The sequence below is a fragment of the Prionailurus bengalensis genome, chromosome B2 (genome assembly GCF_016509475.1).
Source record: "Prionailurus bengalensis isolate Pbe53 chromosome B2, Fcat_Pben_1.1_paternal_pri, whole genome shotgun sequence".
Classification (NCBI taxonomy): Eukaryota; Metazoa; Chordata; class Mammalia; order Carnivora; family Felidae; genus Prionailurus; species Prionailurus bengalensis.
The window spans coordinates 49,868,610-49,940,698 of record NC_057349.1 but is presented as its reverse complement, the minus strand read 5'-3'; the positions used below and the strand labels follow the sequence as shown (position 1 = coordinate 49,940,698).

The window sequence follows — 72,089 nt, the reverse complement described above, 5'->3', positions numbered from 1 at the left end:
ACATCATGTTATATGAAAGAAACCAGACACAAGGGCACATATTGTGTGAATCCATTTGTATGAAATATCCAGAACATTCAAATATATAGAAACAGAAAGCAGTTTAGTGGTTGCCAGGGGCTGGAGGAGGGAAGAAATTAGAATGGGTGTAAAAGCATACAGCATTTCTTTTGGGACTAGGAAAATATTCTGTAATTAGTGTGTGGTGATGGTACAGAATTCTGTGTCTTTACTATAAAAATCACAAACTTAAACACTCTTGAAGTGTACACATTATGGTATTGAATTATGTGCCAATAAAGATTTATTTAAAAAAAAAACTCTTACAGAAAGCCCAACTTGGAACATTCAAAACTACTCTGCTGGAATATGTGCTACTTGGAATGTACAAAGTATTTCACCATTTCAGGAGATATTTTAGGTGAAGACTTGAGAAATGTGAACAGGGCCAGAGTTGGGCAACTGTATGTGGACAGAGTGTGGAAACATGTGCTGTGGGAAATTATTGGAAAACCTGCTGACATTGGTTTAAACAGGCCTGGGTGGTGTAACAGGATGAGAGAGGAAGGGGACATGACTGAGATGGTTGTGCCAGGGACTCTCTCTGGAGATCACTTAGGGGGCAGGTCAGCCACATGGAGTCACACTCCATTTGTGCCCAGAACAAGCCACCATGGAGGTGACAGACCCTAGGTATGGTCCCAGTAGGTGTTTGCAGGATTCCACCAATTTCCCTGTGACTCTGGACAGGTCACCAATGCTCTCTGTCCCTCTATTTCATCATGTGTATAATGAAAGTTTTAGACACATATCTACCTTGATGGCTTGTTCTAGGATGAAATGTTCAAATCAAGTAAAAATCAGAGCTGAATAACTGGTATATAAAAATGCATAAAATGGAGCTGAATTACTTTGCCACCTCCTGATGCCCCATTCTCATACATTTTTCAACTCTAAAATCAAGGCAGAAGACATTTGACAATTTGGTCATTTTGTCTTTCAGGATAGATATGTACACAGAAGGTATGGCAGATTTGAATGAAATGATCCTCGTTTTGCCTCTGTGTCCACCTGATCAGAAAGAGGCCAAGATTGCCCAGATCAAAGAGAAAGTAACAGATCGTTATCTCCCCGTGTTTGAAAAAGTAAGTGGACAGTCATTGAGCACTTTGGGTGCTGGACATAGAGGACAAAGAAAGACAGCGTCTGGCATCCCTTGAACCTTTACCTTCACTTCCAATGAGCCTTCCTGAATACTAACACAGGAAGAATTGCACCAGTGATACCCAAGTTTTAATTTTCCAACAAGACTTCAACTTACCAAGAGCCTATCGAGAACTCTCTATTTGGCAGACTTTCATGGTCATAGTTAGAGCCTGGGCTGCTGAAGGCTCTGAGAGCCACACTGGACATTGGAGTAGGTCCTGCAGACAGAGCACCACATAGGGGCTTTGATCCAAGAGGAACACAGTGAGAGCAATGCATCAGGAGATACTGTGGCAGCATGCGTAGGGAGATAGGGAGACATGAGACCAGCTGCCCTTCGGGAGAAAATGGCAGTGTCTTGGGGGTGGACAGATGAGGTGTGTCTAGTCAGAGATGACAGCCCAGGGCCTGCTTGGGATTCTCTCTCTCCCTCTCTTTCTGCCCCTGCCCCCACTCGTGCACGTTCTCTCTCTCTATCTCAAAGTAAGTAAATAAACTTAAAAAAAATACTCTCTTTCCTGACCTTTGTGGTGCTGAGAGTTGGGGCGCATTCACATGACAAAAACCTGAACAGTCATCCCACTTGAGCAAGCCTATACTTTGAAATCAAAGCGCCCTATGGTAAGTTAAATGAAAAACATATGTTACCATAGGGCATTTAAAGTGGTCTTATATTCTTTGCATAACAATTATCCATGTTTCTATATGTGTACATAGTGTGAAAGGGTATTTACCCAAATTGCCTTAAGCTGGTGATGCCGTGGGGTTTTCTCTTCACGTTATCATTTGCATATTATTGGGATGTTTCAATAAATTTTGTGAATTTCCCCAACATTTTATTAGGAAAAGTTGCATACATCAGAATAGTTGAAAGGGATACACAGGAGCACACGTTTCAGGGAAACGGTAGCTGGGGCTTCAGCTGAGGAGCAGGGACAGAACAGCAGAGACCTGCTGTCACACTGAGTCAGAGCGCAGCGAAGAGGGTCTGCAGCCAACACCCCCTCAGTGAGGCAGCAGAGGTGGGGAGGTTGGGTTGGAGAGTGTGGGGAGGGGCAGAGGGACCCAGCCTGACCATGCCTGTGCTCATGATGTAATTCCTCAAACCTGCCAGGTGTTAAAGAGCCACGGACAAGACTACCTTGTTGGCAACAGGCTGAGCAGGGCTGACATTCACCTGGTTGAACTTCTGTACTATGTGGAAGAGCTTGACCCCAGCCTTATGGCCAACTTCCCTCTGCTGAAGGTAATCTCTCTCACAGCCTTCAGGAGGGAAGGCTCGCATCTCCCCCTCCAGAATCTAACATTTACATTCGGGTCCCATCGTTGCCCAGGACTTGGCTGTCCCCACGTCTCCAGCATTAATTACCTCCTGGGTGCTGGTCGAGGCATGCAGAGAATCTTGTCATGCCCAGAACATCTGAGGTGGATGCTTCCCCAAGAAGAACACTTTGTCTTTACCATGAGAAGGACCCAGGGCTCGGCATCAGTCTCCCCATCCCCATTGCTTTGTGGCATCTGTCCTTGGTTTCTCTGGGATTTCCCTTATCCACCTGTGTCCTTCTCTTTCCTTCCTGTGCCTGTCTGAGCAGGTTTCCTGCCTTCTGATTTCTTCCCTCCGCACCTGCTCCTAAGGGCAGACATCATGTTTCCCTGGGCCGAGTCTCCCTCTCTCGGTCCCTCTCTCAGTGGGATGCCTGGTTTTGACCAGTCTCATGGTTCAGCTTTCTATATTTTCTGTCTCTCGTCCAGGGTAATTTTCCTACATTTTCATTGTCTGTTTGGAGACTTGATGTGTGTGGATTCTGACAGACACAATCCTCTTCCCTGTATTGCACAAAAGCCATGAAGCTACAGGATTTTCGTGTAGGGAAGAAGAAACTGAATAGAAACTGAATAGAGCCTGAAAGAAAGACATCTTTGGGGAAAATGGGATCGAGCTGTCTTTTCTTCCTCCCATCTTCCTGTCTCACTGGCTGTGCATTTCCCAGCCTCACACTGGTGCTGATGGAGGGCACTCAGCTGGTCCTTGTCTAGGAGGGTCTCTGGCTTGTGCCAGGGATGGGGCTGGCCCTGGCTCCGTCTGAGGCTGTGCTTTTGTGTATTGCAGGCCCTGAAGACCAGAATCAGCAATCTCCCTCCCGTGAAGAAGTTTCTGCAGCCTGGCAGCCAGAGGAAGCCTCCTATCAGTGAGGAAGATTTAGAAAAAGCAAGGAAGATTTTCAGGATTAAATGAAGCGGGCATGGATGGCCAGCACTTGCATCTGGGGCTTCCAACAATGACGTGCGTTACCTGATGTAAGATGCTGATGATTGTGAGGCTAGTAAAGTTTTCAAAAGTATATAATTTCATCTACTATGAAGATTTGCAAAGCAATTTATTTTGTTTTTACCAAATATCAAATCATGATCAGCCCCTAGGACATCTCTTGGACTTAAAAATAAATAAAGGGAGAAAAAAATTTAATGGATTCTTTGATGTATTAAAAAATTGTCATAACAGCTATCATATACCTTGTCAAAAAGATTGAAGTAGAAAGTTTCATGTGACCTATATTTAGTAACACAAAAAATACTCTTTTTTTCCTTTGTATTTGCTGTATTTCTTTAAAAAAATTTTTTTTTTAATGTTTATTTGTTTTTAAGAGAGAGACAGAATGCCAGCAGAAGAGGGGCAGAGAGAGGGAGACACAGAATCCAAAAAGCAGGTTCCAGGCTCTGAGCTATCAGCACAGAGCCTGACATGGGCCTGATATGGGGCTCAAATTCATGAAGTGTGAGATCATGACCTGTGGGGAAGTTGGATACTCAACCGACTGAACCACCCAGGCGCCCCTGTATTTGCTGTTTTTGTGATGCAGCCTAAAAGATTCCTCCTCCCTTCACCCTCCTTCCTTCCTGCCTGCCTTTTTCCTTCTTTCCCTCCTTCTCTCTTTCTCTTTCTTTCTTTCTTTCTTTCTTTCTTTCTTTCTTTCTTTCTTTCTTTCTTTTTTCTTCTCTTTTCTTTTCTTTTCTTTTTTGTACTGAACCATTTTCCCTCAGTTGATGAATCTTTTTTCCTGTTTAGTTATGGAGCATATATTTATTTTATCTTTAATATAGAACATTCTGTGTTCCAGGAGCTGGGTTATTAATGATAAACAAGCCAGATATAGTCTTTGGCCTATGGGAGGTTACTATAGTGATAGAAAGAAATAAAAAAAAATAGGTAATTCTAATCCTGCATACCTTGTATATCATGCTCCTAGGGCTGTTGTAACAAATGACTACAAATTTAGTGGTTAAGAACCATAAAGTGTATTCCCTCACACTTTTGAGGTTCTTTGTGTGACATGAAGGTATGAGCTGGCCATGCTGTCTCTGAAGGCTTAGGGAAGGATCCTTCCATGCCTCTTTAGCTTCTGGTGGCTGCTGGCAGTCTTTGACATTTCTTGGCTTGTAGATGCATAACTCCAATTCCTGCCTCTATTGTCACATGGCATACACATTTGTGTGTGTGTCTATACAGATTTTCCTCTTCTTATAAGAACACCAGTAATCAAATTTGGGCCCATCCTAATCCAGTATAACCTCATCTTAAATTGACTGCAACTCCAAAGACCCTATTTCCAGGGAAAGTCACATTCACAGGTACCCAGGGTTAAGACTTCAACCTATCCTTTCCGGGGGACATAATTTAATCTACAACCTCATGCTGGGGCACAAGGTAATGCTGAGCATGAACCTAATCGGGACACCTTTGCCTGAATCTATGAGTCCTTCATGGTCTGTCATGAAGGGCAGTCATAGCTGATGTGAGATCTGAGGAGCCAAGTTGCAGCAGGTTAGGTCGGGGGAGCTTAGGTTGGGCAGTAGGGATGGAATCCAGGCAGGAGGTCAGCAGGATCACTGGCCATGCAAGAGAGAGACTGTTTGTATTGGAGGAAACAGAAGTCATTAGGTCTGGGTGTAGCATGACAGCACAGGTGGGGAAGGGCAATGATGAGGTGAGATCAGGGAACAAGGCCTAGAGTCTAAGGACTTTGAAGGCCATGGCAAGAAGTTTGGATTTTGTTCCAAGGAAAATAGGGAGCCACTGAAGTGCAGCCATACACCCTGCTCTATGAGCCTGATGTACATATAATAAAATCACATCTTTTCAATATTCATTTTAAGTCACTCAAGCACACATCTTAGACCAGTAGGAACGTTCATTCCCCAAAGCAGTCTCTTTTGCAATGGTACATCCAGCAACCTAGGGTTTCACTCCATTCAAGGAGTCCAGTAGACCCAAGACTGACCAAAACTCCCAGAATCCCTCTGGGGAAGACCCTCTCTGGTCTGAGAAGATTTGGTCAAAACTGGCCACCATTCGTCCACCTGGGCAGCAGTATCCTCTTTCTCTATAGCTTCAGAGGGAAGGAAGTGGAGGTCTCCCTCCTTGCTGTCACTCAGGCCTGGGATCTCAAACTGTACATGGAGATATATAGTCCTTTACCCCCCGGCCTGTCACCGTGCAGGAGAGGCTGGACTAGAGTGATGTCCAGCCTCAGTTCTCTACTGAGCCTGAAATTTGAGCTCCCCCAAGAAATGCAGGATCTATGGGGCTGAGCCCAGGGCCCTAGCCCCAACTGGCCATTTTCATAGTGTGAACTTCCCCACAGCTGCATAGGATGGGACAGACACGTACACAGGACGCATGGCCTGTGTCCTTTATGCCTACCCAGGGTTAGGTCAGTTCAGCCCAAGCAAGATGTGCCAAGCTGTCTTCCTAGGAGGCTCCCAGTTCCCTTTGCATGGACCTGATCTCTGTCCAGCCCTAGACTCCTCAAGTTGTTTATGAGGAGTTTGTTATCTATTCTTCCTACAATATATTCTCATATTTTGCTCCAGGACAGAGCTTCTCAACCTCATCACATCTAGCCTTCCCCAGTTTCTAACATATTTTATAATCCTTTCTTATTATCCTGAGGCAAACTCCATAACATTTACCTCATTATGGCTGGTGCTCTGAGTACAGGAAGAGTAAGATACCATCTCACCTCAAAAAGGGTGGCTGAAGAGAGGTTAGTGAAATGCCTACTTACAAAGCTGGGGTAGCATTAAGATACCTCAAGGGGTGGTGATACACTTGGGGCTAGCCACAAAGGGAGGCCTCTACCTCTCCCACTCTTGATGGGACAAGGGCAGAAAGCAGTACAGGAACTGAGTTGCAGGTACAGGAAAGGGCCACCCTGACAGAGTAGATGGCCTTTACAGAGGAAGGCACTCACTGGCAACCCAAACTACCAAGGACACAGTGACAATTAATAAACATCACAAATGACTGGAAATTATCATCATGATTTCTGACTGGTTTGCACTATAGCTTTATCCAATATTTTGCCATACATAGTTTGGTTAGAAAACAAAAGGAAATATTGTTTTTTTTTAATGTTTATCTATTTGAGAGAAAGAGAGCATGAGTGGGGAAGCGACTGAGAGAGAGAGGGAGAGAGAGAATCCCAAGCAGACTCCATGCTGTCGGTGTAAAGCCTGACATGGGGCTTGATCTCATGAACTCTGAGATCATGATCTGAACCAAAATCAAGAGTCAGATGCTTAACTGAGCCACCCTAAAAAGAAATACTGTTAATTTTCAGTATATATCCTGCCTTTCATATTAATTCATATTTACTATACAGATGTCAAGTGTTTTGAATATCACTCCTGGGTAATCTGTGACATAAAAGGATAAAGATGTTTGTTACAAAATAATTTACATTTGGTATATGACCCTTATACCACCCACCATTTTCTTGGAGGGATTATATAGATATAATTGAAATGAAAATAGATATTAATTTCTCTGACTATACTGGGGAAATTGGGTCAAGATTTGAGGTATTATACATGGTAACTTGCCAATTTTCCAAAATCTTCTTGAAGAACAAATACGTATTAGAAACATTTTGCCAACCAGAGCTGGTTGGACAAGGCATCCATGAGTCAGCACAAGTATTATTAAAAAAAAATTTTTTTTTAAGTTTATTTTGAGAGAGAGAGAGAGAGAGAGAGAGAGCATGAGCGGGATAGGGACAGAGAGACAGGGGAGAGAGAGAATCCCAAGCAGGGTCCACACTGTCAGCAGAGAGCCCGATTTGGGACTCAAAGTCACGAATTGTGAGATCATGACCTGAGCTGAAACCAAGAGTTGGACGCTTAACTGACTGAGCCACCCAGGTGTCCAGAGGTCCGCACAACTTTTATCTGTATTGTCTTTGATCTATTTTTTCCTTCTACCTTTCTCTCACAATCTTTGCTTACCTCTTCTCTGCACTCAATAGCTATGTTTGAAATATTTGTCCTTTGAAACTTTGAACATAATTGTGACATTCTAAGTCAACAGGCCAGCCAAGGATACCTTGTAGAAAAAAAAATATTTAGACTCTGATCTCAGAAATTGATGAAATCTTCTCAAGGAAGATATTATTCTCAAGGAAATAGTATTTAAATAGTTTATTTTTGTTTCATTCAGTAAATGTTCATTGAGCACCTATTTTGTTCCCTGCATTTTTCTAGGCACAGAGGATGCTATGGTACGTATAAGAACATTTTCCTGCTCAGATGACGAGTAAATAAAGAAATAAATGAAAAATTTATTATGGTTAGTGATAAGTGCTGTAAGGAAAATAAAACAGGGTGAGGTGATGGAGACTTTTTAGGATGGCAATGGAGAAGTGGTTAACTTAAAATGAGTAATCATAGAAGACTGAGTTCTAAATGACAGGAAGAAGCCAGGCATGAGAAGATCCAAAGTAACAGGATATTAGCCAGAGGTATCAGTGAGGACCAGGTCTTGGTCATAAACAACTTTAGTATGTTTCAGGCACAGTAGTCAGGCAGATGTTGTGGGAACATGATGAGAAAGTACTGGAAGATGAGGTCAGAGAGGTAGACATGGGTGTATCAGTTATCTATTGATACCTAATTAATCAGCCCAAAGTTTAGTGACTTAAAGCAACAAACATTTACTATCTAACACAATTTCTGAGGGTCAGAAGCTTGGGAGAAACTTAGGTAGGTGTTCTGGATCAGGATCTCTCAGGAGGTTGTAGTCAAGCCATCAGCCAGGGCTGTCATCATCTGAAAGCTTGATTGAGGATAGGTGATCCATTTCCAAGATGGTTCACTCACATGGCTGTTGGCAATGGACCTCAAATCCTTGTTAGGTCTGCTTCTCTGTAGGGTCCGCTTCAATATTTTCATGACAGATCAGCTAACTTACCATAGCGCAAGCAATCCAAGGGAGAGCAAAGCAGAAACAGCAATGTCCCTTATGATCCATTTTCTGAGGTCACACTTCTGATGACAGTGACAGACTAGAGACCCACCTAGGATGAGGAAGCAGTTGGAGAGAAGAAGGCAAGTAGAGTGTGAGCCAGGCAAGAAATCCGAGGAGGTGGTTTCTATGAAGCAGGGGAGAGCCTGGAAAGTGTGGCGTCATGAAGGAGAGGAGCATGAGGACTGGAGAGTGAACACTGAAGTTGCGGACAGGAGGCCACTGCTGGCCTTGATGAGAGCAGCCAAGTGTGGGACAGAAGGCTGACCAGAGTGGGTTAAGGAGGAAATGGGAAGTGAGGAGTAGAGACAGCAGACACTGACCACACTTTTGAGAAGTTTTGCTCCACGAAAAGGCCGATGAGTGGGACAGTAGACTTTCTCTGAGATCTAAAAAAAGAAAGGGAATGTTAAATAGGTTGGGCTCAGTTTCATTTGCAATTGTGGGAAGTTACCTACGAACAGCAAGGCTGTGTACTACAGTGACAGATTCCTAAAGGCACTTAAGTTGTTGGTACCAGAAAGGTCCTGTTGCTCTGGAAAGTGTGCCATCTAGTGCTCAGCCATGGCGTCAGAGTCATGCTAACTTCTTAAGAGTAGGTTGGGCCTCTTTGGTTCACAGCAATCTGTTTGCTGGAACAGAGAAATTGCTTTTTGTTATAAATCTTAAATCTACATTGGAGAACAGCCAAAAGAGAAACTCAACATTTCTGACTGAAAAGCTGAGTTGGAAAGTTCTCCATGCTTCCCCTCAGCACCTTCCAGATCATTTCTCTTTACTTCTTACTTCTTCATCTCTTTATCTTCATCCATCAGACCCCTATTAAGTGCCCTTTTCCATTGTCTACAATCTATAATATAGATTGGACTGATGCTCCCACAAGCCAGAGATTGCCATGCAACCACCAGCAGCTAGGGGAGGGGCATGGAACAGATTCTCCCTCACCACCCTCAGAAGAAACCACCCTTGTTGACCTCTGGCCTCCAGAACTGTGCGAGAATAAATTTCTATTGTGTAAGCTGCCCAGTTTGTAGTAATTTGTTGCAGTGGCCACAGGAAACAAGTCCAGCTACTTTTTGATAAATAAGAATGAATACACATCACAACATAGATGAATCTCCAAATAACGATGCTGAGTGGAAGAAACCAGAAAGATCAGAGCACTTATTGTATGCTCCCATTCATATGAAATTCTAGAAAACACCAACTAATTTATCATGATAAGAAGCAGAGGGCTAGTATGGGGAGAGGCAGGAGGAAGGGATTCCAACAGGGCATCGGACATAATGTATTTGCTTTACTGATTGTGGTGAGGCTTCCACTGGTGTATACATATGTCAGAACTTATCCAATTGTACACTTAAATTACAGGTACTTTACCATAGGTCAGTTATGCCCCAAACATAGTAATAATACTAATGGAGGCAAATAGCCCCACAAATCTACCCTGTAGATAGTCATTCTAGACAATCTGTCTGCTAACCATTCTGCCTTGCCTGCCACCCTTGCCTCTGGCATGTCACCCTCTAATTACAAACTGACTGAGATCTCTCCTGTCATAACCCCTTAGCCACTTACATCTCCACCCCTCAAAACAAAAACAAAAACAAAAACAAAAACAAAAACAAAACAACAAACCCTGCAAAATAAATCAAAACAGTCCTTCTTTATCCCTGGCTGGTCTCCCCTTTGGCTATTTCCTTCCCTCTTTCTTCTCACTTCCAAGGCTCCAGGAGTCTACATTCTGGCTATATTTCCTCTTGCCAAAGGCCAGAGTCGTGAACTTTTGTTTCATGACCAATGAACTAATCGCCATCTTAGTCCTATCAGTTCAAAGGTGTCTTCTCAGTTCTATGTTGTTTGACCCCTTTATTGCAAATCTAAGCCCACCTTTCCTTTCCGTCAGCAACTTTCTGCCAGGGCCTCCCTGCCCCCCACCTTCCACCAAACTCTAGTGCTCCCGTAATCCTGGAGCTCCCTTTTCTTAGTTTAGTGATTTATATGCCTTTCTTGCCAACATGCTGTCACACTCATTGCACCCAATCCTGCTTCTTTTCAAAAGGACAGAATTTTCACAAAATGAATAATAAGTTATCAGCGACAGCCCTCCCCTGTCCAGAGCTCGGGCTTGTGAAGAATGTTAGGAAAACCTTCCAGAGTCTGACACTGGGCATCAAATGCAACATTTGAGAGGGCAACTTGGATGAGCCTCAAGAATGACATGACCACTATCCCACACTCCCTAAGCTCTTTTCCTTCTTATCTTGAAATTTTCTCTCCACTGCTGTCTGCCACTCTATCAGTGCCTTTTCCATCGAGACACCTTCACTGATGGACTCAATAATACTGGGCATTCCCAAAAGCGCTCCTAGATATGAAGTTTCTTTCCATTCTGTGCGTGAGTGTGTGTGTTCAAATTTTTTTAATTTTATTTTATTTTATATTTTATTTTATTTTAAGTTTATTTATTTATTTTTGAGAGAGACAGACAGACAGACAGAGAATGCAAAGACGAGAGAGAGAGAGAATCCCAGACCGGCTTTAGCCATGTGTGCAGAGCCTGATGTGGAGCTCAAGTTCTCGAACCACTAGATCATGACCTGAGCTGAAGTTGGGCGCTTAACCAACTGAGCCACCCAGGTGTGTCCCTTAAATTTATTTTGGAGAGAGAGCACGAGAAGGGGAGAGGGACAAAGAGAGAGAGACAGAGAGAGAGAGAGAGAGAGAGAGAGAGAGAATCCTAAGCAGGCTCAGTGCAGAGCCCAATGCAGGGCTTGATCCCACGACCTTGGAGTCATGACCTGAGCCAAAATCAAGAGTGGGACGTGCAACAGACTGAGCCACCCAGGCTCCCCTCCCATTCTGTTTTCATGTCCTTAGGTTATAGTATCCTCAGCCTAGCCCTGGGGAAGATATGCAAGGGAGTGGTAGTAATCAGTAGTGTTTATACAATTCCTACTCAGTAGGAAGGTGGCTATTAGGCATTGTAGGTGAAAGCTGGGCCCCATGCACCAGAGATGGGGATGCATGGAAGCTGATTAAAATTCTCTCTTTTTTTTTGATCAACAGAATCAAATATCCTTTATTTAATATTTATTTTCCTTTCTTCTATGTACATTACAGCAGAATAAAAATTGCAGTACTATTGCCCATAAAACGTTTCACTGGCATATTAACCTCCAAGTTTTCTCTACATAGTTCTCACCCACCTACCCATCTACCTACCTACCTACCAGATGTGGGGGTGGATGACCTCCCTACTGTGGGGATATGTGTTTATAAGATCCCACAGAAGTCTCCCAAAATGGCTAAAAGTGACCCAAATTCAAAAGTAGTCCTGAATTTTGTCTGGTATCAGCTATGATACGGGCTCCAGACACAATGTGAACCTCTGGATGATGTTATCCTTTGTGCCTATTAACTGCTCAGATTTCAAGATTTCATATTTGCTGGTGAATTTCCATACCTCACTACCAAGATTAGTGCAGGAGGGAAGTGGGGTGAACTGTAGCAATGATTTTCAATTTACTTGAGGGGCAGACTGGCATAGTAATTAAGAGCTTGGATTTCTAGCCTTTCAAATTCCAGTTTTGCTTCATACACAATGTATGATCTTGAACAAGTTTCTTGACTCTTTTGCCACAGTTTCCTCACGAGTAAATGGGGGTAATATTAACAGAATTTACCACATTGGGTTATGAAGATTAAGTGGGTTAATACACATAAAGTGTATATAAAACATACATAGAAAAGTTCCTGGTACTTGGTAAATCATCAATATTATTAGCTATAATTATAATAATAATTATTATTATTTTTTAACTTGTTTTGTTTTTTATTTTTTTTTAATTTACATCCAAATTAGTTAGCATATAGTGCAACAATGATTTCAGGAGTAGATTCCTTAGTGCCCCTTACCCATTTAGTCCATCCCCCATCCCACAACCCCTCCAGCAACCCTCAGTTTGTTCTCCTATTTATGAGTCCCTTCTGTTTCGTCCCCCTCCCTGTTTTTATATTATTTTTGTTTCCCTTCCCTTATGTTCATCTGTTTTGTCTCTTAAAGTCCTCATATGAGTGAATTCATCCAATTTTTGTCTTTCTCTGACTAATTTCACTTAGCATAATACCCTCCAGTTCTATCCATGTAGTTGCAAATGGCAAGATTCCATTCTTTTTGATTCCCGAGTAATACTCCATTGTATATATATACCAAATCTTCTTTATCCATTCATCCATCGATGGACATTTGGGCTATTTCCATACTTCGGCTATTGTTGATAGTGCTGCTATAAACATGGGGGTGCATGTGTCCCTTCGAAATAGCACATCTGTATCCCTTGGATAAATGCCTAGTAGTGCAATTGCTGGGTTGTAGGGTAGTTCTATTTTTAGTTTTTTGAGGAACCTCCATACTGTTTTCCAGAGTGGCTGCACCAGCTTTCATTCCCATAAAATTCTCTTGTTATACCATCCTGACCCTATTGTTCTACCTCAAAACCTACCTATACTTTTTCTGAGGTTGCCCTAAATACTGGCTCTTCCCATGTTATTGTAAGAAAATGAGGAAGGAAGATTCAAGCATCAAAACTTGGCAGCTGTCTTACCCTCAATACATCTAATCTCCCTAGTTTAGATGAATAATGGCAGGGGTCCAGAGAGGTTGGGGTTTGTCTAGGGTCAGAGGGCTGGTCAGCGGTAGGAGCAGCCTAGAGGCCAGATCTCCTGACTCAGACCAAAGCCTCTCTCAGTTACTCACTGATTCAGGAAATACCTTTTGAACCTAGCCTGAGATGTTGCAAGGGTGCAGAGATACTGGGCTGAGCAAGATGGACAAAGGCCTTTGACCTCAAGGAATTTACATTTTAGTAAGAAGAGATAGACCACAAACAAACAAACAAATACCGCAGTCATAGCTTGTGATAGAGATATGAAGAAAATTACACAAGGGCTACAACAGAGAGTAGTTGGGGGGCAGGTGAGGGGAGAGCTCTACTTTATTTTTTCCCAGTATTATGGAGGTATAATTGATAAATAAAATTATAAGATATTTTAAGCGTACAACATGATGTTTGAAATTCGTAAACATTGGGAGAGGATTTCCTCCACTGAGTTAATTAACACATCCATCAGCTCACATAGTTACCTGTCTTTGTTTTATTTTTTGTTTTGTTTTGTTTTGTTTTGGTGAGAACATGTAAGTTCTACTTTCTTAGCAAGTTTCAATCATGCAGTAGTGTTATCAGCTATAGTCACCATGTTATAACATTGGATCCTCACACTGTTCATCTTATAGATGAAAGCTTATCCTCTTTTACCAGCAAGAGCTCTACTTTAGATGGATGGTGAGGGAACGCCACTCTGGGGAAATGACCTTTAAGATGACACATACGAAGTGAAAAGAAACAAGGCAGGCAAGGAGACAGGCAAGAGGGCTCCAGACCAAGGAACCAGCATCCTCATAGGCTTTGAGTGGGAAAGCCTGCAGTGTTTTGTGGACCCCAAACCAGAGGAGGCTGGGCTGGAGAGTGGGGGATAGGAGTGTGGCCTGAGATGGGGTGGAGATGCCAAATGACACACTACTACCAGTCCTGTCCTTTATTCTAGATGAACTGGGAATCCAATGTCTGGCTTCTTCTGTAAGACTTTGCCCAGATGATACAGTATTTGGGGAGGTATAATTTCACATTATAGATATTTGAAAATATACGTTGAACTATAGAAGAAAAACTCATCTGCTTTTGCACCCCCACCCCCCAAAAAAAGGATGACAAGAAAACTGAAAATCAGTCGTAGTGTGTGGATTTGCCAAACTAAATTAAATTGCCTTTCTGGAATTTAGTGGATAAGTATGTTGGTATGATTTGTAAAACTTGTAAAAAAAAAAAAAGAATTATAATGATGTAAAAAGGATGGAGCCCACTAACAACTTTAATTGAGACTACTCTTTGCTGGGTGTAACTCACTGAGAAGGTAACAGTGAATGAAAACATTTTAACAGAATCATTTAAATCTATCAATCCCTATCTATCTATTCCTACTTAAACTTACCAAATCATTTCAAAAACAAAAGGAGCTCTGGAATAGTGGGAATAGTTGCTTCTAATATTGTACTTTATAAATTGATATTTTAATGCTAAGCTTTCTTGAAATGAAGCTTATAGTACAAGATTGTATTTGTACAGTCACACATATACTCCATGCACATATACATATATGAGGAAAACACGTCCTAAATGCTGACGGGCTGAATTATACCTAAGTGCAAAGTTCCACATTTTAAGATTATTTGACACTTTAAAAACATTAGATTAATATTTAATAGGTCATTGGGATTTGTGAAAAGAATTGATTTTGCTTAAATGTTTCCCAATATAGTGTAAATAAGTTGACTTGTTTGCTTACCTAGCTATTGTCTAATTATTTTACAAAGCTTCATTTTCCACCTATTGTAACAATTCAGTTCCAAGAACCAAGCAATCCTCCAGCAGCGATACTGAAGTACAGAATTTTCCAAATCAGAGAAATATGTGTCAGGACATCTCTTTATGGGAGCAAACTTCACTTCACTTTATGTCATCAGCAGGCCAAAAATTGTCCATAAACCAGAAAATATGCATTCTATACCCAAGGACACATGAGAATCCACTGTGTGCTAGGCTTCTAGATTAGCTCTTATAGAGGGGAACATCATTGCTCTTTCTCATAGATTAGCCAGGAATCAATGTTACTAAAATCCAGTTTCAGGAGACAAAGCAAAATGGGGGCATGATGCCAAGATAAGTAGAGATAAAATTCCAGAAGGCTAGGCTTACAATAAAGGAAAAGGACATGCAGTTCCCGGTCTACTTAATTCCTTTTATTCTTACACCCTTTAAACAATGGATTATTACCTTTTTTTTAAAATTTCAGATGATCACTTGAAAGCTATGAAATTATCTACTTAGCAGGTTTACCTGCCTGCTCAAGTTCTTCTACCTAGAATGAAATAAAGCAATAATTGCTTCTAATCCCTTTCCTTTCTGAAAATAGGTGGGGGGACGTTGTGATCAGTGCTCTTAGACTCTACTGAGCTTTCTTATGATTTCCCTTGACCTCCATAAAGGACAGATTTGGAAGCAGTTACAAAAGGAATGACAGCTGGAAAGAGTTGGTGGCAGATGGTATTCTATTAATACTTATTGCTGGGAGATCTGTTTGGGGTCCTTTGTAGGAGGAAGTTCAATACTTTCCCTTAAGCAAACAGTTCAGTTGTTCAAATCCAGTAATTATGTTACAGCGTGTTTACTCTATGTGTAAGTCACAGATACTAATAATATATCTAATGTTTTTATTGACAATAACATGTAGCTTTAATGAAAGCCCAGGTTACAATTTGAATGGTTTAAAATGTATTAACCATATTGATTTAGTTATATTTGCCAAATACTCTTGTTATTCCCTCACCTCACATTAGTATGTACAATTTGGAACAAGTGGACTGGGGACTTAACCATTATATGTTACATATACAGGGGCTCTCCCACCTGTCACCCTGGCCCTTCTCTGGTTTCTTTTTTCTCCAAGGTACAGTTTTCTCTAGTAAGACTCAGATAAGCTGCCTCCTAGGTCAAATACTCATAAATGTCACAGTCCCCATTTGGGGGGTGAGTGGGCAGAGGAGTTGGGGGCAGAGGCCTTTCACATCCCCTAAAAGTTGGGCAGGTGAGGGGGCAGGATAATAGTGAAGCCCTGTGCTGGTCTAGTCACCTGGAGAAGGGGGTGACCCAAGAAATCCCTGGTCCAGAATGCTGGGGATGCCCCCACTTGGGGGAAACCAAGATTTGCCGACCCAAGGGAGAGCAGAGGGGACAAGCACTTGTGCCTCAGGTTGGTGGGTCTCCTGGGAACTGCGCCCAAGAGTGAGTGCTTATGGTGAGAAGGGTCTGGACAGGGCACCCTTGGCAGTCTTGCTGGAGATCAGGGTACAAGCCCTATGGATGGCAGGTGAAATTCTGGGTGGCTCGGGTCCTCCCCAGCTCAGGCCCCTACCTGTGCTTATCAGTGCCTCCCCAGCACATGACCCAAGGCTGCCCACTGGCCTCCAGTCTGTGGGAACCAGCCCAGAGCTGATGGAACCAGACACCAGGGACCACAATATCCAGCCCCGGGTCCTCACAGGGGCCTCACCAGGCTCCATGGACCAGCCCCTCTTAGCCAGCTCCTCAAGATGACATGAGAATCAGAAACTAATTGTCCTTTGGGAGGATTTGTAAAACTTGTAAAAAAAAAAAGAATTATAATGTAATGATGTAAAAAGGATGGGGCTCACTAACAACTTTAATTGAGACTACTCTTCGCGGGATGTAACTCAATGAGAAGGTAACAGTGAATCAAAACATTTTAACCGAAATGGCCAGATGGGAAGGTAGGTCAGCTTGCAAGCTCCCTGGGCCTCAGACTTTTCAGAGAGAACTTTTCAGAGTGGATACCACAGGGTGGAGATCCAGGTGAATCAGTTCACAAACTCAATAGTGCATTTTTAAAAAATATTTCTATAACTGAGTTTAATTTCTATTTGAGCCCCATTCCACCAAGGACACAAACTAAATCTAGGCTGAGCATTCATCCCACACATTCATCCCTAAATCTGGAATGAATACTGTTCCAGATCTCCTTGTGGTTCAGAAGTCACCCCGGGGCCTTTAAAGCTTTAGTCCTTTATGAATAACATCAGCTTTTGCTGAGCAATTAAAAAATGTTTTTATGATGGGAAATTTCATACATTTAGGAAAATGGATGAAAAGTATAAGAAACCCATATACCCCTTGCCCAGGTGCAGTAATTAGCAACAAAAGGTCACTTGTGTTATACTTACACTCTCACCCATTCCCCCTCACAACTGGGTTAATTGGAAGCGAATGCCAATATCATACTATTTCACCCATAAATACTTTGATATGAGTGTCTGAAAGATATGGATTTTCTTGGCTTAGAATAACATGCATTTATTATTTCATAGTTTCTGTTTCTATAGGTCAGGTATCCAGCTTTGGGTTAATTAGATCCTCTGCTCAGGGTCTCTGAAGATAAGGATTCTTTCTGAACATTCCATAATATCACTATAATACCTACAAAATTAACAGTAATTCCCTTATCTGAAAAGTTCACAGTTCAAATCCTCCAATTGTGTCATATATTTTTAAAATAATTGCTCTCTTAAGATCAGAAACCACAAAAAGTTTCTATATATTGCATTTGTTTAAAGAAACTCTTAAATCTGTTGAACCTATAGCTTCCTCCTGCCTCTCTGATTTTCATGCAACTTTAAAAACTTTTAGGGGCGCCTGGGTGGCTTGGTTGGTTAAGCATCCGACTTCGGTTCAGGTCATGATCTCACGGTCCGTGACTTTGAGCCCCACGTCGGGCTCTGTGCTGACAGCTCAGAGCCTGGAGCCTGTTTCAGATTCTGTGTCTCCCTCTCTCTCTGCCCCTCCCCTGTTCATGCTCTGTCTGTCTCTGTCTCAAAAATAAATAAACGTTAAAAAAAAACAACAAAAAACTTTTTATCACCGGAATATAAGACTAGAGAGTTCTTTGGGAATGTATTAGTCACTTGACCTGGAGAACAGTGCTTCTCAAACTTGAATGTGCATGTAAAGCCCTCGAGATCTTAAAGTGTAGCTACCGGAGGGTCTAGGCTGAAGCCCAAGCTACCTGCAGTTCTAGCAGCTTCCCAGGTGCTCCATATGTTGCTAGCCTCGGGACCACTCTCTGAATAGCAAGCCTGTAGAGTTCCACATTGTAGATTTTGCTGATTTTGCTAATTGCATCCCTGAAGTGCTCATCTGTTTCCTGTATTTCCCATAAATTGGTATCTCGAGGCTTGACTGAATTCCAGGTCAGTTGTTTTGGCAAGAATTCTTCACTGGCAGTGCCGCACGCTTTCTACTGTATCGTATTAGGAGGCCTGTCACGTCTGGTTGTCCTACTTTTAGTGATGATAGATGTTTCGAGTGCTCAGCCTAACCTTTCCATGCTAGAGATCTCTATCAGTAGTTTTAGCAGCCATTGTCCAGATCAGTGGTTCTTAATGCTGACTGCACATTAGACTCACCTGGAAAGATTCTAAAAGACACAGATGGCAGGGTCCTCTCCCAAATCAATGTGGGGCCCAGGCAGAGAGAGAGAGAGAGAGAGAGAGAGAGAGAGAGAGAAAGAGAGAACATGCATGCACACTTGTGCACCTGCGTGTGTTTTAAGCCCCTAATAGGGTGATTCTAGTAGGCATCACATAAAGCTGAAAAGCCATGATTTTCAAAATGGTTTCCAAAATAATATCCTCAACTATCATTTTTTCTTCATTCATTTTGCTGAGCTTTTAATGGGTAAAAGTGCTCTTTCTTTTTAATGTTTATTTATTTAGAGAGAGAGCACGAGAGGAAGAGGAACACACAGAGAGAGACACAGAATCCAAAGCAGGCTCCAGGCTCTGAGCTGTAAACACAGAGCCTGATGTGGGGCTCAAACCCATGAACTGTGAGATCATGACCCCAGCTGAAGTCGGACGCTTAACTGACTCAGCCACCCAGGTGCCCCATGGAAGTGTTGTTTTTAAAATTGATGGGGCGCCTGGGTGGCGCAGTCGGTTAAGCGTCCGACTTCAGCCAAGTCACAATCTCGCGGTCCGTGAGTTCGAGCCCTGCGTCGGGCTCTGGGCTGATGGCTCAGAGCCTGGAGCCTGTTTCCGATTCTGTGTCTCCCTCTCTCTCTGCCCCTCCCCCATTCATGCTCTGTCTCTCTCTGTCCCCCCAAAAATAAATGTTGAAAAAAAATTTTTTTTTTTTAAATTGAGCCAGGTGATATGCTCCAAAATATATCAGTTCCCATTGAAAGCATGTAGACATGAACTCTTTCTACTCCTAAAGCCACTCCCACCCCTCCACACAGGCCCCGATGCTTCCAGGAACCCCCTTCCAAGTACCTCAAGCAACCTTTAAATGTCCAAAGACTGTCCCCCCACCAAGTCTACCTCTCCATGTCCCATAAACCTCAGATGCTATCTTGGGGTCACACGGGATGGGCTTTTGATTTCTATAATACTTTAATTTCTTCAAGGTGAGCAAAGGTTATGTTTCTTAAAAAGATATTTCCATTTTCAGAGGAAAAAGAAAGTGTGAAAAGACCCACTTTGCTTAACTTTGCACTTTTGCTTTAAATCCTAATGAGTCATTGAAAATCCCCTTGATTGCTGTCTCCAGGCTTCAGAGGTCGCCAGAATTAAAGTACTGAAATTAATTTGGAAAGTGAAAAGCATCAGCCTCCCCTAATCTCGCCCCATTTAGCCAGTCTGGGCTGTGCCGGTAGGAGGAGGGAGGAGGACCTGGATAGAAAAAAGAAAAAAACATTGCAATGCTAACACCTCGCCACCTGCTACCGGAGGAAGAGCTGGTCAGAGTCTTATTTTCAAATTCCTTCCATCTGTCTGGCTTCCTCACTTGTCCTCTTTCTATTTTAAAAAATGTATCAGTGATTCAATTAAGTTTTGAGAACATCAATTTGTGGCGATAAACTCCATTTGTGAGGAAGAGCACAGAACACAGGAAGCCTTGGAGCTGAGGAGCAGCTCTGATTTTGGGCACAGGCCCAGAACTTTCTGGTTAACTTTGCACTGCTCTCTTCATGTGGATTCCTCTCCTGCTCTGTGTGCAGAACAGTCTTCATCAGTCTCTCTGTTGATTTGCAGGAGTCCTTAAGCATGGCGGGGAAGCCCAAGCTTCACTACTTCAATGGCCAAGGCAGAATGGAGTCCATCCGGTGGCTCTTGGCTGCAGCAGGGGTAGAGGTGAGATGCTGATTTATTCATATTATTTTCGTCTTGGGGTCGTTGAATACTTACTTAGGGAGCTGGTGTAGAAAATATGATTATATGGATCTTGAACAAAAAGCCAATTTTGCCACCTGCTCTTTAGATTCTGGGCTGTGAGTGAAACAGTGCATTCTTTTATTAAGAATAAAAGTGCCCAAATAGCGTGGAAACTGGTTGTTGGCATTGAGCTCACCCAAGGTGAAGCAAATAATGACTAATGAACAAAGGAAGGGAGGGAGGAAGAAGATGAGGAAGAAAGGAAGGGACCCAGTCTGTCAAACAGCTTCTTTTCATTTCATTCTTATCAGCCAAGTATTGGATATGTTTAACTACATTAGTCTCAAGCCTGGGTGGCTTGGTCAGTTAAGCATCTGACTGTTGATTTCAGCTTAGGTGATGATCTGGGCTCAGGTCATGATCTCGTGGTAGTGAGATCAAGTCCTGCCTTGGCTTGCGCTGACAGTGCAGACCCTGCTTGGGATTCTTTCTCCCCCTTTCTCTCTGCGCCTCCCCCACAGGTGCTCGCTCACTCACTCTCAAAATAAATATATATGTAAAAGAATATTAAGAAAGAGGTAGTTTTCTTTAAATATATAGAACACTCTCATAGATACTGATGTTAGAACATATCATTCATTACCAAAACTATAACTATCCTATACTTTAATGAATTAAAAAAATTCTATTCTCAACATATTTAAAAGCTAAGTTACTGAAGTTTATAAAGACCTTTCAAAGATAAATATTTGTATCTGTAAATATTTATTGTGAGTAGAAAGCATTAGCCTCTTCTGTAACCCACACAATTAAAAAAATTTTTTTAATGTTTATTTTTGAGAGAGAGAGAGAGAGCAAGCATAAGTGGGGGAGGGGTAGAGAGAGAGGGAGACAAAGAAATGGAAGCAGGTTCCAGGCTCTGAGCTGTCAGCATAAAGCCTGATGCGGGGCTCAAACCCAAGAGCCATGAAATCATGACCTGAGTCAGATGTTTAACTGAGTGAACCACCTAGGCGCCTCCACACAACTTTTTTTAAAAGATTTATTTATTTTTGGGAGAGCGCAAGTGGGCTAGGGGCAGAGAGAGAGAGTGACAGGATCCAAAGCGGGCTCTGTGCTGACAGGCTGACAGCAGTGAGTCCGATGTTGGGCTTGAACTCACGAGCAAGATCATGACCCGAGCCCACGTTGGACGTTCAACTGACTGAACCACCCAGATGCCACCACACATTTTTTTTTTTTTTCTAATTGCTCCTAAATGGTCTCTTAGATCCAAAGATGAAAGAACAGGCAGTTCTCTTTACACTTACGGTCAGCTCCACGTGGTTTAATGTGAAAATAGCAAGTAACCTCATTCACTTGATATTTGTTAGGATGGTCTACATTCTGTTTTAGCCCTGACAGAATATGTAAGTTAATTTGTTCACTAGGAATGTAGATTCCTCATATGAATGCAGCTTAGAATATGGTTTATTATTTAAGCATTTTGTGAAATAGACCCATTTTATGATACCTGGTGGTACAGAGGTTTTGAAAATATTTTAGGTGACAATAACAGATGTTTTATACTAAAATCTGAAGAAACCTAAGAAACTATTTGCCAGGAAAAAGTCTGATGTACTGTAGGGGCTCCAAGAAGCCACGAAATACATAACTGGAATCTAGGTCCCCAGGTAGAGAATTTCTGTTGTAATAGGGGCACCTGGGTGGCTCAATCAGTTAAGCATCTGACTCTTAATTTTGGTTTAGGTCATGATGTTACAGTTCATGGGATGGAACCCCACGTTGGGCTCTGCACTGACAATGTGGAGCCTGCTTGGGATTTTCTGTCTCCCTCTCTCTGCCCCTGCCACACTTGTGCTCTCTCTCTCTCTCAAAATAAATAAACTTTAAAAAAAGAATTTCTGCTCTAATAAAGCAAAAAATCTCTGTGAAAACTTCACCAGCACTTTTGTCAAAAATTCCTTTGTTATGAATTTTTTAAAATTTTAAATTAAAATTTTGAAAATATGTGAAGTACAAAAAAGCTTATAATGAACATGATGCCACTATGTGGAGTGAGCAGTTATTATTATTTTGTCATATTTGCCTCCAGCCATAAAAATAAAATCACAAGGGTAATATATTAATATAATCTTTTAGAAATAAAGCATTAACAGATGAAGCTAAAATTCAGTTGGACTGTCACTCCCATGTCTACTGAAGTAACCTCTATCCAGTCAGTCCAGCCTTTATATTTTTACATTCATGTGTGTGCTCACCAACCACTCGTGTGCCTTTTGAAATAATTTACATAAATGGTGCCTTTTGAGCATCATTCTATATTTTCCTCCTTACATTCACTATTATGTTTTTGAGATCTATTCATATGGAGATGGATAAATGATAGATGAATAAAGGAAGGGGGTGAGGAATTAGGGTCATTCTTTTATAATTTTTATTTATTAAAAAATAAAAAAAAATTTTTTAATGTTTTTATTTATTTTTGAGACAGAGCATGAGCATGAGCAAGGGAGGGGCAGAGAGAGAGGGAGACACAGAATCGGAAGCAGGCTCCAGGCTCTGAGCTGCCAGCTCAGAGCCCGACGTGGGGCTTAAATTCACGGACTGTGAGATTATGACCTGAGCTGAAGTCGGACGCTTAACTGACTGAGTCACCCAGGCGCCCCCCAAAATTTTTCAATGTTTATTTATTTTTGAGAGAGAGAGACAGAGAGTGAGCAGGGGAGGGGCAGAGAGGGAAAGAGAGAGACACAGAATCGAAAGCAGGCTCCAGGCTCTGAGCTGTCAGCACAGAGCCTGACATGGGTCTTGGACTCATGAACCATGAGATCATGACCTGAGCTGAAGTTGGATGCTTAACGGACTGAGCCACCCATGCAGCCCTAATTATTTTTTAGATCTCAGTTTTTATGTATTGTTGTTTTAGCATTAACTCTGAATAAAATATGATAAAACACGTGGGAGACAATGTGAGCCCAAAGCCCACCTGTCAAAAACACTGCAATTTCTTCATGGGGGAGGGCACTATTTTTTAGTATATAATAAAACAGTTTGAACTTGTTATTTCTTCTTCCAATGACCTAATTTTTTCAAAACAATAAAAGGCCAATTCTCCTTTCTGAGCCACATGAAGCTCTTTCTGGGATCTCCTGACTCTTCACAGTTCTTATATTCAGGGTTGGTATTGTAGTTTGTCAGAGTTAGAAGAAAATTCTATAGTCAATATTTACCTTCTGTGCCTGACTTTTCTTTTTGATATAAGTCATAGCAAATTTTCAAAAGTTAAATAATCATGCTCTAGCACAAATGACTTTGCAAAAATGGCTGTGCTTCGTTTATCCTTAGAGCAGAACTTGACAGGGCCCCTCACATAGTAAGCGTTCAAGCAAAAGATATAATTGAAGAAGACACCCCATTAAAAACAAAAACTTTCAGGTGGTAAACCCTTGCTTTGTGGTCTGGTGAAACTCAATCTAAACCTACTAGAAAATTCCTCGGATAGTATGCAGTCTGAGGAATTTCACTGTATTCCATTCTCTTCATGGCCATACCCAGACGATGGGCTCCCGGATGCTGCCCTCTCCCCAAGTTGCTCTCATGGATTAACCTGGTAACGCCCTGGTTGGAATTGGAGGTTGGGCTTCACGCTCTGAGATCTTGAAGCCTGGCCAAAGCAAATAGTAAAGTTACCCTGGAGTTCCTGACATGAGAAATTTTAGGAGAAATTAAAATCATAAACAAATGTACTTTTCCCCCCATCACACTACATGAAAATCAAAAGTAATCTTTAAAATGTTTTTTAATGTTTATTCACTATTTTTTGAAAGAGAGAGAGAGACTGAGCGTGAGCAGGGGAGGGGCAGAGAGAGAGGGAGACACAGAATCCAAAGAAGGCTCCAGGCTCTGAGCTGTCAGCACAGAGCCCAATGGGAGGGGCTTGAACCCACAAACCGAGAGACCATGACCTGAGCTGAAGTTGGAAGCGTAACCAACACTGAGCCAACAGGTCCCCCAAAAGTAATCTTTAAATTTAGGAAAAAAGGGCTTTGGGGAAAGCTTTGTTTTTATACTCTGGTTTCCCCATCTGTATTCTCATATTTGGTGTCAACTTTGGAATATGACTTCTTCCTATAAAAATTACTCAAATACATGCAGCACCTGGGTGGCTCAGTCGCTTAAGCATCTGACTTCAGCTCAGGTCATGATCTCACGGTATGTGGGTTCAAGCCCCACCCATCGGACTCTGTGCTGACAAGCTCAGAGGCCTGGAGCTTTCTTCAGATTCTGTGTCTCCCTCTCTCCTGCCCCTCCCCCTCTCATGCTCTGTCTGTCTGTCTGTCTCTCAAAAATAAACATTAAAAAATTATTCGAATGCAAATTACACATTTAGCAAGGTGATAGTGTCTAAAATGTAGTGGGTTTGGAGAGAAGGGACTCTAGCCCTGGTTCTTCCACCTTTTAGCTGAGGGACTTTGGGCAAATCAATTAACCTCTCTGGGCTTCATACACATCAAATGAAGGCTTGGAAAAGAAGAGCACCCAGAGTTGTAGCTAATGCTCATTTTCAAGGTTTAGGAACGAGGGTGATCAAATACCTCAGTTTAATGTTAACTCTACGTATTCAGGAATAACACTGGGAACCACATTGTCAGTACCTTTTCTTAATATTTTTTTATCATCCCAAATTGTAAATGTAAAATTAAAAAATTTTTTTTTGTTACAAAGGGGGTAGAATAAAATCTTTGGGGAAAATACTGTTTTCCATTTATGCATTGTGTTTTCCATCTCTAATCACGATAGAAATAATACAGAAAACCCATTGTGTTTAAATTTTACATTAAAATTATACTGTACAAAATGCACGCATTCAATTTACAGATGCATTTTTTTTCAGTTAGATTGTTACCACATAGTTTCTGAGATTTGCTGCAGTTTAAATTCTCTGTGTCTAAATAATAGAATGATCAAACAAACACTTGTTTGTTCTTGAACCCTGGAAAGGAGGGACAACAAACACCACCCAAGGGAAAGTCCTGAGGAAAAGAGTAACAATGATCAACATTGAGCCAAACATAAGAGTTCGTCTTCTTTGGTAGGATCTCATTTAACCGTCATGACTGTCAGGAGTAGGTATTAGCTTCATTTTCCCACGTTAGGAAACAGAAGAGAGTAACTTGTCCGAGATAATGAAAGGAGTAGTCTGCATTTAGATTATGATCTGAAAAGTCCATCTGGCAGATTCCATCCATACAACAGGGGGTATCAGTGTTACTCAAGGTCAATTGAATTCAGTAAATCCTTTGCTTTGGTTTTATATAAACATTTCCTTAGGTTCACAGAACACAGAAGAGGTCAGCATGGGTTCAATAACTACTTGAAACATTGGTTTAATTGGCGGCTAGACCATTTACTTCTATTCACTTATTTTTCTGTGATATCAAAAGTAATAATAAAGATCAAAATGATGCTCGCAGCCCATTATTATATTCTGTCTTTCATTCTTTAGTTTGAAGAAGAACTTTTTGAAACACGTAAAGAATTTGAGAAATTAATCCAAGGTGAGAAAAAAAGCCTGTTACACATGATGCTGTATTAGACCAAGGATGAGACAGGTGGTCTCTCTATCTCTGTGAGAGGCACACCACACACACACACACACACACACACACACACACATTCTTTCTTTTTTGAGAGAGAGAGAGAGAGAGAGAGAGAGAGAGAGAGAGAGCATGCATCAGGGGGGAGAGGAGCAGAGAGAGGGAGAGAATCATAAGCAGGCTCCATGCTCAGCACAGAGCCCAAGCCAGGGCTTGATCTCACAACCCTGAGATCATGACCTGAGCTGAGATCAAGAGTCAGATGCTTAACCGACTGAGCCACCCAGGCACCCCACACAAAGAGCAGAGAAAATTAGGTAGACAGTATCTGATGTATCTCTATGTCAAGAAGGCAGCACTTGGATCTTGCAACAAGCATATGAGAGTTCAAAGTGGGAGGAGCCCTGCCTCCAAGTTCCTAAACTGTTACAATTTCAGCCCCATCCCCTTGTTTCCTCAGCCATAGGGATGATACTTACTTTCTGCAGTAGCCACTTTCATGACACTGCATTGTCCCTTTGTTGCCTCTCAGTTCTCCAGGACCTAGTTAACTTCTTTGGAACTAGGTATGGTTAAAGTAACTAAAGTAACTGGTATGGTTCTGTCTCCCAGCTGGACCCCAACTGATGTAATTAGGGAGCAGAGAATGTCCTTACAGTGAAACCTGGTGGCGGCAGCAGAAAAGCCAGGATGCTCTCGCCATGGATCCAGTCCAGAGAACTAGCTCAACTTAAGGTGTTAAGTGGGAAAAGTGCCAGCTTTGCTGTTTCCCTTCTGAGGAAGGTCAGACAGATGGACAGAGAGGGAGGGAAGAATAGGGACAGAGAGTGGGGTTTAAATCAAACCATTGCTCTCTCAAGTTGTTGTTGTTAAATGCAAAGATTCCCTGAAGACTGAAACATTCAGCCCAAAACAAAGAGCTATCACCCAGATGGGAGGTCACCGGGATTCCGACTGGGAGAAGGGAGGGAAAGGATGGAAGATTCACACAGAGTGGTGTGCAATAATGTGTGGAAAGTGCATGGAGGCACATTTCAAGGAGTGCTTTGAATTCCAGGTTGAGATTAGATGTTACTGTCTTATAAGCAAAGAGGAGTAATGGAAAGGTTTAAACAGAGTGTTATGACTCCAGGAAAACAATCAGGCAGTGCAGGTGGGGTAGGTCAGAAGGGTCCATCTGATCAACGTTACTCATCATCAGGCAAATGCAAATCAAAACCATAATGAGATATCACCTCATACCTGTCAGAATGAAACAAAAGGTGTTTTTTAATCAAACAACACAAGAAACAACACAAGAAACCAAAAGTGTTTTTAATTCAAAAAATTAAAAGTAGAATGGCCCTGTGATCTGGTAATTGCCCTACTGGGTATTTACCCAAGGAATACAAAAACACTAATTTGAAGAAATACATGCACTCCTATGTTTATTGCAGCATTATTTACAGTAGCCAAGATATGGGAACAGCCCAAGTGTCCACTGACAGATGAATGGATAAAGAAGAAGAGGTGGTGTATATATATCTATATCTATATTTAAATCTATAGATATGCAATGGAATATTACTCAGCCATAAAAAAGAACAGAATCTTGTCATTTACAACAACATAGATGGATCTAGAGTATAATGCTAAGCAAAATAAGCCAGCCAGAGAAAGACAAATACCATATGGTTTCACTCATATATAGAATGCAAGAAACAAAACAAATGAACAAAGGGAAAAAGAGACAAACCACAAAACAGGCTCTTAACTATAGAGAAAAAACTGGGAGGTGGGGGAGGGGAGAATAGGGGAAATAGGTGATGGAGATTAAAGAGTACACTTATCACGATGACCATTGGGTGATGTATGGAATTGCTGAGTCACTATATTGTACACCTGAGACAAATAGAACACTGTATGTTAGTTATGCTGGAATTAAAATAAAAAACCTTAATTAAAAAAATGGAGGGCCCATCTGAGGGCTGAGTTACCACCTAGGACCTTACTATGATGGTTCAGAGGGAAAGAGAGTCTACTTTGTGGGGTGGCTATAGGAATGGAGAGTAAGTGATGAGAAAGGGGCATTCCTGGCCAGAAAGAAAGTTTCTATGTCTGTACTTTGTTGTATCTCCCAGATTACACAACCTCAAGTCTTGCACTGTACACATTTTTGTGTGAATAAATGCATAAATATTTCTTTTATATCAGTCTCTAAAATATTTTAGTAGTATTTGATTACTTACTCTCATTTTGTAGCAGCTTAAGAGTTTAAAGAATATTTAGTTACTACCATCAGGGACAGTAAATAATGCAACTTCCCTTTGTATATTTTAAGGTGGAACTCTGATGTATGAACAATAGGGACAGAGAGTGGGGTTTAAATCAAACCATTGCTCTCTCAAGTTGTTGTTGTTAAATGCAAAGATTCCCTGGTCAAAATTCCATGGTCGAAATTGACGGAATGAATCTGGTAGAGACCAGAGCTATCCTAAGATTCCTAGCTGCAAAATATGACTTGTATGGAAGGAACATACAGGAACAAGCCTGGTAACAACAATCACTTCTTACTTAAAACAAAATTAAAAAAAAAAAGAATATCTAACCTTTAGGCATGTTAGCAATCGTAATAAATGCTAGATTAATCATAATAGACAATAGATTAACTGAAAATTCTTTTCTTATTTTTTAACTTCATATTATGGGAAAACTAACACACATCAAAGGAAAGAGAATGGTAAAATAAACCCTATTTACACAATGGTTACTTTCAACAATGATCAATTCATGGCCAATTACACAGTTTATTTCATTTTCTGATTCTTTATCTAGTACAAAAGCAAGGACAAGAACCAGTGAGGGAAATGGGACTCTTTCTCATGAAATCTGTTGTTTGCCTCCACTAGGTGGGAGTAAAGCACAGGGTAAAACACAAGAACGAACAGATTTGGGGCGTGAATGTGAAATTGATTCCAGAAGTATCTTTTGGAAACCACCTCGCTAGTCTCCGGCACACCAGATAGCTTCCCAGTCTCCCAGACAGTCTAAATTCTCACGTACACACACCAGTCCTTTTGCAATGGGCAACTTGGTCTACAAACCAGCACAACAGTCTTGTCTTAATCTGGATTTTATTTTGTTTTATTTTATTTTGTTTTATTTTATTTTATTTTATTTTATTATATTATTTTTTATCTGGATTTTAAAATAGCAACCCTAAATTGTAAATTATTGCACGGAATTAGAAAACCATTAGTTGGTAAACAACAAACAGTCCATTTTTACCAAATGTGGTGTGTTTTAAATAAATTTCTCATCGTTTTATTCACAGAATGCATTTATTTTCAGAAGGTTAGCTTTAAACTTTTTAGTGCAGTAAGATTTTTGAAATGCATCTTGTATTTTTAAATCTTAAAATAAGTTTTCTCTTGCTTTCTAGCAGATTCTAACTGCCAAATTTCTGCTGATTACATCCCTGCAGTGTAGTTTAACACAGTCTTCTGTCTCAGTATTTCCTGGCAATTAGTTGTTAGATATTGAGGTTTTATCAGACTCAAATACTAGTGGTTTTTGCAAGGCTATTTCATAGGTATTGGTGCATTCCCTTATCAGGAAGCAAAAAAAAAAAAAAATGTCTGCTCATCTACTCTTTATGATCTTAGCCATTGGCATTCAATGCTATCATTCCTTCTGCATTTATTATCTAGAATACTCCTATAAAGAAAAACTCTCCTTTACTATCTGGTTACCTGGAGTACAGTTTCTCAAAGGAAATGCTAGACCTTTGTTTACCAATTTTCCAAATGAGTTGCCTCACCTGATTCCTACAATTAATTATTTGTTATTGTTCTAGTATCACTGTGATCTCATCGATTTAAGTACCTTTGATGTGTTTCAATTCATGTTAGTTGTTATTCTTATTTATGCTCGAATTGTCCTACCTTTGGCCAGTGGGAGCCAAGTGGCTCCTGGAAATGTTTGACCTTGCTCTAGTGGTCTCTGATAACTCCCTTATTACCTGGTATAATATGATGATCCAAATTAATCCTGTACATCTCTTGTTCCAGACCTGGACTCAGCCATTCCTTGAAGGAGCTGTGGTTTTTAAGTACATCTTTCTCACTAATGTTTAAAATGGAAAATGAACTAATAATTTTTACGCGCCTTCACTGGTATATCATTATAATGAAACCTTGTATGTGTTACATATTTTATATTTTAAAATTCTTTCAACTACGTAATCCCCAAGTAACCCTAATGCTCAGAATGCTACTGGCTCTCTACTGCTGCAGACACTTTCTCTCACGGTTCTGTGAGTTGACAGGGATCCGCTGGATGGCACTAAGAGTCTCTCATGCAGGTCCTCACTCATATGTCAGGCACCTGGGTTGGGAGAGCTGGAACAAAGGGCCTGGCAGGGTCTCTCTCTCCCTCCACATGACTTCTCCCTGAGACCAGCTTGAGCTTTTTCTTCCATGAGGTGGCTGACTTCCCTTAGAGCAAGTATGGAAAAGGATCGGGTAGAAGCTGTAAGGCTTCTTATGACCTAGTCTTAGAAGTCTCAGAACATTGCTTCCCCACATTGTGTTGGTCAGGCAAGTCCCTAGGACCCATTCAGATTCATAGGGGAAAAAGAGACTTAGTCTCAGTGGCAGGAGTAGCAAAGAATTTGAGACCATTTCAAGAGACTCATTGCTATTCTAGGTTAAAGCTAAACGAACTGTGGCTCCAAAAGATTAAGAGACTCAATGTAGAGCAGGACAGAGGTTTTCCAATGCCCAGACCAGTAGTAGTCTTTTCACTATGCCATGGTGCCTCGCCTAATGTAGTACCTATTTTTCTGTTCATTCAGGCATAGAGATGTGAGTGGCAAGGGGGAACCTGTTGAGTAAGTTCTGTGCCTTCCTAAATTGTTCTACTAAGTTTGAGAACCTTCAGTCCAGATGGAGATGTTGTTGGCAGCATAGAGGTCCCTAGTTACCTCTCCCCACCTTGTATAGACATGGGTAATTTCATTGTTATAACATTTAAGCAGCCAAATACGATCTTTGCCTAATTTATTACTTTAGGAATATTTTAATACATTGTGTTTTAATTTGCATTCATGTCACAGGGTTGAAATTCACACCCACATAATTGCTCACATATTTTAGTCCTAGAATTTTCCTTATTTCTCAAATTGATCTTAATATCTCAAAGAAACAACATGCAAGTAGAAATACTTGCTTTTAACTCATGAGACATTGAGATACCTGCTAACTAGGCAGGTTAAACTGAGGCATTAGTTAACATGTTTCTTTGGCTCATGAAATGATGGTTCCTTTACCTGGAACTCTTTTGATTTATCATCCCTTCTCTAGGATTGACATGTATGTAGAGGCCTTGAAGGATCTGAGTGACATGATTATGTTCTTTCCACTCTCTCTGACTGGAGAGAAGGCAATGAATCTTGAATACATCCTGGAAAGAGCCACTACAAGATTCTTCCCTGTCTATGAGAAGGTAAGTGACAAACTTCTGCCCTGCTCTATGACATGGATCAAGGAGGAGAAAAAACAACTAAACTGAAAATAAAGAATGTTATTGGTGGATAAAGGTCCCAAAATCACTTTGTGGAAGCAAAATTCTTCCCCCAATTACAGTTATAAGACAAACCTGCCCTTCTTCCTCTCACTCTGGTCTTCTGCATTATATATTTTTAAGGATTTCATGCATAATTCCAGCAATATTTGTAGTTCTAGTGCTGACAGAATTTCAGTTACTTGATTTGATTATGGAATAAAACAGAGTCTTATAAAGAGGATTCCAGAGGGAAAATTCCACACTAATTAGAGAGGAGGGGGTGGAAAGGATGGATATTACTTCTAAAATACACTGGATAGTACAGGGTCCAGGACAGTTTATAAGGCTTATCAGAATTCTACACAATATTTTAAAATTAAGTTAAGAAACAAATTGTTATAAAAATAACACTATTTTTCATCTGTCCCCACATCTTTAACAGCTGAAAATAATGTCTGAAAAGCTTGAGCTTTAAGCAAATACTTAGTGCCAGTCCTAACACAAGGGTTGGTTGACTTCTTTAGTATCAGTGCTCTTAACCTACAGCTGCATTCATTATAATATCAGTCAACATAGGGAAGCATCATGAAAAATGTTAGGGGTTTGGTAAAAATGAGACAGATCAGTTTTCCAAACCTAACAGCAATGCTGGTTTAATCCATCCTTTCTGGGTTGAGTACCAATGGTTGTAATTGAAGGATTTAGTACATACATTGAAATATATTTATATCAACAATTTTACAGCTTAATCATATAATGTAGATTGTTTATTTGATATTTATGTATTTTGTATAGATGATTGATACTCTAACTTCCTAGGTTATACTTTTTCATGTATTACATTAGGTGAGTTATCAGTCCCCTTGGTCCAAGATGGAAGATGAATCAAACTGAATAGTCTATACCTCAGACTTTCTCAGTATCATTTGTTCAAAATCATTTAAAAGATAGTCTGTGGGGCACCTGGATGGCTCAGTCAGTTAAGTGTCCAACTTCAGCTCAGGTCATGATCTCACAGTTTGTGAGTTCGAGTCCTGCATTGGGCCCTGTGCTGACAGCTTGGAGCCTGGAGCCTGCTTCAGATTCTGTGTCTCCTTCTCTCTCTGCCCCTCCCCAGCTCACACTCTGTCTCTCTCTCAAAAATAAATAAATGTTAAAAAAATTTTTTAAGTAATCTATTCTGGTGTAATTAGCATATAATTTAAGAGATTTTTATCCTACAGTTTTACCAATAATGGCAATGGAATCGATGTTTAACACCGCTATTCCCAGGACTTAAGTGTTTGTTGTGGGATACTATGAAAAACAGAGACTTCTCTGGTGGTTAAAAATAGTATCAACAACATCATCACCACCAAAACGGTGCTAATCCTATGATGGCTCATTTTTGTTTTGTGCTTACTTTGTGCCAATCACTGTTCTATACATTTTGCATGCATGATTCCATGTAATCTTCATAACTCCATCAAAGATGTGCCAATGTTATCCTCATTTTGCAGATGAGGCAACCAGAGCTTAAAGAAGCAAAGTAACTTGCCCAGTGTCATACAACTAATAACACTGAAGCCTACAGTCAGGTCTCTCCAGCTCCTGATCCCATGTCCAAGCAACACAAAATCACAGAGGTTTAAGGCTAGAAAATACTTTAGTGACCTTTCTACTCCAACCTTTTATATTCAGTTGATTTTAACACAAAGTGACCCATAAGTCAGAGCCTTATTAGAAGAAAATTTTCAGGGTGCTTGGGTGACTCAATCGGTTGAGCATCTACTCTTGATTTCAGCTCAGGTCATGATCCAAGGGTCATGGGATCAAGCCCCACCTCAGGCTCTACACTAAGCATGGAGCCTGTTTGAGATTCTTTCTCTCTTTCCCTCTGTCCCTCTCCCTCTCTTGCACACACACACACTCTCTCTAAAATAGCATAAAAATGTTAAGAAAGAAAAGAAAATTTGTTTATAGAAACGAGGCATGTGTCCCTTTGAGAATTGTGTTCTCCTACAAAGAGCAGCAAATCTAAGGAGCCTGTCCTGAGATGGTGCGAGGAGAGAATTATGATTGCAGACCCAGGAGAGCCACCAATCCAGGCTGTGAGGGGTAAAATTGTTCTATAAAGGTTCATAGAGAAGGTACAGGGGATATAATGGAAAGAAGACAAAGGTATATGTGAGATTAGGCTGTTTCTGGTGTTCAGAATACTCAGGAGGATTTGGGCTAGTCCACCTCTTTTAGATGAACAAACCGAAGCCCTCAGAGATGGGATTTACTTGTGCTCACACAGCTAGCCAGTGGCCAAGATTAGGGAACTAGGTCTCTAAACTTTTAGAAGACTTTCTGCCAATGACACTTACTTTAAATTATCTTTCTAGGTATAATCCCTAAATCCTCTAATTCTTTTCAACTATGATGCAGGCCACGGGCAAGATTTTCTTGTGGGCAACCAGCTGAGCTGGGCCGATATACAGCTGCTTGAAGTCATCTTAATGGCTGAAGAGTGCAAACCCAGTGTCCTCACAGGATTCCCTCTGCTACAGGCAATGCTCTCCAAATAACTCCCAAGAACTGCAGGAAGAATGAATTTTTATCATTTGCTTATTCTTTCATTCAGTCATTCTCATTCTTATTCTCATTCTTATTAGCATTTAAGAACCTACTAACTTCTTTGTGCCAAGCTACAAAGATACCCTCAAAGAACACATCTAGTGGGTGAGACAAGCACATAGACAGATAACCTCAATATAAGGTAGGAAATTTAAAAACAAAGTAAGATACAGGAAAGTAGAGGAAGGTCATGTGGGCCAGCATGGGGATCTGGGGCAGACTTCTGGCAGGACTCAAGTCTCAAAGGTTTTGCCCAGAATGTAGCAGAACCTCAATAAAATGGCTTTCTTTCTCTAGATAAGGTGACAGGAAAACATTTAAGATATTCTTGTCCTAACACAGCAATTGTTTAACAATAACCAGAGCCACTGACTATACTCTTGTGTGCTAAGCATTGTACCAAGCACTGAAAGCACATTACTTCATTGATTTTATTTCATCCTCAAATGGGTAGGAAACGACTCCAAGAGGTCAAAGAACTTTCTTTCAAGTCACACTGTCAGTAGGTGACAGGACTGGTGCACAAACCCTCAGTCTGACTGATTCCATGGCCTGTGTTCTAAGACACTTTGCTATGTTGGTGGATTCCTTTCTAGCCTTTTAAATATATGCGTATTGAAAATAGTTGTATTCCAAGTTATGGTAATTCTGCAGTCTCCATTTCCCACTTCACATTACATTATATGCATGTTTTGGTATTTTTATTTAGTTTGCCTCATTTTTATACAATATGGTATTATATTTTTGAACATTTTCATGATTATATAATATTCCATTTACTGTGCTCAGAATAACTTGCTATTTGTTATTTATTTTTGAGAAAGAGAGGGAGAGAATAAGCAGGGGTGGGGTGGGCAGAGAGAGAGGGAGAGAGAGAATCCCAAGCTGGCTCCTCAGTGTCAGTGCAGGGCTCGGTGACGCAGGGCTCGGTGACGCAGGGCTCCGTCTCACAAGATCATGACCTAAGCCAAAATCAGGAGTCGGACACTTAACCAACTGAGCCACTCAGGTGCCCCAGAACAACCTAATTTAAATAGTGAAAATCATAACAACTTAAATATTCAATACCTGAGGAATGTCTACATAAATGAAGATACATCTATTGGGTAGAATTTTATGCACTTACCTAAAGGCATATTTTCAAAGATGACATAACAACATGGAAAAATGCTTATGACAGAAAATCCTTATGACTTAAGGACTTGTATTTATTAGTTAGACATCAGGATACTCTGGAGTATTTGCTTTTATGAACAATGCTGCAACAGCATCTTCATAGTTATAAATTTTTCCATATTTAAGATGATATCATTAGGATGCAATCTGAAAAATGGGGTCAGTTGGTTACAGCCTATGAACATTTTTGTGGTTCTTGAGAAATATTGCCAACTTGCTTTGTACAAGGCATAACAATGTATGAAAATTCCATTTTATCCTCTACCTCCACCAGCCATGAGGAATATAATTTTTAAACACTTTCTCTCGGATGCAAAAATGTGCAATGTTTGTATTTTGTCTATTTTGCCCGATTCTCTTTTCATGGATAGTATACTTCTGCATTTTAGGAGTTCAAGGCCAGAATCAGCTGCATTCCCACAATTCACAAATTTCTCCAGCCTGGAAGCCAAAGGAAGCCTCCACTAGATGAAGGCTCCATTGAGACCGTGAAGAACATATTCAAATTTGAACATGGCATGTTTCTTAAAAACATGGGTACTATAGTAGCCGAGTATTAACAAACGAAGAGGTCTAAAGGCCTCGGCACATCTCACTTCACATTTGTAGCAGTACCCACAAAGGTATCATAAGGTCACTTTGATAAAGATAGGCAAAAGGAAATAAACTACCTAATACTGGCCTGTAAATCAGACAACACTTTTTCTGTTTTTTATAAAACAGTAGAACACCAATCCATCAGAATCATCCAAATAAAGATTCTTCTGCATTCTACTTATTGCAAAAGAGTACAATCCTGAGTAAGCCAATGGGTATTGAAGACTTCTTTAAAAAAGGAAAAGCCCCACATATATACCAGCTATCACGCGTTTCCACATCCTTTTGGGAAAAGTCCAGGACAGAGCATAGCTTCAAATTAGTTTCTTAAACGTTCAACCACTAGAGTCTTTTACAGATAGAGCATATATTTTTATCATCAACTTCACACTTAGTTTCTACTTTAGTAATCTAAACTTTGAGTGTAAACTGTTGTCAGTCCAAATCTGAAGGGTCTTCTCAGTCATCTCTATAGTCAGCAAATACACACAGAGCACCCCAGTGATAACCACTTTTTCCAACCTTCTTGTGGTAACAACCTCTTTGCGCCATTAGGATAAGTGGTTTTTTTTTTTAAAGAAGAATATTTTTATTTGGTTAAACTCGTAGGCCCCTTCCTGTCTTCCTCCCTCCCTCCCTCCCTTTCCTGAATTACTTATCACTGGAAGTCTAATAACTTCCTTGAAAGTCAGTGGGGAAAGGTAACTGAACACAAGCATATGAACTCTGCTCTTCTCAGCTGGGGCTCCATTCACCATCTCATGTAAAGAGTGGGTTTGAAATCTGACACCCCTGAGTAAAGACACCAGGATCAAAATTGCGGACTTTGAGAGCTTTAAGGGACCCGGTCAACCATTTAGTCCAAATTCCTCCTTAAGGATGAGAAACTGAGACCCAGAGAGAGGAAAGACCTTCCAAAGAACATGCAACCAGTCAGTGGGAGAACTGGGCTGGAACTCAGGTCTCTTGATGTTCAGTCTGGGGCCTAAAAGTAAGTGCCCTGGACATAAAGTCATAACTATTTCTAAAAATGAAGTAGTAACTCGGGGACAAAATCATTTTTATTTCAGAATTATTACTGTTTCAGTGAGAGAGAGTATCTGCTCTTAAGGAAGAGTTCTGGCTTAAAAAAAAAAAACAAAAACCTCCTGTCCAATCACTTTCATTAATAATTGAGCATTTAAATGTTAAAAATAGGGGCACCTGGGTGGCTCAGTCGGTTGGGCGTCTGACTTCGGCTCAGGTCATGATCTCGCGGTCCGTGAGTTCGAGCCCCGCGTCAGGCTCTGTGCTGACAGCTCAGAGCCTGGAGCCTGTTTCAGATTCTGTGTCTCCCTCGCTCTCTGACCTTCCCCCGTTCATGCTCTGTCTCTCTCTGTCTCAAAAATGAATGTTAAAAAATAAATAAATAAATAAATAAATAAATGTTAAAAATCACTTGAGTATATATGGAGAGGACATTAAAATGAGAAAACCAGGTTCAAAACAGAAAGCATTTTATTTAAATACCGAATACATTCCGTCAGTATGCAGAGTGTGCTGAGAAAAAAATAACACTGGCAGTAGTACGATTAAAATGGAAGAAATATAGTTTCTAATACAACGCAAATGACAAACAGATACATGAGCATTTTGTAAAGTTCACCTTGGGCACTCCATTATCTGATAACTGGCAGTTTAATTTCAACTTCAGACCCAACTGTTTGGAATTATCAAAAAATAAAACACCCCACACATATGAAAACTGGACACAGCGAATGAAAGAGAATGTAACGATTTACTAAATATTTTTAATGAAACCATTATCAGAGAAGTAGAAAAACAGTCGAGGTTTTGTTTAAAAAAAATTACTCAAACTAGTGTTCATGTTGGAGTGTTGCTGTTGTTTTTAATGTAGAATAAGACACATAACATTCCATGCTGAAGTTCATCTTTTTTTTAAGTTTACTTATTTATTTTGAGAGAGAGAGAGAACAAGTGGGGAAGGGGCAGAAAGAGAGAGAGAATCCCAAGCAGGCTCCGCACCACCAGTTGCCAAACTTGATGCAGTGCTCGAACTCACGAACTGAGAGATCACAACCTGAGCTGCAGTTGGACGCTTACCCGACTGAGCCACCCAGGCATCCCTGAAGCTTATCTTTTAAATACAAAGTATGTGCTCTGCCCGTTACAGCAGAATCGCATGAATTTAGTTTTCAGTTCCTCCATATTTTCAGAGCAGCAGTAAGACAAGTCTCAGAATCATCATGAGGCTGGATTAAAATAAAAGAAAGGCAAGGAGCAGGTCACGCTTACGTGGCATAAGACAGGTTAGTATGTTCACCAAACCCGTACTATTACTAAACTTTGGCTTCCAGGGTTCTCTCTTGCTTCTCCTTGGAGCAGGGGTGATCTCGTTATCCCTGTACTGGAACTTCCCAGACCCAGCTGGATTAGCTACTTAAAAATGGTGATTGACTGCATGAGCAAACTCAGAACTCATTGTTCTGAAAATCTGGGATGAACCTTTATAAGAGAAAGGTTTGGAAAGAAACGCCTTTCATAAACTAGTAAAGGCAAGTGGTTTGAAAAAATAACCAAGGAGCAATTCTGGGGTGTTATTATTATAATCTCAGCTACTTTCCATTGACTGGGGTCTTGTCTTCTTGACCCAAAAACCGTGCTTCTGATTCTTTCTATCACTAAATATAATTTTTAGAACATAGCCATCACTGGAAGGCAGTCCTTGTAATCACATTCCTCCCTGACACCCACCCCCAACCAAGCCATAAGCATTATACATAGCCACACCAGAATTTCTATAGTAAAATAGAAAGGAGAAAATTAGTCATTGCATTACCACCTAGTGATAAACACTATTAACAGTGTGAAGTATTTCCTTCCTATCTTGGTTTTTTATACAAACTTTTGAGATCACACTATATTTGGTTGTTTATTTTGTTTTTATCTCCTATTGTATCATTCTAATTTTCTAATAGAAAATAGATTTTCTAATGCCACTAAACAGTTTTTGAAAACAGTGCACGTAATGCCTGCTCAGTATTTCATTATGTAGACAAAACATGTATTGAAACATTTCCTTATTGGTGAAGATTTTTAAAAATGTTTATTTATTTTGAAAGAGACAGAGAGGGAGAGGGAGAGAGGGACAGAAAGAGGGAGAGAGAGAACCAAAGCAGGCTCCATCCATGATGCCAGCACAGAGACTGACATGGGGGGAAACGTGAGATCATGACCTGAGCCTAAATCAAGAGCTAGATGCTTAATCACCTGAACCACCCAGACACTCCTCAAGTTGTTTCTAATTTTTCAATTCATCATGTGTTCCATTAGAAATAAAGTTGCAGGGCACTTGGGTAGCTCAGTCAGTTGAGCGTCCAACTTCAGCTCAGGTCATAATCTCGCAGTTGGTGAGTTTGAGCCCCACAACAGGCTTGCCACTTGTCAGCCTGTCAGTGTAGAGCCTGTTTCAGATCCTCTGTCCCCATCTCTCTGACCCTCCCCCACTTGCGCTCTCCCAAAAATAAATATTAAAAAAAATTTTTTTTTTCCACATTTATTTATTTTTGGGACAGGGAGAGACAGAGCATGAACGGGGGAGGGGCAGAGAGAGAGGGGGAGACACAGAATCAGAAACAGGCTCCAGCCTCTGAGCCATCAGCCCAGAGCCTGACGCGGGGCTCGAACTCACGGGCCGCGAGATCGTGACCTGGCTGAAGTCGGACGCTTAACCGACTGCACCACCCAGGCGCCCCAAATATTTTTTTAAAAAAAGAAAAAGAAATAAAGAAATGAAGTTGCAATAAACATCAGTCTTTGTATACATTTCATTATTTCTTTGGAAATTCCAAAGTAAAAAAGTAAAAATGTGTAACAAAGGAAATGCACATGTTGAAGGCTTTCAACATAATAAAGACAGCTTCCAGGAAGAACTAAAAATGTTACCTGTAAATTTTTACTTGGTAATATACTTAATCTCATGGATAGAATTACTAGGATCAAAATAAGAGAAACCAGAGGTTCCCTGTTATCTTTTTTAAAAATATTAACTTTCTTCCCTTAAAAACTCAAAATAAGTGTAGCAGACTATCACTATAACACTCTAAGAGAGACTGAGTATCAGATTGAAATGAATACATTTACTGTTTCAGATGAGTAAATCTTGAGGAAAAATGAGGCTGAATTTAGTTCTTTATTCTGAAAAAGGTAGGCGAGTATGTGTGCTCGATACTATAGCAACCCTACGTGTACTCCACAAAAATGTTCATCGGTACATCAATACCAAAGACTGACTGAATACATGATATTTTAAGGTTTTACAGTCACGCTTACTGTCATAAAAATTACTTTGACCTTTCAAATTAAAACTGACTCCTGCCAAAAAGTCAGCACTTCAAAATTATGGCAGAAGAAAGTACAGATCAAAATAGTTTTTCTTACCTTAAACCTGCAACCAGACCAGCTGGCATGATTTTCTTGGATCTCTTATACCTCACGCCCATTATGGTGGCCAGGAAGAAAGCTGTAACTACAAACCAAACCGATGCATGAACTGCAGTTTCAAACACATTCTCAATGCTTGCTTATGAAAAAAAAAATGCATATCATTTCAGCTTTTTAATAGAACTACTATGTGTAAGTACTGAAGTTGCTTCTTTTTTTTTTTTTAAAAATTTTTTTTTTTTAACTTTTTTTTTTTTTTTCAAGGTTTATTTATTTTTGGGACAGAGAGAGACAGAGCATGAACCGGGGAGGGGCAGAGAGAGAGGGAGACACAGAATCGGAAACAGGCTCCAGGCTCTGAGCCATCAGCCGAGAGCCCGACGCGGGGCTCGAACTCACGGACCGCGAGATCGTGACCTGGCTGAAGTCGGACGCTTAACCGACTGCGCCACCCAGGCGCCCCTGAAGTTGCTTCTTAAGAACTTAAGAACTTAAGAAGTTGCTATCTTCTTAAAAAGATAAAGTGCTCTATTAAAAGACTTTATGAATTAGCTTATTGAAAAGGTTGTTGAGTAAATAAGCATGTAAAAATCTATTCCTGAAATATGTTCAAAATAAAAAGTCTTGGTCTAACTTAAATGTCTAGGAAGGCTAGCACTGTGTCTTACTCAACTTTCCTCAGGAACACTCGGTAGTATGTCTGGATCCACAAGGGGAAATCGAATAAATGCTTAGTTAACTGAAAGTAAAGAAAATAATTGGTATCTTTTTTTTAAAAGTAAGACTTAATGAATAAAAAAAAAATACTAGGAAAAAAGGCTGACTGTTTTTAATGTGCAGCATTCAATTTTGGGAAATTGATGCCTGGAGACTAAATAACAATCATCTAGGTAATAATATTAAATTTAGAAGCATCACACCAGCCTTTTAGGAGCTGAACCAATATGGAGAGAGAAGCCATTTTATTAGGGCACTGATGTCACAATTTAATAACAGCTTTCAGGGAGCCTGAGTGGCTCAGTCGGTTAAGCATCTGACTTCAGCTCAGGTCATGATATCACAGCTTGTGAGTTTGAGCCCTGTGCTGGGCTCTGTGCTGACAGCTCAGAGCCTGGAGCCTGCTTTGGAGTCTTTGTCTCACTCTCTCTCTGCCCCTCCCCTGCTCATGCTCTGTCTCTCTCTTCTTCAAAAATAAATGAACATTAAAAAAAATTTATAAAAAAATATAAAGAAGAACAGCTTTCAAGGAACAATTGCTTGCTGATATAAAAAAAAATGATGATAAACATATGTGAAGTACTTAAACACACAAGGATAAAAAGCCCAGTATATCCACATCTTGCTGATATGTTTCTTCCTTTGATACAATTTCATTATTAAAAACTATCCCTAGAGATGCCTGGGCGGCTCAGTCAGTTAAGCAACTGACTTTGGCTCAGGTCATGATCTCTCGGTTCGTGAGTTTGAGCCCGGCATCGGGCTCTGTGCTGACAGCCCAGAGCCTGGAGCCTGCTTCAGATTGTGTGTCTCCCTTTTTCTCTGCCCCTCCCCTGCTCATTCTCTCTCTCTGTCTCTCAAAAATAAACATTAAAAAAAATTTTTTTTAACTATCCCTACCTCCTGTTTCAAACAAAGAAAAAAGTAACACACTAAGTCTCTTTCTCTCCCTCAAATACCAAACTAATACAGTTTGTCTTCATTTGTATTTTCTTCCATAACCCACCAGGGCACTTTGAATAATGATCCAATTAAATAGAGATAATTTCCAAACGTCCACTGTATTTCAAGCTGGACTACAGAAATCCAAGCATCCTGGGCCTTTAAATACACATGGGTTTCCATTTTCACTGTGGACATTCCCCTACTACACCCAACAGGGGAAGAAGCTAAGAAAGAGTCAGCCTTGGTTTTTTAGATTAAGTCTTAAGGAAAAAAAACAGGATCTAAAAGCTGCTTGTGAATTAAATAATGTGAGGCTGTCCCTTTTTACGTATTTTAATAGCAACATGAGAACTATGCTAATATGCACTTAGGGAAGTTAACAGAAAATGTAGCCATAATTCCTTTAATTTTATAATTTTATTTTTCGAGTAATAAGTTTCACAGAAATATGTTCTGTGTTTGAAAGCTTGGTAGCAATATCCTCATTTTTGATTGGGTCTGTCTAGGAAGGAACAAGAATTGTGTTCAGTCTTGACATATGCATATGCACTTGCCATGTAACTGCATGTTTTCTTTTTTTTTAATATATATATATTTTTAATGTTTATTTATTTTTGAGACAGAGAGAGACAGAGCATGAATGGGGGAGGGTCAGAGAGAGGGAGACACAGAATCTGAAACAGGCTCCAGGCTCTGAGCTGTCAGCACAGAGCCCGCCGTGGGGCTTGAACTCACGGACCACAAGATCACGACCTGAGCCGAAGTCGGCTGCTTAACCGACTGAGCCACCCAGGCGCCCCTAACTGGATGTTTTCTAGTGTACCTGGTATAGGGTATCAAAAAAAAACACTCCCAAGGTTTGACCCTTCAGAAGAGGAAAAAAATGCCTTACTTACACAGTGACAGTTTTACATCTCGCTTGTCATTTGAGACTCGGTAAGCTCCATAGCCAGCCAAAAATCCAACAAAAAGACCAGCAATCAAAGATGGAACACCACCTGGAAAAAAAATGGGCTCAGAAAGAGAAATCCCAAATGAAAGGAATTCCTTCCATTCCTTCAAGTATGATACATGCGCCTTCAAATGTATTTCTACATTTGGCACTGTAACTGACAAAGCCAAATTAAATATCAGTCTACTCATGAACAGTTTCTAAGATTTGACTGTTCCCTGCTGAACCTGAAATGCAAGGCAGAGGAATCCCGAATACACAGCAATGCCAGGGTTAAACATGGCTGTATGCCAGTGATGCTGTGAACAAGATACACAGTCATTGCAGCATGGAGCTCACTCTATTTAGAATCTCAGATTGGAATCCATTGGGGTAGGGTCAAGGCATCTTTAGTTTAAAAATATCTATAGGAAATTCAGATTGCAGCCAGGGTTAAACCATTGCAGCAATGAGCACACGCATGCAACACACACATAACACACACACACATACAGAGCAGCATCCTGAATGAGAAGCCATAGGCACTAGGTTCTATTCCTAATTCTTCCATTTGTTGCCTGCAGGACTTTGGCTAAGTCACTTAGTCCTCTGAGTTTTGTCAGCTGCAAAACAGAGTTAATAATATCATCTGTGTCAAATATATAATGGCTTAGAATGTTACAGTTGGAGGTATTAAATTCTTCATTGTTCCTCCCTTCCCGCAAATCTATTTTGCAAACACGGCAACATGATCTCTTAAAAGCATACATCTGGACAGGTCACTCCCCTAATTGAAAACCTTCAATGCTTCCCACTGCACTTAGGGAAAAATTCAAGTCTGCTCTATTATTGGAGCCTTGGCCTTCTTTCACTTCCTTGAATATGTCAAACTCTTTATTCCTCATGGCTTCTAGGCACGCTGTTCCTTGCCTGGTCTGCTCTTCCCTGCACTATTCACCTCACCAACTGCCGCTCACCTCCAGATGTCTTTGTAAGTGTTAGCTCCTCAGAGATGTCTTCTGTGATTCACTATTCTGAATGAGGACCCCCGTCAAAGTTTTCTACTATTTGTCATCATATATTTGTACACCTACCTGTATGTTTAAGGTCAGCCCCCTGACTTGCTTGTGAGCACTATCTCTTTTTGCTCACTGCTGTTTTCCAGGGCCTGACATAGTGCTGGCTACTTAGCAGCACTAGATAAATACTGACAAAACTCATGCTGGGAACTCCCTGTTAGGGGTCATGTTTAAGCAGAAGATATCAGATTAGAAAAGAGTTAAGGGGACTTAAGTATTTTCTGAAACACTTGACTAGGTCACCTTTATTAAGGTGTCTTCTCAACTCGAGATCTATGACTCTTTTCTGTATTTCCTGATGATTTCTGCACTGCTAAGATCCTCCCGACCTTAAATATGTGGAGGCGGGAGTGATGGCATCTGCACCCAAGTCTTGGTGATGTCAGGCAGCAAACAGTGGGGACAGGAATGCACACTAGCAGCCCACGTGAATGAGTACCAGGAAGGCTCCTGGGAGAATTCATCCTGCATGAGGAAGGAGCTGGGACCATGGGCTCTACCTCATAACAAAGCCATGGCTAGTGGAAGGGAGAAAGATCCTGCAAAAAAGCTCACTGTCTATGGTGGGGCTACGAAAAAAGACGTTCCAAGCTCTGCCCTGCATCCCCTTCCTCCCAGTGCTGACCTGGTTGGCGCAACCTTGGTAGGGGAGTTTTCAAAGGAACTGAAAGGTACACATGGGGGCCTCCCTCCCTCAGAGCAGGACACCAGCTCTCCTGCTCCCCTCCTCCAGAGGGGCTGCTGTGCCCTGACCTTGAACTAGAGTAGGAAGGTGTGAAGCCAGGTTCAGTCCTGGTATAGGAGAAGGCCAAGTGAGCCTTCTGGCCATCTTTAGCTTTGAGCACTGGCCACCTGGCTCAGAAAGAGCCTCAAAATCATAGTGTCCCCCTGGCTATGCACTTCTCTGGGGACTTATATGGGAGAGGGGTGAACCCAGAACTCAGTGCTCAGCATCCTGCCACTGTGCTGCCTCTTTCCACTTTCTCTGCCCCCAGCAAGAAAAGAAATCTCCGTCCCTCACTTTGACCCACGCTATGTCAGGCAGCTGGTCTAGTATAGGATTCAGATATACTTGTCTTCTTACCAAACACCTTTTGGACATCACATCATTAACCTACCCAACATTGTTCTTTTTTTTTTTTTAATTTTTATTTTTTAACGCTTATTCATTTTTGAGAGACAGAGACAGAGCATGAGTGGGGGAGGGGCAGAGAGAGAGGGAGACGCAGAATGCGAAGCAGGCTCCAGGCTCTGAGCTATCAGCATAGAGCCCAACGCGGGGCTGGAACTCACAAACTGCGAGATCATGACCTGAGGTGAAGTCAGACGCTCAACCGACTGAGCCACCCAGGCACCCCCAACATTATTCTTAATAACTGTCCCTTGGAATGGTCTCCTGACCCAAGTGCACAGGATTCATGTCTTGGGAAGACGTAAGTAAAATCAGAAAGCATCGACTCACTTTATACAAAAGTTCTAAGACCTCAAGACCACAAGCAGCTTAGAATATAATACAGAATACAAAACTAGGAAAAGGTATTTTGCTCCACTGGCCCATAGACCCTCCCATTGGCAGGACAGTAACAACAGAAACAACAAGGGTATTAAACCTTTCTTCTGGGCCAGGCACTGTGTGAAATGTGTTACATGCATTATCTTATTTCATCCTAATGGATTAATATACAAATGAGGGATTCAACCCAAAAGCTAAAACAATTCACACAAGTATCTGAGCTAGTAAGCAGTAGTGTCATGAGGAGAATCTAGGAATGCTTAATTCTGTGGCCTGTGTACTCTTAACCTACATTATACAAGAGTGGGCTTCTTTGTGAACACATGCCCCCAGGAGCTTCCCAGATCACTTATTTGGGGGCTCTTGTAGGAGGCCAGGCAACCATATTGTGCAGCTGAGCAACAAGCACGTGCCCTCAGAGACCTTACAGCGAATGTGATTTCATTTGTTCCCAAAGAGATCTGGGTTAGAATGTAAAGTAATCCTTGTCTCTCTGCCCCTCTCCACCCCTAGCTGCCCCAACACACACACACACACACACACACACACACACACACACACACACACACAGCCTTCTTCCCACCCCTCTAAGAGGCAAGTAAAAATGTTCAGGTGTGCTCTTCTGTTCCGTAACAAGAAGTTATTTAGACACATCTTTGACAAGGGAAATGTTTTTCAGTAACAATCCTATCAGAATTTTAAACTCAGTCCTCCTTAAAGTAGATTATAAAACATGAACTTTTGAGTAGTGGTTTACAGGTCTTCGGTGCCATGATTTTTTCATCAAATACATATCCACGATGCTACACGTATTGAGAGAGAAAATAAGAACAACAAACAAAAGTCTAAGTGATTTACAGGCTCTTGGAAATCTTAGAAAATAATGTTTTGGGGCTCCTGGATGGCTCAGTTGGTTAAGCATCCAACTTCAGCTCAGGTCATGATCTCAGGATTCGTGGGTTCAAGCCCCGTATCAGGCTCTGTGCTGACAGCTCAGAGCCTGGAGCCTGCTTTGGATTCTGTGTGTGTGTGTCTCTCTCTCTCTAACCCCTCCCTTGTTCACACACACACACACACTCTCTCTCTCTCAAGAATAAATAAACATTAAAAAGAAAAGAAAATAATTTGTTTAAACCTGCCTCCCCTGAGTCCCTACAGAGACCTGTGCTTCTGGCCTTGGACTTTTTAGCAATCTCTAAATAAGGAGTAACTCTAATAACTCTGTAGACCTGGCTTTTTCACTCAAGTTGAAGTCCACCAATGTCACAAATATAACACTCTTTGAAATATAACTTCATTTTTAAAATTTCATGAAAATATAAGAAACAGAAATATGAGACACCATGACTAAAAATACTTCTACCTTAAAACAAAGCAAAATATGAAACTTGGCCTTTTATTTTTCTCCATGAAAACCCTTTGATTTATCAACTGGGTTTCTTCTTCTTTTGGATACAGATGAAGAGACAACTTCAGATATGATACCTAAGTATTTAACAAATTTTCCTCTGCAAAACATAATCTCAACATAAGTCAGTTTTTGATACTGTGAGTATGTAAACAAATGAAAATCTTCCTTTGATAATAAGCGCATAGCCCTGAGGTAGTTAAATCAATTAATTATGTAATTGATAATGATGGGTGAAGAGAGACCCAGAAAGCCAGGCTAGAATGCTCTGTCACACCCAGCCCCACTTCCCTCTATGGCTCCCTTCCATGCACGACATGCTGGTCCTCAGCCACCTCTAGGACATCTTTAGCTTCTTGTCTTACTTACAAACCCTCAGATAATCTTAGCACAATCACCAACCTCCCACCAAGTCCCTTTGATGAAAAATATGGTTAGGGCTTACCTCTCCGCTTATATCCCAAAATGCTTCCAAAAGTCACAAGGGCCGCATAACCAAAACCAATCAGGTCCATTGGCAAGGTTGCAATTCTAAAGCTGGGGAAAGGGATAAGTTTTACAAAATAAAAAGAACTGGGAGCAGTATATGTATATAAAAATGATACGCATTCCACAGAATTACAGAGATTAATTTCTCTAATCTACTAAAAAAAGGAAAGGTCAAAGACATCCACACGTAATCAATAGTAAATCGTGGGCGCCTGGGTGGCTCAGTCGGTTGAGTGTCCAATTTTGGCTCAGGTCATGATCTCACAGTCCATGAGTTCCAACCACACGCCAGGCACTCTGCTGACAGCTCAGAGCCTGGGATCTGCTTGGATTCTGTGTCTCCCTCTCTCTCTGCCCCTCCCCCATTCATGCTCTGTCTCTGTTTCAAAAATAAACAATTAAAAAAAATTTTTAAAAATCAGTAGTAAATCACTGAAGAATATTAATGAAACCTTGCACAAAATTAAGTGAGCTATGAGAATATCTTATCGTGCCTCATAGCAGCAGTTGAAACATGTATCCAGGGGTGAGAAGTTCCATTAAAATCCTGCCCAGGAGTCTATAAGATGTCAGAGAAAGTGTGCTGGCTACAGGCTGGAGATATGGGTACTGGCACTAGCAGGTTGTTGGCCCTTGGACTATGACCTATCCCTGATGTCAACTCGCCCCAAAGCAAGGGGAGTAGACGAGATGTTCCTTGCAGCTTTTAAATTTCTGATTCCTAGTGGTGCTTTACGTATCTTAATGCTTTTACATCTGTATTTCCTCCGTGGGGAAAGTATCTTTGTACATACAAGGAATAGCGTATGAGATTTCTTTGTAGTTTTATAGTGTTTTCACTGCTCACCATTTAAGTTAACTTAGTCTCTTATCCTCTGTACCAACTGGTAACAAACTGACCCAGAAGAACAGAAGAGAGGAAGCCAGAAGTTAGTGTGAGGAAGGGTCTGTGGGGAGGGAATTTGAGGTCCAGGAGATGATGGCACTGAGGAGGCACTAGTGAAAAATCCTCAACATCCATGGGAAGCAGAATTAAAAGAGAAGAACTCATCTGTGTCCAAGAAATGGTGCTACAGTATTGAACACATAGGAAGGACCTGTGTTCAAAAACCATTGTCAATTGAATGATATGAACACATAATAATAATGGGGATGAAGATGTTTTGGAGCAATTACCATTCGAGAGCCTTACATCAACACATTTAATTATTACTACAACCCTCTTAGGGAAGTGCTATCATTATTATCCCTGCTTTCCAGATAAGCTGACTGAGGCACAGAAAAGGCCAGCAATACTCCTGAGGCCACACAGAAGAACCAAGATTACAGACTCAGAGAAGTCTCATTCCTAACCACTAGCAATAATACCTCTGATAACTGAGTTAGCTGTTTGAAAAAAGTGAATGTGCAAATAAAACTAATGTTCTTCAGAGTTTTTAAATTCTGGATCAGTCACTTCTGTTTGGTCTCGCTGCTTAAAGCTGTGGCCTTCCATTGGGTGACTTACCATCTTCAGCTCTGTGAGCTTCTCATGGTCAGTCCTACCGTCCTACCTCCTGTCTTCCCCCAAGAGTTAATCATATTCCACAATGTACGCTTGCCTCCAAACCTGATGCCACTACTTACTAGCTATGTAACACTAGGCATGTTCCCTAATTTCTCTGCAATTCAGTGTCTCCATCTGTAAAATAGGGATAATAAAATTACCTGCCTCACAGAGTTGTGTTAATTAAATGAGATACTAGTGTAAAGTGCTTAGAACAGTGCCTGGCACATACTGAGAACTCAACAAATATTAGCTGTTCTAATCATGATCATTCTTCTCTTTCACCTTTACACTCATTTTGGAGTTTGACATGTGTAAGGCCATAACTATAACAGCACACTGACAAATAACTGAGGTAGTGTGAATTTATGATTCAGGCATTCAATGAATCAAACCGTAATATTACAACTTATACTGAATTCCACCTCACAACTATTGGGTGTCTTCTTTGTGCAAGGCAGTAGGAAGCAATGGAAAGCCCTTGGACTTGGCTCTGGTCTTCCAGGACTTGCAGTGCTGCACAGCAGAGGAGGCAGATGTGTTAATGAGCCCTAGGAGGAGAGGCATGGGCACCATAACAAGCAGTGGTGCCTAATGAGACATGGGAGCCTAAGGAAGGATTCCTAGAGCAAGTGCGGTCCCAGCTGGGACCTTAGGCAGAGGAGTGAGCCAAGTGAAAAGGGTGGCAAGGAAGGGTGTGTTCTAGGCAGCCAGGAGAACATGTGCAAAAGCCCAGGGGCACGAGAAAGCATGGCATGTTTTCAAAATGGACGGGTGTGCAAGGGGGTTGTGAAGAGTGAGGGGCTGGTGAAAAAGACAGGGCCAGGACACATGTAAACCCTATAAAGGGAGGCTGGGTTCCGTCTCAAGGGCGGTAAGGGATGAATGAAGGGAGCCTCACAACCAGACTTAATTCCAGCAAGTGCTTCCTGGCTGCAGTAGTGGGAGATGGATGGAGTGAGGCAGGAAAATAAGCTAAGCAAGAGATGATGGCAGCCTGGCCTAGAGACATGGCAACGAGGGTGGGTCAGATTTGAGAGAGGATCAGGAAATAGAATCAATAAGTCTGGATGTGGGAGTGTCAGGGGTGGGGGTGGGAGGATAAGTCAGAGATGACTCATCTCTAGGTCTCTGGCTTGGACCACTAGGAAGGAGAGGTGGGAGGCAGGTGAGCCTTGATGCTATTCTGAGACAGGGAGCACTAGAACAGCAGGAGGCATGTGGTGGCAGGAGGAGGCAGGTCACCAGGAATGATGGGACCTATTTGAGACATAATCTAAGATGCCTGACACACAGCGAGGAAAACACAGTTATATAAAGATCTGAAGCTTATGAGAGATCACTCATCATGAGGTAGTAATTTGGGGACCTGATTTTCTTCTTAAGCCAACCACCTGGCATAAAAGGCTGATTCTTCTCCCTCCTCTGAGCCCCCAGCTCTTCTTCTGACTCTCTCCTGGGGCCCCACCCCTTTCTACCTGGTGTAGAGTTACTTAGGTTGGGCTCCCCTCCGTATCTCCCTCCAAGCCAGTCAAACTCCTCCAGGGCTAAGCTCAAGTCCAGTTCATCTTCCTCCTCCCCACAGCACAAACCTCACTGCCATGCACAAGGCAGGTGCTTAGAAAATACTTGAATGAACGCATGAGTGACCCAAAGGAACAACTGCCTGAAGGAAGACATTCTGTAAGTGAGCCTCAGGATAGCTCTATTGCCATGATACAGCCTGTTCTTTAATCTCTTTACTGAACTGGGTGTTCTGAGGAGGCAAAACAAATCTATTCCCAATCCTTGTAAGAAGTCTCTATACTCACAGGGAAAATGCAGACAAAAAGCAATCACCCCTCTTGCTCCATTTCCATGGCAAGACCATATGACCTGCCCAAAACTACACATGAAAGCGATGGAAGTGGGAGACGATGTGCGATGTGCGCTTTGCATCACATGCTCCCATCGCAAACGCTATGCCGGCCGGACACTTGGAAAGGCCAGAAAGCATCTTGGGTGCAATGCAGCAAAATGATTTACTGCACCGCGTACAAAACCAGATGACAGGGCCCTGCCTTGCCCCTAAACCTCCAAAATTTAGGGAACCCACTAAGAGATTTTTCCGTAAGCTACTACGTAAAAAGCTACCTATCTTTGTACTCGCTGGGGCTCGAAAGACACATTTTCGACTGAAGTCTGGGTGGTACTGGGAAGGTTAAAACTATTTTTGCAATGGTCCGAGAGCCCCATCCCTTCCCCACCTCTCCCTAGCTCCAGAAAAGTAGGAAGGAGGACAGGTGGGAGATTCGGGACCACGGAAGGAAGAAATCTGGGGAATCCCCAAGAGGTGGAGCGAAGCGATCCCTGGAAGAAGCAGCCTCCATCCCCTGCAAAATCCTCCCAAGGTCCTCAGCACCTTTGCTTAGAGCAGTGCCTTTACAAGAAAATTCAGGGGAGGACGTTCTCGACTGCGAGGTGTACAGCACCCAGCAGCCCCGAGCCCTCCCCGCGGATCATAAGTGAAATCTCAGGGGCCAGCTGCAGGCTAACTTCGTACCTGGTATCCGGAAGCGGTCCCCGCTGCCAGCGCCTCCCGACTAGGCGCGCTACCTTCCCGCACTCTGCCCGGGCCGCTTGTTCCGGGAGGCGCCTTCCCTGCAGCGCGCATGCGCCACGGCCTGCACTCTCAGCTGCGTGTGCCCCGCGCAGGCTCGCGGGGCTGAACAGAGGAGGCCAGTCAGCTATCCCGTCACCTGCTTGGTCAGCCGGGCTGGGCTGGGCTTTCGACTCTGGCCCTGAGCCAGGGGTTGGGCGGGGCGGAGAGGCATCCGCAGAGAGTGGTTTGGGTGTAGCAGGGATCCTAGAAGGTGGAGTTTTAACTGTGAGGCTCATTCATCACTCAGGGGACACTTGGGGACCTCACAACAGCAACCTCGGCCTTTTACAAACTCGATTGTCCTCATTTTCAGTGTGGGGAGCTAAGGTTCAGACAGGTGAAATGATTTAGTTATCCACGGTGTCAGCTCCTAAGTGGGGTACAAAGATTAGAGTCCCAAGTTTATCTGGTTTCAAGGCCAGAGCAACCTCTATTTTACTACCCTATCTACAAGGTCATGTAGATGTGGGGAGATCAGGATCCTGATTTTATACCTCAAGCCCAGGATTTGCTGGGCTTCAGTACATGAAGAGAAAGATATAGACTGGCAGACTTGGAAAGCACTTTAAGTCCGGTCCCAGGATAATCCCTGCCTAGGAATGAATCTTAAATGGATTTAGAATTCGGCTTCCTGGCAACACCTTCTCATCTCACGCCAGTTTTGCTGGGTAAGCCGCATACAGTAGCTCCAACCCAACCCTCTTCCATATAGAACAGCCCTTCATATATTGTCAGAAGGCGGTCATCTAGGAGTCATCAAGCAGCTCTAGGGGTGTTGCTGGACTGGGAATGACAGCAGAGTTTCTTAAAATTAAAAAAAAACAACCCTAAGAATATACATTAAATCTTGTGAAATTTTTTTGCCAAACCTATTCCTTGTGCTTAAAAGTGCTTCAGGAAAGGAATGTAACTAACTTATGAGAAGTCTAAGTCCCAGGGAGTTAATATGATTGCTGAAGGTTCACAGGAGAGTTTATGACAGGCAATGGAATATGGAGGAGGGGGGAAGTGGTACCTAAAATTTGACTCTGAGTCCCAGCTGTCTTTTCCATCCCCTTCTATGTCCATCCTTACCCTAGCCCTCCATCCTCCCCCCCCCCCCCGACGCCCCCTTGCCTCCAGATTCCCAGGACAATTTTCCTATTCATAATAAAACAGAAAACCCTCTTGGAATGCCTCATTATCTTTACCTGATATGACCTTTAGTAAATAACTTGCCCCTGGATTTCAGTGCCTGGATTTATAAGATGCTTCTCAGACTAGGTGCTCTCAGAGATCCCTTCCACCCCTGTCACTGAGGTATTAGAAGCTGGAAACAGTCCCATGATATTCCTACTCAAGGCATTTTCACCTGAACCTAAAAGGAACTCTCTATTATGGGAATTCCATATTGTTGTGCATTTGGGATCAGGAAGGTTCTTAGGCAAAGGGGCCAGCGTCCTCTCAACTCATACGCCAGCTAATGGTAAGGTTAGAACACAAGGCGAGGGTGCCACAAAGCATTCGTCTCCACCTGTTTGTAAAGCTGTCTATTCATGATCTGCAGTAGAGACAGATGGCACTCCAATGTGCCATCAACCCTCTTTGGAAGTCTGGAAAAATATATACAACCAAATACATAGGACTGCCAAGGAAGCCAGTTTTATTGAAACACAGTTATCAAATTATTAAAAATATATCTGGGATATAATAGATGTGCTGCTGCTTTAAATTACAGGATTTCAGAATAGGTAAATAATTACCATAATTCCCAAGTAGTGCTATACATAAACAACACTTTGAAGTATCTGTAACACGTGAATGTCTGTGATTCCTAGTGATGACAGAGCCACAAGTACTAATCCCACAGGGGTTTGTTGACTATGAAAGAAATACTAGACTTTAGTTAGAAGTTAGTGGATGTAGGGGCGCCTGGGTGGCGCAGTCGGTTAAGCGTCCGACTTCAGCCAGGTCACGATCTCGCGGTCTGTGAGTTCTTTTTAGGGGCACCTGCGTGGCTCAGTTGGTTGAGTGTCTGGCTTTGGCCCAGTCATGATAGCATGGTTTGTGGGTTCAAGCCCCATGTCAGGCTCTGTGCTGACAGCTCAGAGCCTGGAGCCTGCTTCAGATTCTGTGTCTCCCTCTCTCTCTACCCTCCCCTGCTCATGTTCTGTCTCTCTCTCAAAAATAAACAGTAAATATAAATAAATAAATAAATAAATAAATAAATAAATAAATAAATAAAAAATAAATAAAAAATAAATAAAATGTCTGTCCTTTTTAAACACTCTGAAGCACACTGGATGTCACCATAAGTTAAACATCTCCTTCTCAGGGAAAATGGTTTTAAGGCACAGAGGTAATGTGAACTGGTAAAACTGAAGTTGGATTCCAAATAAGTTGCTGCTTTAGTAAAGAAAATAAAGTCACGTTTAACTTGATTGCCCTTTTCTGGTGACTTTTTTGTTTTTTTAAATTTTTTTTTTCAACGTTTATTTTTTTGGGGACAGAGAGAGACAGAGCATGAACGGGGGAGGGGCAGAGAGAGAGGGAGACACAGAATTGGAAACAGGCTCCAGGCTCTGAGCCATCAGCCCAGAGCCTGACGCGGGGCTCGAACTCACGGACCGCGAGATCGTGACCTGGCTGAAGTCGGACGCTTAACCGACTGCGCCACCCAGGCGCCCTGACTTTTTTGTTTTTTAATTTTAGTTCTGAAGCAGTCTTATTTCTAAAAAATGAATCATTTTTCCACCATACGAGTTTTTGTCTCAACCTACACATAACATCAAACCGCTCAGATGCAGTCAGTTCATCCTTCTCTAAGTTTCTTATTCCCCCTTCAAAAATCATCAAACAGTTTTGGAGAAACAGCATATAAATGTCTGTTTCCTATTTCTCCATTCTCATCCTCAATATATTTCCAAATCAAAGAAGGACATTCTTCTTGTCCTACATTTTGAAAGTATGATTTTATGGCAGGCAAACAGTTTAGTATCTTTTCTGTGGCTTGGAGCAAGGACATCCATCTTGTAGTCATGTGTCTAACGAGGCTATCTCCTTCCACTTCTACAAAGTAAAAAATATCATTAAGAGCTTTTGCACAATTTAAAAAAATGTTTATTTATTTTTGAGAGAGAGAGAGTGTGTATGGGAGGGGCAGAGAGAGAGAGGGAGACAGAGGATCTAAAGCAGGCTCTGAGCTGACAGCAGCGAGCCTGCTGTGGGGCCTGAACTCATGAACTGTGAGATAATGACCTCAGCCAAGTCGCATGCTTAACTGACTGAGCCACCCAGGTGCCCTGAGAGCTTCTGTACATTTTGAGGAAACTGAAAAGTGACCCAGACTTTCATTATGAGTCTCAATATCACATTTAAGCAAATCACAACCCTTTTTAGCAATGCTGTATACAAGATGTGCAAGACATTGAACAGGTAAGATCTTTTCCTTTTCTTTGGTGAGACACTTCGAGACTGAATGGGATTTGCCAAAATTTACATTGGCACTGTTTGATGAATATGCAGATAGATGAGCTATGTCTAGTTTGTATTTGGATAAAATATCAACAATCTTCTGCTTTATGATTTCAGCAGTTTCATTAAAATCCTCATAGAAATCCAGAAGACATGGGGCACCTGGGTGGCTCAGTAGGTTAAGCCTCTGATTCTTGATCTCAGCTCAAGTCTTGAGTTCAAACCCCACATTGGGCTCCACGCTGGGCATGAAGCCTACTTAAAAAAGAAAAAGAAAGAAAGAAATTAAGAAGACGATTTGTGGGGCGCCTGGGTGGCGCAGTCGGTTAAGTGTCCGACTTCAGCCAGGTCACGATCTCACGGTCCGTGAGTTCGAGCCCCGCCTCAGGCTCTGGGCTGATGGCTCAGAGCCTGGAGCCTGTTTCCGATTCTGTGTCTCCCTCTCTCTCTGCCCCTTCCCCGTTCATGCTCTGTCTCTCTCTGTCCCAAAATTAAATAAACGTTGAAAAAAAAAAATAAAAAAGAAGACGATTTGAAATCCATTTTTTTAAGTCAAAGTACCTAAGAATGAGAGGGAACATTTTTTGTTGCCGTGGGTTGATGCATTGCTTAAAGTTGAAGACTGTAGAAAGCATGATGGTTGGGGAGAAATGACTAAATCAGCTCTACACCGTAAGGGGCAAACACCTCCATTATCAAAATTTCTCCTTTTGTTTGCCTGCAGGATATTTTAGTTGCAACCCCTGAGTCAGGAAAAGTAACTTTACTCAGTTTCATAGAGCAATCAAGGGAGCCATATGATAATGTTTGTTTGCGTGGTATACCCAAGCTAATTCAGCAGCTGCTATTTTTGACTGAACATTGGTGTCTTTTGGGGGAATAAAAACACTTTGATTGGTTTAGAGGCACTCGCCTGTCTCACTCTTAACTGGTGAGATTTAGTCTCCATGTGTTTTCACATCCCCTTCTCCACCATGCCTAATCCCCAATTCTTTTCTGCATATTGTGCAGTATGCTCTGTTTTGGTTATTTACCTCCCTGATCCAGTTGTATGTCTCCTTCCATTTGTCATTAAAGCAACACAGTTGATTAGCCTTCTTTTTTGGTGATGGGATTGTTGGTACTATAATCGTTCTCATTTTCATTACCTGACTTCTTAGAAAACATGGTCACAATAAAGTCAAAGACAGACTGTAATATTCATAATTACAACACACTGCAGTCACTCTCGGTGCAACAGTGCATGGACAAACCATTACTGTAAACTGCAAATTGTGGTTGACAACACCAGTGGTCAGAAGGAAAGTGGGCAACAGCAACTACAGAAGGTGCAAAATCTCTGCCATATCCATTTGACGCTAAAGACAGTGTTGCTTTCAGCCCCTCTTTTTGGGCCACTGGGTCTGGTACTTTTCCTCCAGTCTGCCACACTCATTGCCAAAAACTAAAGCCTATCATATCCAGGGAAGAGTTTTCCAGGACACGATACTTTCGATGTTAAATTGAGATGACTGATTACCTCACTGGGTCCCCAATTATCCAAGGACTAGCTCTTCAGAAGCAGGAAGCCTCTGGACACCTTGCTTCTAGAATATTTATCACAGGTTTCTCTTATTTAAGAGTTATGAAAACAGAGCCCTGTCTTTTGTTGGACTCTGGAACCAGTGAAAACTCAATGGCCTTAATCTGGAAACACAGACAAAGCTCAGGGCTGGTGCCTCCTCCAACTCAGAACCTAAAGGGAACTCAGAGGAGGGAAGACACCCAATGTCAGAGGAGGAGAAAGAAGTCCTGCTGAGCAGAACTCCAGCCAGCCAAGGAAGGAAGGAAAAACTCAGCCACAGGTGATTGATGGAGAGCATAAACCACACTTTTGGGAGGCACTCACCTCCTAAAACTTGCCAAAGTACTCCCTATCCTCTCCTCTGCAGCTTTGGGGCTCAGACCCGCAACAAAGATGTTCTTCACATGATCCTTCTTCACAGAGATGGCACTTTTGGGGTTCATGCTATGGCCATCCAGCCTGTGCTCCTTCTGGTCTAGGACCTGTTTCCGCAGAGAAGCAGATTGACCAACTGTCCAGGCTTGTCCAGGATGCAGGGATTGGGGGACTTTCAGTGCTAAAACCAGAAGTGAGGGGTTTCTGGGAAGCAGGACTTTCAGTGTGAAAACCAGAACTAAGGGATTTCCCAGGTTGAGGGACTAACTAAAACTCGAGACTCAGGTTTCCTGGGCTGTGGGGCTTTTAATGCTAAAACCAGGACAATACCTCCTGAAAAAGGGGTCAGACAGATGCCAGTTCTAATTCTCACTGCCATTTCCTAGCAACATTACCCTGGGCTAGTCCCTTTTCTTTGAGCCACAAGACTCTACCACCGGTACACAAAATAGTTCATCCCATCCAAACACACCACACTCTACCTTGAGCCTGACTTCTAAATTTTCTCTAAACCTGAAATCCAGAAGGTTTACCTAAACACACATAAATCAGACCTTAGTCCCTTAGAGCCTCTGTCCATGCTATATGCTCTCTTCCTGTCCTGGTAGTCCCGATTTAAGCCTTGTTTTTAAAATTGCAGGTCTTAAGAGCACAGGCTGTAGCTGGGCTTCTGGTCCCAGAATCCTCACTGTGCTAACCCTCTACTCACATGCAATCTCTTTTAGTTACCAAATCTTCTCTGGGCCTTAATCTCTTCCTTTGTAAAATGGCACTTAAATAGTATCTATTTTATAGCATCCTTGGATGCTTTTCTAATTCTTACATGTGAAGTGTTTAGCACAGTGTCCCAAACAAGCAGATAAACAGATAATAAATATCCACTATCGTCTTCCTGGACCACGTCAACCCATATACCTCTTATTCCCCTCTTAAATCTGTACAGAAACAAGTCCCTAAATTCTGTTTCCCTCAGAGGGCTTGGCCATATATAGCTTAGACACACTGATCATGATCCAGGGATGCTATTCTCTCAGAAATCAAATCCTGTACACAAGGGCCCTTGATGGACTACATAGCTTGCCTTCTCCACACTGGCTGCATCTTGAAAGAGGATCAGCCCAACCCTCTTGATCTTCCAATGTTGGGATCCATTTTTATAGCATGTCAACAACCTCTCCAAATTTGGCCAAAGCGTCTTTTGAGTCCTTTGTGCTGGTGTCCCAGCTCAGGCCACCAACGAACAATTTTCTGAAATGGAAGGGCAAGACACATGGCAGCAAGAAGTCTTACAAGGAAGAATGTTTTGAAGGTCTTCAAGAAATCCATGAGTTAAGGAAGAAATGAACCTCCCAAAGCTTTTATTGTAAAGAATACAAAGAAATCCACCATCCACAGGAAAGGTCTACACCTACCCATCCTGTCTGTAAAGATTCTACCTTTGATAAACGTTAACAAATCTACACTACCTCCTTACTGAGATCTCAACTCCACACTGACACTAATAAAACTTAAGAGCAAAGGACCCCAGGCTGGGAAGAAGAAAGAAAGGGCAACCTGGCCAGAGGATAGGCCCTGGGCACTCATCACAACTGGAAGTGAGACTGGCTTTTAAACACCCTCTTGTCAAAGTGCAATCATCTATCTCTGTCTTCCCCTGTGCCCATATGGCTCTCAAGGAACTTGGCCTTCCTGAGAGAGTCTACACAGTGACTCCATTCCCACTTGGAGGGGAGGAAGGAGAAGGATGGAGAGAAGGATAGACGGAGGAGGGTAGGAGGGAGAACGGCCCCTCCAGCACGTGGAGGGGCCCAGACCTTGACACAGCTTGGTCCCGGGTCGGAGCGCACACCTTACCCTTGGCCACCTACCCTCTCCGCCAGGCGGCTGCGTGATGGCACCAAAGCCCACCCAACAACTCCCGCCAACTCCACAGCCATCTAACTTCTTGTTCTCTTCGTTCTTGCTCTGGTTCATCCCGGGGCCATTATCTGGTCGGCCTCGCGCCGTTCTGGCTCCTAGTGGAGGCCTCCTGGTCCCGGCTGGAGACTCACCTTCGGGGGACAGCCTCGTGTTGGTTCTCTGCCGGGCAGGTGGTTCCCACGGGAGGCTCGCCCTCACCTGCTTCCGACATACTGGGCGGACCCGGCCGCTCCCCTAACCGCCGGAAACGCCGCGCAGCCCGCTCGCTCGCCCCGGCCCCAGCCCCGACCAAGGTGGCTTTGCCGGAGCCTCCGCTTGACTTAATGCTCACGTTCCGGGACCCGGGACTCGGGACTCGGGGTGGGGGGTGGGGGGTGGGGGGGTGGGTGGGGAGGGAGGGCGAGGAATAGCGGGCGGAGAGGGCGGACCCACCTCTGCCACACTGCATGCTCATTGGCTGAACCCACCTGACACTCAACTGTGCGCCGGCGTCCAATTGGCCTCAACGGCGCGCGCTCTAAAACTGTGGTGTCCAAACGCTGCCGCAGAGGGCCCCGAGGTGGAGACGGAACCAAAGTGTGTCCCAAATCGCCGGGGCGCCCGGGTGCACCCTCCACCGGCTGAAGTGGTAGCCTTTCGCCTCTGCGCGCCGGTCTCAGGGCTTCACCGGAGTGAAAACAGGCAAGAGTAAGACAAAAGCCGGTTCAAATCCCTAAAGCAGAACATCCACAGGCCAATTCAAAGAAGGCAGATACATGAGGAAAGTATAATTAAGCAAAAATCCGTTTTTGCAACGGCAAAGCAAACAACTGAAATTCAAGGGTGGGAATTCCATAAAAGAAAACGTGAATCTAATTTCAAACTTTGGTATACCGGTTTCTGCTTAGACCTCGATAAGCAAAATGTAACTGCCTTTCCGATGAAAAGGCAGCAGGGGGCACAAATGCCCTCGTTTCATTCCGGTAGGCGGGTTGTTTTAGCCTGGTCAGAGTTCTCAAACATCAAATAGTTTTGCTCTTAAGAAAACAGGGATGGTTATGAAACTGAACGGTAAATGGGGAAAACAGGACGATGGGTTACGTAGAAAAACGTACGAGAAAGGTATACGATTAATGCATTACAGTCTGTTGGCTAAGGAGTACAGTTGCCTTAATATTGTTGGTGTGTGAGGAGGAGAGGTCAATTATAGGACATAGGGTGAGTTTTGAGGTGGGCTCTGAGAGCGAGCCGGGGCAGTGGAGAGTGACCACAGGGCACTGGCCAACTTCCTGTCCTAAGCCTGCCATTTGGACCCATTTTGAACTTTTGCCAAGGATGCAGGACTTCCCGTGTGAAAAAGGGACTGAGGGGTTTCCCAGGATTGGGGATTTTCCTATAAACAATAATAATAACAACAGCTAATATTTAATTAGTTCCTGTTGTGTGCCAGCCACCTTCCCAGCATTTTACAGGTATCAGCTTTAATCTTCGCAACAACCCTCTGAGGTAATACGGTATCATCCCCATTGTACAGAGGAGGAAACTGAGGCAACTTGCTAAAGGTCATGTAAACAGCTGAGCAGTGTCAGATCCAGGTTTAAGGAAAGTGTGCATGTAGGCTCTGCAGTCATTCTGCCTGGGTTCGAATCATGACTCCCATCGTGTATATTATTAATACAGAAAAGCACATAACATTATGACTAGCACACAGGAAATACTCAAGTGTTTGCTATTCTTACTCAAAGAGTGGTCCTTGGTTTCCAAGAGCTTAAAATATACTTTAAGAGGTTGGTAAGATTGCACCTATCAATGGATGAATGCATATTCATAGATGCATATTAAGTGTTCAGAGGAGGGAACAATTGTGAAACAGTAGTCAGATCTGGGTCGCAGCCTGCTTGGGTGTGGCACCTGCTTAAAATTCTACCCAAGTAATACGCCAGTCTCTGATCCTCAATGGCTTGAGCTATAATCATTGCATTCTTTGTGTTTGATTATCATATGGGTGTGTATGTGTGTTTAAAAAACATAGTCATTTTTTGTTAGTCACTAAAATTCTCTTAATGCTGTGATATCTACTTTTTCAGCAGGAGGAAGCTTTAATTATTAATTTTTCAGAGGAAGCATTTATTAATTTTGCAAATAGTTATCTATTAGAGGGCAAGCCCTAGAGTAGGACTCAAAAATAAACAGGGTGCTGAGTCAGAAACTGACTCTGGAATGAGGGGGATGGGAAGGGATATTATTTTAATTGAAACATGAAGTCTGAGAGGGAGCCAGCGGGCAAGAAGTCAGGGGAACCACACTGGGGGCAGCAGGAATGGTCTGAGCAAAGACCCTTGGTGGGGAAAGGGCTCCATGCCTTGGGAGAATCAAAGAATGGTACTCAGTTGGGCCTGGAGAATTGTGAATTCGAAGCAGAGTGAATTGGTTCTGCAACAAGTTCTGTTCACAAAGAGCCAGGGCGGAGTATGGTTTCCTGCCTCTGAGTCTTCTATTTAAATCATCTGGACTGTGCAGCCTGCAGATGTTGCTGTGTGGAAACTTTAGTTCATGGGTGAGAGGTAATCTTTGTGCACAGCTTGTTTTTCATTGGTCGTCCTCAACTAAGTTTAATGCTATGTGTCTGTGTATACTTAAATCCAGCAGAACCTCTGTCTTGAATGAAATGACTCTTCACTCTTGTGTTTTGCTTAACTGTAAAAGAATTATGTTTGTTTCTATGGCAAAATGGATTTACATACATTCACTAGCATACATGCCTAACTGCAATTTTTCCAAAAGAGATTTATTTCCCCTTCTTCTTCTCTTTCTTCTTTCTTCTTCTTTCTCCTCCTCCTCCTCCTCCTCCTCTTTTTTATTAATAATTTATTTATTTTTTAATTTACATCCAAGTTAGCATATGGTGCAACAATGATTTCAGGGGTAGATTCCTTAATGTCCCTTACCCATTTAGCCCATCCCCCCTCCCACAACCCCTCCAGCAACCCTCTGTTTGTTCTCTATATTTAAGAGTCTCTTATGTTTTGTCCTCCTCCCTGTTTTATATTATTTTTGTTTCCCTTCCCTTGTGTCCATCTGTTTTGTATCTTAAATTTCTCATATGAGTGAAGTCATATGATATTTGTCTTTGACTGACTAATGTCACTTAGCATAATACCCTCCAGTTCCATCCATGTAGTTGCAAATGGCAAGATTTCACTCTTTTTGATTGCCGAGTAATACTCAATTGTATATATATATATATACTACATCTTTATCCATTCATCCATCAATAGACATTTGGGCTCTTTCCATACTTTGGCTATTGATAGTGCTGCTATAAACATGGGGGTGCATGTGTCCCTTCGAAGCAGCACATCTGTATCCCTTGGATAAATACCTAGTAGTGCAATTCCTGGGTCGTAGAGTAGTTCTATTTTTGATTTTTTGAGGAATCTCCATACTGTTTTCCAGAGTGGCTGCACCAGTTTGCATTCCCACCAGCAATGCAAAAGAGATCCTCTTTCTCTGTATCCTTGGCCAACTGTTGTTAATTGTAATTGTAGCCCTTCTGACAGGTGTGAGGTGGTATCTCATTGTGGTTTTGATTTATATTTCCCTGATGATGAGTGATGTTGAGCATTTTTTTCATGTGTCCGTTGGCCATCTGGATGTCTTCTTTGGAGAAGTGTCTATTCATGTCTTTTGCCCATTTCTTCACTGGATTATTTGTTGTTTGGGTGTTGAGTTCAAAAAGTTCTTTAAAGATTTTGGATACTCACCCTTTATCTGATAGGTCATTTGCAAACATCTTCTCCCATTCCATCGGTTTCCTTTTAGTTTTGCTGATTGTTTCCTTCACTGTGCAGAAGCTTTCCAGTTTTCCCAGGAGCAACATTTGCTGGAGAGACTGCCTTTATTCTATTAGTCTTTCCTGCTTTGTCAAAGATTAGTTGACCATCTGTTTGTGGGTCCATTTCTGGGTTCTCCGTTCTGTTCCATTGATCTAAGTGTCTGTTCTTGTGCCAGTTATCATACTGTCTTGATGATTACAGCTTTTGTAATACAGCTTGGAGTCCGGGATTGTGATGCCTCCAGCTTTGGTTTTCTTTTTCAAGATTGCATTGACTATTCGGGGTCTTTTCTGGTTCCATACAAATTTTAGGATTGTGAAGAATTCTGTGAAGATTCTGTGAAGAATTCTGGTGTTATTTTGATAGGGACTGCATTGAATACATAGATTGCTTTTGGGTAGTATTGACATTTTAACAATATTTGTTCTTCCTATCCAGGAGCATGAAATATTTTTCCATTTTTTTGTATCTTCTTCAATTTCTTTCATAAGCTTTCTATAGTTTTCAGTGTATAGGTTTTTCACCTCTTTGGTTAGATTTATTCCTAGGTATTTTATGGGTTTTGGTGCAATTGTAAATGGGATCAATTCCTTGATTTCTCTTTCTGTTGCTTCTTGTTGGTGTATAGGAATGCAACTGATTTCTGTGCATTGATTTTATATCCTGTGACTTTGCTGAATTCATGGATCAGTTCTAGCAGTTTTTTGATGGAATCTTTTGGGTTTTCCATATAGAGTATCATGTCATCTGTGAAGAGTGAAAAAAGTTTGCCCTTCTCCTGGGCGTTTTGGATGACTTTTATGCCTTTATGTTGTCTGATTGCTGAGGCTAAGGCTTCCAATCCTATGTTGAATAACAGTGGAAAGAGTGGACATCCCTGTCTTGTTCCTGATCTTAGCGGGAAAGCTCTCAGTTTTTCTCCATTGATGATATTAGCGTTGGGTCTTTCATATATGGCTTTTTTGATCTCAAGACATGATCCTTCTATCCCTACTTTCTTGAGGGTTTTTATCAAGAAAGGATGCTGTATTTTGTCAAATGCTTTCTCTGCATCTATTGAGAGGATCATGTGGTTCTTGTCCTGTCTTTTATTGATGTGATGAATCACATTGATTGTTTTGTGGATATTGAACCAGGCCTGCATCCCAGGTATAAATTCTACTTGGTCGTGGTGAATAATTCTTTTAATGTATTGTTGGATCTGGTAGGCTAGTATCTTGTTGAGGATTTTTGCATCCATGTTCATCAGGGAAATTAGTCTATAGTTCTCCTTTTTAGTGTGTCTTTGTCTGGTTTTGGAATCAAGGTAATGCTGGCTTCCTAGTAAGAGTTTGGAAGTTTTCCTTCCATTTCTATTTTTTGGAACAGCTTCAAGAGAATAGGTGTTAACTCTTCCTTAAATGTTTGGTGGTAGAATTCCCCTGGAAAGCCATCTGGCCCTGGACTCTTGTTTTTTTGGAAGATTTTTGATTACTAATTCGATTTCTTTATGGGTTATGGGTCTGTTCAAATTTTCTATTTCTTCCTGTTTCAATTTTGGTAGTTTGTGTTTCTGGGAATTTTTACATTTCTTCCAGATTGCCCATTTTATTGGCATATAATTGCTTATAATATTCTCTTGTTATTGTTTGTATTTCTGATGTGTTGGTTGTGACCGCTCCTCCTTCATTCTTGATTTTATTTATTTGGGTGCTTTCCTTTTTGTTTTTGATCAAACTGCCTAGGGGTTTACCAATTTTGTACCTCCTTCTCCTTCTTCACTTTAGAGAGAGAGATAGGGGCGGAGGAAGAAAGGGAGAGAATCTCAAAGGCCCCACTCTCAGTGCAGACCCCAACATGGCGCTCAGTCCTACAACCCTGGGATCATGACCTGAGCTGAAATCAAGAGTTGGATGCTCAACCAATTGAGCCACCCAGGCACCCCTCCAAAAGAGATTTCTTAGAAATAAATTTTTTAAAAAAGCAAAAATTAAAGATAGCTCAATTTTTCCTATTCTGTTAGTCCCTATGGAGCTACTACTGTTTGTGATACTTGAAGTGTAAAAATCAAAATAGAAAATTGGGTTGATGAGAAAGAGGACTTGATGTACACACAGGGTTAATCCATTCAGCTTCCTTAGATCTCTTTGAGCAGACAACGCTTAATGCAATAAAAATGGCATCTTTGAGGAAAAGCAGATTATCTTGTCTGATAAGGCTAGTTTTTCTCATTACATTAATGTTGCTTAAACAGTGTTTTTAATTTAAAAGAAAAAGACCTAAGAGAAGGTGTAGGCTGAAAAATAGGGCATGATAATACTTGAAGACATGCAATTGAGGAGCATTCTAAAAATCCTCTCAGCAGGGCAGTGAAGCTGACTGTAAAGGTGAAATTGGGTCCAAATTTAATGAGAGGAAAGATTCAGTCCCTTTCTCTGTCCTTACAGTTCAGTCTAAGAGGCAAATTGCTATTGCAAGTTTAGTTGGAGTAGTATCTCCAACAAATTTCTTGGAAAGAATGACAATGAATATTAAAAGAGCTGAAATTAAAATCAGGTGTGGATAGAATGTTACTTTAAAAATAACAACACACCTGGTGCCTGGGTGGCTCAGTCAGTGAAGAATATAATTTTTGATTTTGGCTCAGGTCATGATCTCACAGTTTGTGAGTTCCAGCCTCATGTCAGGCTCTGAACTGAAAAGCCTGGAGTCTGCTTGAGATTCTGTCTCTCTCTCTCTCTCTCTCTCTCTCTCTCTCTCTCTCTCTCTCAGAAATAAATGAACATTTAAACAAATAACAACACACCTGTATTACCTTAGGCAGGCTCTGGAACACTTAGTAGCATTTGTGTATCTCACCACCAGGTTAGATTTAATGAAGATTATTGGGATGAAGTTGGAGAGAAAGAAGTTCCATTATTTATGAAATGACTTTTTATTTTTTTTAGAGAGACAGAAAGAGCATGAGTGGGGGGGGGGGGGGTGGGGAGAGAGAGAGAGCATGGAGCTGGATGTGGGGCTCAATCCCACGACTGTGGGATCATGACCTGAGCCAAAATCAAGAGTTGGATGCTCAACCAACAGTCACCCAGGTGCCCTATGAAATGACTTTTAAAACATTTTGGTAAATGATTTCAGTGAGCAAAGTGGTTGATCATGTTGGCTGGCTGTTAAGCTTAAGTTCAATTAGTGAAGCTTCAAGGCCCCAGCAGCCCGCCAGATGAATAAGAAATGGCCAAGGCTGGGGCTCCTGGATGGCCCAGTTGATTGAGCATCTGATTTTGGCTCAGGTCATGATCCCAAGGTCGTGGGATTGAGCCCTGCATCAGGCTCCGTGCTCAACGTGGAGCCTGCTTAAGATTCTCTGCACTCACCCCCGCTTACTCTCTTTCTTAAGAAAAGTAATGGTCAAGGGGCGCCTGGGTGGCGCAGTCGGTTAAGCGTCCGACTTCAGCCAGGTCACGATCTCGCGGTCCGGGAGTTCGAGCCCCGCGTCGGGCTCTGGGCTGATGGCTCGGAGCCTGGAGCCTGTTTCCGATTCTGTGTCTCCTTTTCTCTCTGCCCCTCCCCCGTTCATGCTCTGTCTCTCTCTGTCCCAAAAATAAATAAACGTTGAAAAAAAATTTAAAAAAAAAAAAAAAAAGAAAAGTAATGGTCAAGACCTCTCCCTCATATTGCCTGGGCCTGTGGCCAGAATGTTACAGGATGCTTCTCTGTAGTTCCCTTTTGCAAAGATGTACCTACAGACAGAACTTCAAGAAAACGTTTTTTCCTCATTTTTCTTAAATATTTCCTTGGAGGCTTCTGAGATGTTTAATTCAGTGGTTTTCAAAAATGCTGCCCATGGGAACCACCTGGGCATCTTTAAAAATTACCAATGCCTGGCTCCCATCTCTAGCTATTGTAATTTACCCGGTATGGGCTGCAACCCAGAAATGGGAAATGTTTTTTTTTCAATCTAACCTTTTTATAATTATAAATAATTTTAGATTTATATGCACCTGTAAGAAATAATACAGAGATTCCTTGTATTCTTTACTCAGTTTCCGCTTATGGTAACATTTTCCACAACTATAATAAAATATCACAACCAGGTATTGACATTGATATAGCCAAGGCACAGAACATTCATCACAACAAGGATCCCTCCCTCATGTTGGCTTTTATTATCACACCCACTTCCCTGCCCACTCTAACCGCTTGTAACTTCTGGCAGCCACTAATCTGTACTCCATTTCTATACTTTTGTAATTTTGAGAATATTATATAAATGGAATCATATATATGTAACCTTTGGGGATTAGTTTTTTTCACTCAGTGTAATTATCTGGAGATTGATCCTGGTTGTTGCCTGTATCCCTAGCTAGTTCCTTTGTATTCCCGAGTGACAGTACATGGTATGGACGTACCATACTTTGTTCAACCATCTGGATTGCTTTCAGGTTTTGGCTGAAAGTTAGTAATAAACTGATAGGAGACTTCATCTACATATTATTATGTGAACACATATTGTCACTTCTCTGGGGAAAACGCCCAGGAGTAGAATTGTTGGATTGTATGATAGGTGTATGTTTGGCTTTTAAAAAAATGCTGAGCTATTTTTTGGAGTGGCCATCCCATTTTATATTCCTACCAGCAGTGTATGAGCAATCCAATTTCTCTGCATCCTTGCCAGCATTTAGCATTCTCTCTCTCTTTTTTTTAAATTAAAAAAAATTTTTTTTACATTTATTCATTTTTGAGAAACAGAGAGAGACAGTGCACAAGTGGGGGAGGGGTAGAGAGAGAGGGAGACACAAAATCCGAAGCGGGCTCCAGGCTCTGAGCTGTCAGCACAGAGCCCGACACGGGGCTTGAACCCATGAACCGCAAGATTGTGACCTGAGCCGAAGTCGGACGCTCAACCAACTGAGCTACATAGGCACCCCAGCATTGGTGCCTTGTCTCTCTTTTATATTTTAGCCTTTCTGATAGATGTATAGTGCTGTCACGGTGTGATTTTAATTTGCATTTCCCTAAAGGTGAGTGATGTTGACTGTCTTTTCATGTGCTTATGTGCTACCATTTGGCAAAATGTCTTTTCATGTCTTTTATCCATTTTCTACTTGTATTATTTATTTTTTTACTGTTGTGATTTGAGAATTCCTTATATATTCATATATGTGGTTTACAAATGTTTTCTCCCACTCTGTAGAGAGATGTTCCAGCCAGATGAGGATGTTCATTTCTGTTTTCTTGTTTAGTTGTGTTGACTTGTTAATAGATATTCATGGTTTCAGAGATACCACATAGACATATAGGTAGACTTAGACTTAGAGCTTCCCAAGATTTGAACTGCAAAACTGCTACTGCATATCAGATCTGGTCTGTGACATTACAGACAAGATCCTCTCAAAGATCTCTCTACTTGTGGGTGCACGGAGTTGATGAATATAGGGATAATTTCTGCACTGTCACACACAGGCCATACAAGTTCACCAAAGAAATAGTTCATTGTGTAGAGAAAAAAAAGATGTATTGCCATAATGGGAGGAGGTCAGGAAAAGGTTCAGATGTCCCAAATGGAATTATAGCTCATTCATTTGAATGGAGTTACTACTCATTCATTTGAAAAATTAAGTGAGTATATTAAGTACAATCCAAGGGGATTATGAATTATGGGCAGTGTATTTCTTATTTAAAATGTAGAGGGAGGAAGAATTTTTGTATAGTCAGAGCAGTGAATTCCAGTGGCTGAAAGTTTTCAACCAGACCTGAGACCACCACATAGCAGGGCTATTGGAAAGGTGAGTCAGGTACTAGGAAGTAAGTTACTCTAGGTGAGCTTTGAGAGTCTATCCTATCCTGACTGTCTCTGACATGATGACCCTTCTCCAAGGTAATATACAGAAGTGTCCTACAGAGGAAGAACATAGGCAGGACTAATCCCAAGAAATTTGGCCAAAGCAGCAGGAAGCAGCCAGATGACTGGACAAGAGCCTTCTCTAGATAAAGTTAGATTTATGGAGCTGGGAGAGGCTTTGGAAGGAGGTTTCTCATGCTCTTGATGGAGAAACTGTATTAGTGAGGCTGCACTATGATGCACTAATAAACTATGAAATCTCAGTGGCTTCACACAAGAAAAGCTTATTGTTCCCTTGTGCAAACTCCTTTTTGAATGTTCCTGAAGTGGCTCTCTTCCAAGTGATGACCGTGACCCAAGTTCCTTCCATCTTGTTGCATGGCCCTCAAACGCATGGCTTCTAAGATCTACATGAAAGGGGGGAGAGTTCAGGAAAGGCACCTGGATAGTTTAGATATCAGCCCTGAGTGTTTCATGTGTCACTTTCACTTACATCCATTGAGCAGAATTGGTAATACAGCCAACCTAATTTTAAGGGAGGCTGGCAAACGGATGACCAGACATATCATTGGTGCACAACAATAGTTTTGACCACAAGAAGTCAAGACCCAGAGGGTAATGGTCATGATTTCCATGATTTCATTATGACGACTGTGTTTATGTTGTTAATGTGTTAATGTTGACAGAACTGAGAACAGATAGGATGAGTGATAGGGTTAAATGTGATATATGATGGTATTTGAAGCCTTCCATGGCCTGGTCCTGGACATTCCACCATCCTTTTCTCTCCCCGTGCCTGGAAGCTAGTGCCCCAACAAAGTAGAACTGTTTGTAGTTCTCCATGCCCACCTGTCCATCTGTCTTTGTTCTTCCTGCCCCTTACTTAGGTGTGAATACTTTCTACTTCTTCACCTAACTTCTCTTTGTATACTTAATGTTTCAGACTTTACAATATCTGTTCTTAGGAAACTGATCCCAACTTCCTGATTCTCCACTCCTCAGATTGGGTTAGATATACTTCTATGCTTCCACATTTTCCTATCCATATCTCTTACAGCATAGGTACTAAAGGTTATGTCATTATCCATTTATGATTCTGTCTCCTGCACTAGATTGTGTACTTCTTGTAAGCAACTCTACTTATTAGAGCTTAGATTTTCCTAGTTCTAGTTCTTGGCATGCTGCATAATTTTGGGTTGTATCCTAGATATTTTGGAGATTATTTTATTAGACTCTGGGTCTTATTTAGGTCCTGTGGAATGTTGACATTCTTTGTTTCAGCAGGCAATCAACCCAACTGGTTTTATTTTATTTTTTTAATATGAAATTTATTGTCAAATTGGTTTCCATACAACACCCAGTGCTCATCCCAACAGGTTCCCTCCTCAATGCCCATCACCCACTTCCCCCCCCCACCCCCATCAACCCTCAGTTTATTCTCAGTATTTAAGAGTCTTTTATGGGGGCGCCTGGGTGGCGCAGTCGGTTAAGCGTCTGACTTCAGCCAGGTCACAATCTCGCGGTCCGTGAGTTCGAGCCCCGCGTCAGGCTCTGGGCTGATGGCTCGGAGCCTGGAGCCTGTTTCCGATTCTGTGTCTCCCTCTCTCTCTGCCCCTCCCCCGTTCATGCTCTGTCTCTCTCTGTCCCAAAAAATAAATAAAAAACGTTGAAAAAAAATTAAAAAAAAAATAAGAGTCTCTTATGATTTGCCTCCTTCCCTCTCTGTAACTTCCCCCCCTTCTCCTCCCCCCTGGTCTTCTGTTGAGTTTCTCAGGATCCACATATGAGTGAAAACATGTGGTATCTGTCTTTCTCTGCCTGACTATTTCACTTAGCATAACACTTTCCAGTTCCATCCATGGTTGCTACAAATGGCCAGATTTCATTCTTTTTCATTGCCAAGTAGTATTCCATTGTATATATAAACCACATCTTCTTTATCCAATTGTCAGTTGATGAACATTTAGGCTCTTTCCATAATTTGGCTATTGTTGAAAGTGCTGCTATAAACATTGGGGTACAAGTGTCCCTGTGCATCAGCACTCCTGTATCCCTTGGGTAAATTCCTAGCAGTGCTATTGCTGGGGTAGATCTGTTTTTAATTTTTTGAGGAAGCTCCACATTGTTTTCCGGAGCAGCTGCACCAGTTTGCATTCCCACCGACAGTGTGAGAGGGTTCCCATTTCTCCACATCCTCTCCAGCATCTATAGCCACTCTGACGGGTGTGAGGTGGTATCGCAGTGTGGTTTTGATTTGTATTTCCCTGATGAGGAGTGACGTTGAGCATCTTTTCATGTGCCTGTTGGCCATCTGGATGTCTTCTTTAGAAAAGTGTCTATTCATGTCTTCTGCCCATTTCTTCACTGGATTATTTGTTTTTTTGTGTGTGGAGTTTGGTGAGTTCTTTATAGATTTTGGATACTAGCCCTTTATCTGTATGTCATTTGCAAATATCTTTTCCTATTCCATCTGTTGCCTTTTAGTTTTGTTGATTGTTTCCTTTGCAGTGCAGTAGCTTTTTATCTTGATGAGGTCCCAATAGTTCATTTTTGCTTTTAATTCCCTTGCCTCACCCCAGTTGGTTTTAAATACCTTTTTTAAATGTTTGTTTATTTTTGAGAGACAGAGTGCAAGTGGGGGGGTGGGGTGGGCAGAGAGAGAGAGACACACACACAGAATCTGAAGCAGGCTCCAGGCTCTGAGCTGTTAGCACAGAGCCTGATGTGGGCTCAAACCCATGAACTGTGAGATCATGACCTGAGCTGAAGTCAGACATCCAACCAGCTGAGCCACCCATGTGCCCCTCAACCCAGTTGGTTTTAGACTGCAAGTTCTGACCAACCTTCTGTGGGTTGTGGTTTCAAAGTCAGATGTTTTCAAAGCCTTTGCAGTGCTGTTGGGATCCATCTGATGTGTATGCCACCTAGTGGCCAGTCTGACCACCTGGGCAGTGATTGCTCTCATGGTTCATTTCAAGTCTAGGATGCATACACTCGTTATGGTCAAATGCATGCACAGCCTGGGAATAAGCCCAAGTTCTTAAACGATTTGACCACTTCCCCCAGCTGCCTCGTCTCTGAGATATCCCTGGTGCTTTCTGGTTCCCTGAAGTGTCCCTTTTTGGTCCTCACCTGCTGTGCATTTCCTATAAGTGCCCATATCTGGGGATGTTTTCATTCAGCAAAAATGGGATGAACCTCCCCCACTCTGCGCTGTGCCAAAAAGAATTTTTTATTTGGGTATTAAGATCAATGATGCCATACATGCAGTAAGGAAGCATGTAAAGGGTTATTATATCATGGAACTTTCAGGAGAGAGCAGAAGGCTCCCAAGCTGGTCTGAAAATGGCTTGAAAGAGCCAGGAATGGGGACAGGCTTGGTGTTTCTCATGGCCAAGGGGTGCAGCTGGGGCGAACGTCCCTGCACGCAGGTTGGAGCTCCATGGTTTGAAGTTCCCACTGGTGATAAAGGAGCAACTGAGCCTTCTCGCCTCTTTGCCCAGATGTGGGGCAGAAAGGGAAGGGGGAGTGGTGAGACTTGAATGCTGTCAGCAGTCAAA

The 72,089-nt window shown here is 41.9% G+C and overlaps 2 protein-coding genes and 1 long non-coding RNA gene across 3 annotated transcripts in view; 2 read left to right on the top strand and 1 right to left on the bottom strand.

Annotated features, from left to right (window-relative positions):
- LOC122489625 (glutathione S-transferase A2) overlaps positions 1-3,670 on the top strand; it is an 11,817-nt gene extending 8,147 nt beyond the window's left edge. Inside the window, exons 5-7 of the mRNA XM_043591650.1 lie at positions 1,004-1,145; positions 2,321-2,452; positions 3,317-3,670. Coding sequence (XP_043447585.1) covers positions 1,004-1,145; positions 2,321-2,452; positions 3,317-3,442 — 400 coding nt within the window. The 3' untranslated portion in view covers positions 3,443-3,670. The remainder of the gene's footprint in view (positions 1-1,003; positions 1,146-2,320; positions 2,453-3,316) is intronic.
- Positions 3,671-31,317: 27,647 nt separating this feature from the next.
- LOC122489626 lies at positions 31,318-36,046 on the top strand. Its single transcript, XR_006298953.1, has 2 exons — positions 31,318-31,435; positions 35,662-36,046. It is a non-coding gene; the product is annotated as an uncharacterized LOC122489626 (long non-coding RNA).
- A 1,305-nt stretch (positions 36,047-37,351) lies between these two features.
- TMEM14A (transmembrane protein 14A) lies at positions 37,352-51,613 on the bottom strand. Its single transcript, XM_043591649.1, has 5 exons — positions 51,483-51,613; positions 47,351-47,442; positions 42,871-42,972; positions 40,310-40,397; positions 37,352-38,121 (listed from the first exon to the last, which is right to left on the bottom strand). Exons 2-5 carry the CDS (start codon positions 47,418-47,420, stop codon positions 38,082-38,084), a joined length of 300 nt encoding a protein of 99 aa, XP_043447584.1. The 5' UTR covers positions 47,421-47,442; positions 51,483-51,613; the 3' UTR covers positions 37,352-38,081.
- Positions 51,614-72,089: the final 20,476 nt, after the last annotated feature.

Excerpts from the sequence above, each read along its gene's own strand:
- TMEM14A (XM_043591649.1), bottom strand. The coding sequence starts at position 47,420 with ATGGACCTGATTGGTTTTGGTTATGCGGCCCTTGTGACTTTTGGAAGC. Across the intron at positions 42,973-47,350 it reads TTTGGGATATAAGCGGAGAG|GTGGTGTTCCATCTTTGATT; the intron begins GTAAGCCCTAAC and ends TTTTTTTTCCAG. Across the intron at positions 38,122-40,309 it reads GGTCTGGTTGCAGGTTTAAG|CCTCATGATGATTCTGAGAC; the intron begins GTAAGAAAAACT and ends ATTTTAATCCAG.